The following is a 72,089-nucleotide window of genomic DNA, read 5'->3' as shown; positions in this document are numbered from 1 at the left end:
CACCAGAAAATGAACCTGCCTTCTTCCACTCCAAAATGCATAGTTATTTCCATTGAATAAAGGAACTCTATTCTTAATATACTCCATGATATCCTTCCAATTGTTAGACTACTATTGAAGGAACTTGCTCTAATACCAATTGTTGGAAATACTGAGAGGGGGCGTGAATCAATATTCCTTAGAAATTAGGACTGTTAAAATCTTTCAGAGCATTAGTTAATCTTCAATTATTATTAATGTTTATGTAGTAAGAATGGTAAACAATAGAACACAATAGGCACAATAATTTTAGGTGGAAAACCCTCTCCGAGTAAAAAACCATTGAACGCTTTTCTAATAAATTCTTTAATCTCCAGCCCCAACTGAAATGAAAGTTACAACTTCCTAGAATTCTAGAAAAGCGTTCTTCTCCAGCATCCCCTGGAAGGATGCCCCAACAACCTGGTTTCTTTAGTATTCAACTGAATGGATGCCCAACATCCTATACCAACCTACCACCCTTAAGTGTTCATAGGATCCAACCTGTAGGCGACTTCATGCACCTGCCTAGCACCTCCATGCCACCCTATAATGATTGAAATGAGACAAGAGTGTGGATTCTCGTACTAGGGACAACGATCCACGATACAACATGATTTACAATGATTTTGACCGAACACCCAATCACACTATGACCTACAACCCAACCATGACATCATCCCAACAGAGACTCCTCTACCTCCCAACAATGCCTTTTCGACTCTAGACATAATGAATCTTTTACAATAATGACTCTTCCAATGACGACACCTTTACAAATGAATCTTTTACAACTTTACAATGATGACTCTTGGCCTTGACACTTCTTCACAATATACGGATGGTTGTCATGTCGTCAAAGGATGTCCCGCCGCAGTGCTTCCTTTGATTTGATACTTCAACTCTTGAATGCTCGCTTAATGTTGTCCTTGAATCTTCTTCTACCTGCATGCAAATCTTCCCAACAAAACCCAATCCCAAAAAGAAAAGAAAAAATACCTTTTAACTTACCTCTACCTACAATACACATGTAAGTACATAATAGTGAAAGTTTAAAAATTAAATCATTACAGTACGTACCTAAGATGTGCTTGTGTTTTTAGTATGTCCCTTTTGTTCTTGACTTGTTGCAGCAGCCTACACTCTTCTTATTCAACTATTTCTTAACCAAAACAGACCACGACACCGACCTAGATTCTAAGCTAGACTAAACATAAATGAAGACTGTAGCTATAATCCTTAGACACAACCAAGACTAGGCAGTCTAGACACACTTAGGACAAAAATTTCAATAGCTATCAACTGAACACAACATACAATACTAATTCAATTGCAGCTTAACTCAAAACTATCCTACTACACACTATTGTGCGGTCCTCAGTTTAATATAACAAAAATCATTAAAGTAAACATTAAAAGGAATTTAAATATGTAAAAACCTCGAATTTTAAATACGAGGCTCAAAAGAATTGTCCTGATGCAAGACATGAATTGAGACTTGTTTCAAATATAAATTAAACACAAATTGCATGCAACACAACTTACCGAAATCGGAGACTAGTGCCACAAATATTTGCTTGCAGAAGTTCACATGTATTTCAATGAGGACCTGTAGAAGACCGAGACCTAAAACAACCTTTGGATACCCTCGCTGTCCTGAAATAATGCAATTTCCTAACTTCTAATATCTTTAGGTGTGTTGATCCTTGTAGTCCATTTGTTGAAGACTGTAGACATATTTTTTAACTGGATTGTTATCCTTCCTTCACTCCTTTTTGCAAGATAACCTTTGTTGTGGTAAAAATATGTAATTAGACTTGCATCATGGTTGCTTACAACATGCTCCAAATGACTTCGCTTTCCTTGACAGTCAATAAATATAGAATTTTTGTGACAAATTTTCAAGTCAAATTACAGGTCCGAGTCTCTAGTCTTGGCTGTAGGTTCGCTCCAAAATTGACTGTGCTCATGCCTTAAATAAAATATCTTGTTACAGGTCTGAAACCCTTGAAGACCATCCTAAATATGTCTTGAGGAGTCTTTTAATAATTCATTGCTCATAAAAAACATACCCTACAATAAATCGAATCTCCAAGCAAATCAAAGTTACAAAACCCTATCCCTTAAGATACCTGCATTAATACTCCTATAGGGTGACCAAAAAGTTCAGATAGATAATTTTCACAAAGTCATACATTTTTCTTTTGTGTACATTAGGCAAGGAAAAGCTTCTTTTTATAGATTACTTGGATTACCGTTAAGGTTTAGGAAAGGGCTTTATAGGTTACTTTTAGATATTAGAGAGGAAATAGGAATTAACATATTAAAATATCAATTTTATTTATGTCTTGTGTGCTAAGGAAGGGAGGTTGTGAGCCTTATGGGAAGAGATAGTATTTATTAAGGTAGGAGGGATAATTTTTATGGGATAGAATTAATTTAAAATGCTTCCTAAGATGATGCTTTCATAATTACCCTTAATTTAATTAATTACCAACTCTTATTAATATTTTTCCACTAAAAATTTGAAGTTAATGATTGACTTAGTGCATATGGTCCTACCCAAGAGTAAAGTCAATGATTGGTTTACTATCTTTGGATTTTAAATTTATTCAACTTATACGAGGTGAGATTATGGTGAGAATCCCTGTCATATATTGACAATCGTTGGGGAATAAGGTGATGTATCAACGCCTGGGGTTTTAGCCCACTAATGGGGGTTTCCGACTTCAAACACAGATAACTCTCAAGCCGTGTAGAACTGGGAGGCATACCATATATCAACAAAAACATCTCGATGAGTAGAATCCATTGAGAAGATCTTTGATGCAAAATAATATGAGTTTTCAAGTCAAAATTCCCATGCAAGATCGGGGTATCCATTGGTATTGCTTGGGTTGACATAATGACAACCACTGATCAACACCCATGTTATAGAAAGGTGTTATTTTTAGGTTATCTCTCCCTAATCATAATAGGAAGAGACTATTTAGAGTACCCACTAACTACCAACATGCCAACAAATTTGCCACTAATAATATACAATAATTAACATATATTACCTTAATGGGACTATAAGAAGCCTAATAAGGTTCACAAGTCATGATGGAATATATTACACCAAATTCCACTCTTAATATTGAATTGACATAAGGAAGGCACACTAACATTTTTCATTATATTGAAAACTTCCTTCATCCCAAGCAAGGTGTTAAATTTGGAAAACTTGGCTGATATCAATGATTTGGCGAAAATGTCTATAGTTTTGACCTTAGTGCATCAATACTCTAGCTATATTTCATGTTATCAAATCATTTGGCATGTATAATGTGGTTTAAGTTCAATATATTTGGTCTTGGAATGGTACATCAAATGGAAAGAAAGTTAAATGGCACCCTAATTATCACATTTAATTGAAGTTGGATGCCCCTAAGGAAGTCCAAGATCATCCAATAATTTTGAATCCATATGTCTAACTATGACGACAACTCTTAGATATGGGGCTACAATGGAAGAGAGAAATCATAGAGTTCTTACTCAACTAAGCAACAAGTCTTGAGTTAAGAATATAGGCATAACCTATATCCAACTATGACAACACCTCTTTATGTGGCTACAATGGAAGAGAGAAATCATAGACTTCTTTCTCAACTAAGAAATAAGTCTTGAGCTGAGAATATGGATGTAATTTAAATTATATTTTTTTAAACTCATTTGGATCTCCAACCCATGCTAAGTTAGTTCATCCATTTGAGGTAGCCTAACCCCATAAGAGTATTGAGTCCTAAACTAATATGTACCCTAAATTTATCCAAGAATATGCTTTACCCATTGTTAATGGAATCCCATAAGGTATTATATCTATTTGGAAATTAGACTAGCAATAACTAATCCGTAAAATTCCATGGAAACTCCACTAGATAGTTCGTAACTAAAGATCTGATGAATTTATACTAAAAATTTGAAATCTATACTATGAGAGTTATTTTCCTTATACTTCTGGATTTATTAAGTTATTTATTTTATGCATGTAATATAGAAAATGAAAAAAATATAGAATAAAAAAAAATACAAACACTCACAACCATAACATCACAATATATGACCTAGGAAATCCTTTCGGGAGAAAACCCAACTAGAAGGTAAGGTTGCTTTACTCTCTCTTTCTCAAAATGAAAATGGATGCAAGTAAAAAGGAGTGAGACATGTGGCCTATGGGCTACTACTTTGCATGGACACTCTCTATTTTCTCTCTCTCTATCCACTCATAGCTACTCTCCTCACTTATGGAACAAAATGCAGTCAAAATGAATGGAGCCCCTTTTCCTTATAGGGGCCTAGTTATAACACATCCTAATAGCATATTAGTGGTTAATTTTGACTTCTTAAACTATTCACTAGAATTACAATATTGACACTTCCAGAGTATTCATCATCATGATAACATGGCTAGCCCATTTTCCATGAATAATGGGGGTTAACATGGAATCCTCTTGAATAATCATGGTCAAAACATGAAGGTCAACTTACAGGTGGCATAACTTTTGTATACATACTCCGTTTGAGGTGATTCTTGCAATATTAGAAAGGTAACTATGTCTTGCGATATTAGAAAGGTAACTATGTGTAGATAGTGCTAGGGGTGACATGTTGAAACAAGATTTTTTTACACTGAAAAAACATCATTTGTTGTTGCAAACTTCTTCTAGAAGGCTTCAGACCCCAGTTCACCAAATTGGGACCCACTAGTAAAAATACTCCTATGAGATGATCCATCCACCTTTTACACTATAAAATCATCAAAGGTGGATGAAAAATAATATAATGATCCAATCCAAATCATATTTCCCCATTTTAGGAGGCTTTTGGTCCCCAAAATATTATACTAAATGAGGTCATAAAATTATTCATCCACCTTCTCACATGTGCACCATTTAGACTTGTCTGGAAGCTCATTAGGGGAATCTTGAGGTAAAAATGGGCCTCAAAATAAAAAAAATGTACTAAAAAAATTAACTTTAAAAGAACCAATGGGATTCAATATGATGATGTCATCCCCAAGAGAAAATATTTTGGAGGGAAAAGAAGAAAACTACTTTTTTTAATTGTATTTTTGACTTATATTCTTATATATTTACTTAAATGTCAAGTGTAGGCACCCAATGGATGTAGAATTAAATTCTACATCCAACAAATACCCACTTTGCATACTTCTAGGTAGACCCACATAATATATATATATATAACTTGAAAAGACGTGAAAAATGTGTGTTCAACACACTTTTTCATGTATTTTCATTTTTTTCAATGTAGATATACTCAAAAGTATGCATAGTGGGTACCCATTAGTTATGGAATTTAATTCTACATCAAGTGGGTATACACTTGAAATTTGAGTGAACCTATAAGAAGATAAACCAAAAATACAATAAAAAAGCTAGTTTCCTTTTTTCTTTAAAAATTCATAACTATTATTTTATTATTTTCCTTAGGAGGCCCATTTTAGACCTCAAAATTCCCCTCATATGTAATTTCAACCCAATCTATCAAAGGTCATGCTATCCTTGTCTTGTAGTCCTAGACCTCTTCTACAAAATTATGTTCTTTTTCAACTCTACCTGAGCACCTAGTGTCAAATCCTCTATAGAAGGTAGGTCTTGTTCTTCTTCCTGATCTAACATGGAAGACTCATAGAGTTTCAAATTCTCTACCTTCACCACTGAGTAAATGTGCATGTATGGGGTTAAAATAAGTCTATAGGAATTATCCCCAACCTTTTCTAGTATCTGAAGGGGACCATAGTGCAAATCCTTGATTTACTTACTAGTACCCTACAACCTCTCCTTGTTCAACTATAATCATATTCTATCTTCCAGCTTGAAGGAATTTTTTTTTTTTTTTCTAATCATGCCAAATCTTGTATTTCTCTTGTGAATTTTGTGGTGTATCATGTACCTGTAGATGGATTTGTCTGATCTTCTCAACAAATTTCTCTACCCTAAAGATGTCCCCTGTAAGATCCTCCCTCACTCCTTTGTGTTGTCCATATGCAATATCCAATATGCCCATATGTTTGTGGATGGAATTTTGTAAACCTCTTCAACTTGACGTCCATATTCTCCCATAATGTATTCCAAAATGCATTGAAAAATATCATGTTCCATTTTGAAATGACATTTCTTAGTATCCCAAAGTGCACCTAGACTTGTTCAAAGAACAAGCTCACTACTTCTTTCTTGTTGATGGTATTTTTACAAGACATTAGAACACATATCTTGATGAACCTATCAACTAAAAAGAACGAGTAGTCATGTCCATTACTGGTTGTTGGTAAACCTCCCACAAAGTTCATGGAAATGCTTTTCCAAGGATGAGTGGGTACATCAAGTGATGGTATAGACCTTATTTCCTGTTAGGCTTGTTATACAATAAAGCATGCATCTGTTGAAGGGTGTTTTCATTGATTCCACCGTCGATTCTTGAATTATCTTAATAAACGTCATGATTACCTCAGTGGAAAATTTCAATGGACAAGAAGCCTTAAATTCCCTGCTTTTGATGATAAATATGACAACGAAATTTAAGGTCTTTGTGATCACGGTCACCTTTATTGGATTCTCCTCGCCATGTTGATTCCAATGGTATCCAACACGTCATGAGATTCCTCACAATTTGGGAAATATGCCCAATCAAAGATGGTGACCCCGTCTTATGGTCAAGACCCCAAAGGGTGATGATGAGGCAACATGTTATTGGCTAGAATATGGCACATTTAATTAGGAGACGAAGGATGATTTGTTGAAAGGGTTAAAATTCAATTTTTGAATCCAAAAGAAAATTTATTTGTTTAAATTTACCATGGTCCAAATCTTGGAGGGAAAATCAAAATAAAAGAAAATCAAATCTATTGTCGGTCCAAACTTTGAGAAGGAAAATTTGACTCCAATATTCAACTTTTAAATCAAATGTGGTTCCCTCCTTGTTGGTTAAGTTAACCCTCTAAGATCCCTATCCTCAACTATATATATATATATATATATATATACATACACACACACACACACACACACACACAGATATCTATCTATATATATATATATATATATATATATATATATCTTAAGGAGGTATGAAATTCTTTATACAACTAGGCATCTGATCTGATCTCTCTCATTAGAGGAGTCTTACTTCATAGTTTTGTTTTTGGTTAATGGTTTCGTTTGAGTTTATCTTGAAGGGAAGAACAAAAGTACCTTTGGTCACATTTATCTAAAGTCTTGACCCTACATTAGGGCAAGCCTTGAAGCATTTTTTTTAACTTTCATACATTTGTAGAAGCTGAGAATTAAGGCTTATTGACAAGAATTGAAGGTCCCATTGTTGGATAGTATGTTCCTTAACCAGAGGTATTTACAGCCCTTGTTTGGGAGAATAATTACAAGGAAGTTTTTTTTTTTCCTAAGATCTAAGTCTATTTTGGTTTCTCATTTTAGAATGGCTTTCAAACAATACTCTAGCACCTGATCCAAAGTGTCTTAAGGTCCATCCTGCTGGACTTTTGTGCCCTATCCAAAATTTATTTCGGCCCCAATGATCTGAAGTAAATGTTGAACAAATTTGTGGCTTGATAGAGGCTAAGATAAGGTCTTGAACGGTTAAGTTTCATGATTTATCCTTCTCGTTCTCTTAAAGTATAGTTGGATTTTCTTATGATACAAATATTTTTATTGTAGCCCTTAAATTTGGTGGTTCCCTAAGATCACAATTAAGTTTGAACCTACCTGATCTAGTACGAAGAAATCTGAAGATCAATGCAAAAGGTTGTTTAGACATTTTTTCTTTTGATTTAAGCTTGTGGCTTGCACCCAAGATCGAAGAAAAACTTAGAAGTACTCTTTGGGTAGCTATCTTGAGTATAACTTGATTGGTTGAAGAGTCACTGTTAAGTACATCACATTGTGAAATCAATTCTACTCATCAGATAAAGGTTTAAGGGTTTGATAATTTCTACAGTCAGTCGTAGCATTCTTTTTGGCCTTCCCTATATCACTTCTACAGTATCTTGTTTGGCAATTGAATCAAAGGTTGATCGTGGGTATGTTGTATTGAAGCTTAAAATATGAAGATAAGGAAACTGTGAAAAATATTTATTGTGCTTGAGGACTATTCTTTAGTTTACTACAAGGTATAATGTGGTACCCTAATCATAAGTTCTAGAGTAATTACTTGTCATACAGTGATGAGTTTATGTTTAAAGTAATACTCAGAACTTTGATGCCTATTTTGGAGTAATCCTAAACATAAATTCAAAGCCTAGTTACTGTAGCCTTTTGACCCTGTGGTAGGATGGTACTTGGAATTCATTTGAAAATTAGATCTAGGGAAGAAGTCTATTTAGCCTTATTTTTTCCTATGGTGTATCTTGAGGCAGTGTTTTGCTAAATAAAGCAGTAAGGAAAACTTGTACTAGACACCTTGGTAATTTCTTTGTATTGACATAGAGTTTGAAGACTTCAAGCAACTGGAATCATCTATAGGCATAATAGCAACTATGATCTCTCATCTTCAGGGAAAAGTCATCAGAAAAAGGTAGTAGTTAAATTGAGGTATGATGTATTTCATGAAACAATAGTTGATTAAATCTTAAAATTGGGCCAGTATTGTTACATCATTTGGAAATAATTTTGGAGAAGATTTTTTATTTTGCATATGAAGCCTCCATAAGTATACTAGAAGGTATAATTAACTAAACACATGTATTCAAATGTCTTGTCGACCATTGTAATGATTTGATAAAATTTTTAGATACCTATCAAGAAGCAACTAGGGTTTGATATATTACTGTTGTAGAATTGGTATTGAATATGTGCACTGCAAAGAAGTTTTCCATTGATGCATGACTCAAAATTTGATAACTTGATGACAAAGATAATAAAGAAGACATAGTTTTTGAGGTTGTCCAACTAGGGTGCAGAGTCATATTTGATTGAAGGTTGGGTTTGATGTTCAGTTGAGAAGAAGTAGATTTGATTGAGTATAGATTGTATTGCAAAGCGTTTAATATTATTAATGATTGATGTTGAGCATAGGTTGATCCAGTTTGAAAATTGTGAAATGTGTTCCATTGTGGTGAGCTAAAGGTTAGAGCCTTCAAGGCAAGTGGTAGATCACTAAGTAGGGTGGTAGGGTGGTGCAAGGTAGGAGAGTGGAGTCTCCTTTAGGTTGGAGCCTAAGAACACTTCAGGGCAGTAGGGTGGTGTTAGGGAAGGTTGGAGTCTGCATAAGGTATTGGAGTGTCCTTCAAGTGGAATCTGGTAAAGCCATGGCATTTGAGTGTCCTTCTAGTAAGAGCTAGTAAATTAGGGAGTTGGAGCTTCCTTCAGGTTGGAGCCTGTAAACTAGGGCATTGGAGTGTCCTTCAAATTGGATATGTTAAACAGGGTGTTGGAGCATCCTTTCAATTGGAGCTTCCCTTTGATGTAATATTTCAAAGACAAATATTAAGAAGTGTTCGATGGTTTTTCTCCTGGAATGGTTTCCACCTAAAATGTATGGTTTCTACTATCTTTGATAGTGTGCATTGTTGAATGGTGTTGATTTATGTTATGATATAATGCTAACATTAGTTAATGCTATGTAAGTAAAAAAATAATTAATTGAATAGAAATATTGATTCACCTCCCTCTCAATATTTCCAATAATTGGTATGAGAGCAGGTTCCTTCAGTTGCAACTTAATAGTTAGAAGACGGATCTCAGAGTGCAGAGATGGGAAAGTCAAAGAAGAAAGCTGCCCAATGTTCAAAATAATCAGAGGAAGTCTCCAGTGTTGCAGTTAATGAATTAAATCAAGTTGGTCCACCAACTCCTGAATTTGATGAAGTCGAATATGAAATTTGGGAATCCAAAATGGTAGTCTATTTGAAAGATCAGGTATGTGATGTATGGTGCTTTGTTCTTTCTGGAGACACATCTATCAATGAATCTAGAAGGTACAATACAAAAGCCATGAATATCATTTTCAGTGCTATTCCAGATCCTGTAAAATCTAAAGTTTATCAATGTTCATTAGCCAAAAGTATTTAGAAGAAGCTCCATGATCTGTACTCAAAGAAGTATGCAGGTCAAGATGAAAATAATGATGATGATCATTATTCAAATAAAGAATATTATCAGGGTGAAGAATCTGACAATGAGGTGTTGGAAATAATACTGAGAGGGGGGGTGAATCAGTATTATCAGATTAATCAAACTTTTAAATGCCCAAAAACATATACGCTACTTCAGTTAAGTGAACCAGCGTGTACACGCTACTGTGACGAAGTAAAACAGCGTATAAGCAGAAAACTCACAATTTAGTTGGCTTATTCTTCAATTAAGTGCATCAGGACATTATTCATCATATTAACAGTAAACATGTGCAGTATAACAGAACAGATAAAAAGCCACACACATGAACACCAAGATATAAGGTGGAAACCCAATGTGGGTGAAAACCACCTGCTGCAAGTTGTCTCTATCTTTCTTAATATGAAACTTCAGTTTACAATCTTTTGTACTGGTGCAGCCTTATACCAGTACGCAGGCTACAACCTGCAGAAGGCTTCAACCTTCTCTCGTTCTCCAAACTTCCTTGGAAGGGAGCTCCAACCCCCTTTGCTTTTGTACTAGCCAAGATACTAGTACGTAGGTGCTGACCTACAATCTTCCTTCTTCCAGGTATCACTTTTCATACATTTTCAGACTTGGATATTCCTGAAGCACAACATTACAATCTGAAGACCACAATTCATTCAATTTTCACAACAGATCATTGAAGCATAAAACAACCCAACTTTGAATCACTGAACCACTGAACCCTGTCAATCACCAGTTACCAGAACACAGAGCAGACTACAGAACTCTGTAATAACAGTCAGACCCCACTGTAAACCAAAATCAAGCTTCAAAAGATATACGCTACTTTAATGAGCAGAAACCGCGTATACACGCCCTTTTACCGAAGCCAACCTGCGTACAGATCTAAAAATAAACTTTCTCAACTTGCAGCTGTACCAGATATTAGTTAGACTCAGAACGTAACATTGCGACAATATGCAGATCTAGAAATACGCATAATCAACCATATCATGATAGTGCATTTCAAACCATTAGATCCCGATCTATCCTTAGATCTAGTCTTCCATTAACCGATGTGATCTCTCCTTGGCTTAGATCAACCAACTCAGAACCTGCATATCAGATCTCTTTCTCTCTTAGATATTCATGCCTTGTCGAAAGATGATTTTTGCCTAATGATCTTCTTCTCCTTATATAGCCTTAGGCCTTTCTCAATACCAAGAGCCAAAACCATAGTAACACAATACCATCAACTTTAAAACTAGGGATCGACACGCCCGTCGAGACATAATGGTCCGAAATCATAGGCACAACTTCCAAGGTCTAACCACCATGAACCAAAGGAACCTTTCCACATACACGCGCTTTTTCTGAAACGAACTTGCGTGTACACGCGACTTGGGCTTAATGAAACAGCGTGTATGAGTTTCCTTGGCATGCTGTACTGAGATCTGTCTTCTGATTAAGTTGCCATCACCTGTACCAACTTCTGAGCACCTGTACCATCCACTGAGTGAGTTGCCATCAAGGACAACACTTGAATCATAATGCCAACAATCTCCCCCTTTGGACTTGATGGCAACCACCACACCAAGTCACTCTCCCCCTTTGACATCAAGGGCAAAGGGTGGACCAAAATATTCTCTTCCTTGGTATTCCTTCTGCTGTCCATACTGCTGTCCATACTCCCCCTGAGTACATGCTGAAATCTCCAAGTGTGCTCCCCCTTTGTGTATGCCAAAGTGTACCAATCTATCCGTCCTGCTTACCAAGTGCTGTTCATGCTCCCCTTGACTGTAGGCAAGATCTGCAAAAGATGTTCTTCAAGAAGAACAAAGACTTATACATTAAAGAAGACCTTCCTATCATCAAAAGACTCAACATACATTCATCACCCAATCTAGTGGGGATATACCAATATTGACTCATCCACCTAACCATGTGAAGACACATGATAATACATGAACATTTCATCATTCATCCCAGGCATAGTGGGGAAACCAACAAAGGCCGTTACATGACCTTGACACCATAAAAGAGACAAGAAAGACATAGAGACAACAGATCTAGACCAAGATTTAGAAAAGACACCAGCAGCATCGGATAAACATCTTGTTAGATCAGTAACTAGAATTGCTTTCTGAGCTCCTTCTTCTTAAACCAACAACCAAAACATCTGAATGCCAACAATGCTTTATGAGATTTTTGAGCTGCTCCCCCTGAACCTGTGCCTGTTGCACTCCCTGAAACTGTGCCTGAATACTTCTGACATTCCTATTGTTGTTCAGAACTTCAGAGTTTTCCTTTGCTGTTCAGAACTTCATATACGCGTTTTATCCTGTATAAAACAGCGTATGTACGCGGATATTCTTTCTGCAACGAGCGTCCAGCATACACGCGACTTACTCACCATAAATCCGCGTGTATACGCTCATATCCCTTCCGTAACCTGCGTATACAATTTTTTCTGTAGAACAAAACAAATTTCAACAACAGGATGAAGCATCAACTACTCCCAGCTTTTGTCTGAGATATTCAAAAGTTTCCCTGGGCAGTGGTTTTGTGAGAATATCAGCAACTTGCTCCTTAGAAGGAACATACTCCAATTTGACCTTCTGCTCAAGCACTTGTTCCCGAAAAAATGGTACTTGATTGGTATGTGCTTGGTCTTTGAGTGCATGACTGGATTCTTTGAAATGCTGATTGCACTTGTATTATCACATAAGATAGAGACAGGTGGAGTGCAAGTGATTTGAAAGTCCTGCAAGGTCTGCATCATCCAAAGAAGTTGTGTGCAACAAGATGCTGCAGCCACATATTCTGCTTCAGCTGTAGATAAGGCAATCGAACTTTGCTTCTTGCTGAACCAAGACACTAATCTGGAACCCATGAAGAAAGCACCTCCACTTGTGCTTTTCCTATCATCCACACTTCCAGCCCAATCTGCATCTGTGTAAGCATGAAGAGTGAGATCTGTATTTCTAGGATACCATAAGCCATAGTTTTGGGTCCCTTGAAGATATTTGAAGATTCTTTTGACTGCCTGAAGATGGGTTTCCTTTGGGTTGGCTTGAAATCTTCCAACCATCCCTACTGCATGAGTAATATCTGGTCGAGTACCTGCCAAATAAAGCAAACTCCCAATCATGGATCTATAAGTGGGTTGGTGAACTGCTGCTGATTCATCATTTGCACTGAGGCTGCATCCTGTAACCATGGGTGTACATACTGGTTTTGATTCTTCCATGCCATACTTCTTCAAGATCTGCTTGAGGTATTTGGTTTGAGACAAGAAGATACCTCCTTCATTTTGTTGGATTTGCAATCCAAGAAAATATGTCAATTCTCCAAGAAGTGACATTTCGAACTCTTTCTGCATAACCAAGGCAAAGTTTTGACTCATAGTTTCTTCATTGCTGCCAAAAATAATATCATCTACATAAACAACAAGAATTAGCAATTTGTTATTTTCAACTTTTATATAGAGATTGCTATCTGCTGATCCTTTTGAAAAACCTTGTTGGTGAAGATATTTGTCCAACCGATAGTACCAAGCCCTTGGGGCTTGTTTGAGCCCATAGAGAGCCTTTTTCAATCTGCATACAAGGTTTGGATCATTCCCAAGAATGAACCCATCTGGCTGCTCAATATATACTTCTTCTTCTAAGTCTCCATTCAGGAAGGCTGATTTCACGTCCATTTGAAATACCTTGAAGTTTTGAAAGCTTGAGAGAGCAAGGAACATTCGGATGGCCTCTAGTCTTGCCACAGGAGCAAAGGTTTCTTCAAAATCTATTCCTTCTTGCTGTGCATACCCTTTACAAACAAGTCTGGCCTTGTTTCTAATTACTTCTCCATTTTCATTTAACTTATTCTTGAAGACCCATTTTGTTCCTATTACATTCTTATCTTTTGGTCTAGGAACCAATTCCCAAGTGTTGTTCCTTTCGATTTGCTCAAGTTCTTCATCCATTGCTTTGACCCAACATTCATCTTTGCATGCTTCTTTCACATTTTGTGGTTCAATGGAGGAGAGTAGAGCCAAGTAGCTTGAAGCTTCTGCAAGTGTCCTTCTTGTTTGTACTCCTGCTTCTTTCTGCCCCACAATCTGAGTTTCTGGATGATTCTTTTGGACATATCTGGATGGAGTCTTCTCTTCTATTCTTGTCTGCTCCTCTGGTTCTTCTTGAGATTCTTCTTCTTCTTGAGGTTCTTCTTCTTCATCATTTCGCCTTTGAGAGTAACCTTCATCTTCTTCATGATGAACTTGCCTAGGCATATATCCCTTCTCATCAACCACTATATCAATACTGTCAACAATTCTGCCAAGTCTTTTATTGTAGCACTTGTATGCTTTGCTATGTGGAGAATAACCAAGAAGAATGCCCTCATCTGCTCTAGGTTCAAGTTTGCCAAGTTGCTCATCAGTGTTCTTAATATAACATTTGCTCCCAAAGATTTTGAAATGCTTCACGGAAGGAGTTTTACCACTCCAAAGCTCATGAGGTGTTTGAGTGCTGTTTACTCGGACATTTGTTTTGTTAAGAATGATAACAGCAGCATGTGCGGCTTCTCCCCAGAAGGTTGCAGGAGTACCTGATTCATCGAGCATAGCACGAGCCATTTGTTGGATAGTTCTGTTCATTCTTTCCACAACCCCATTTTGCTGAGGAGTTCTAGCTGTAGAGAATTCTCTTCTTATCCCATGTTCATCGCAGAAATCAAAAAATTCATTTGATGTGAACTCCCCACCTCTGTCAGATCTGAGGCACTTGATTTTGTGTCCTGATTCATTTTCGGCCAATGCTTTGAAGGATTTGAATTTTTCGAATGCTTCATCTTTGTGCTTCATAAGCCCTAACCAAACAAACCTTGAGAAATCATCAATGAATAATATCAGATATTCTTCTCCTCGAGGTGACCTTTTCCTAAATGGACCACATACATCTGTATGGACTAGCTCAAGAGGCAAGCTAGCTGATCCTTCCTTCTCTGGAAAGTTAGTTCTGGTCTGCTTTCCAAACTGACAAGATTTGCATATGGTGTTGTCTGGAATTTTGATATCTGGAAGATCGCGAACTGCCTGATATTTGCATGCTTTCCTTATTTGTGAGAAGCTTAGATGTCCCAACCTTCGATGCCATAACCAGTGCTCTTCATCCTTGCTAAGATAGCATTGTTGTTGTTCTTCTTCAAATATGTACAGATTATTTGGAGTTCTTTTGCCTTTGAGAACTGTTTTACCTGTATCAAGATCACGAACAAGACATCCATTCGATCTGAAAATAACCTCTGTTTTTTGATCACACATCTGGCTGACACTTAGAAGATTATGTTTCAATCCATCAACATACAAAACATTTCCAGCCTTGACCTTTTCTTTTAAAGGAGCAATACCTTTTCCTTTTATAGTAGCAGGAGTATCATTTCCAAAAGAGACTTTCTTTCCCTTTTCTAAAGTAGAATAAGATTCAAGTTTTTCTTTATCACCTGTCATATGTTTCGAACATCCACTGTCAATGTACCATAGATTTTCCTGTCCTTCTGCATAAAATGCTATCCCACATCTTTCTGTTTGAGGTTCCTTTATTCTCCATGTTTTGGTGCTTGTGGCTTGTTCCTTTTTCTCCTGAAACCTGCTCCTGCATTCAGAGTCTTTATGACCAAAATTATTGCAAATAGAACATTCAACTTCATTTTCAAGCACCGAAAAGTTGTTATAGGTCCTTTTTGTAATCCCTGTCATACTTCTTTGTTTTTGAGCTTCCCTAGTCATGATTGTTTTATATGCAACACATTGAGCTGCTCTGTGACCAAAGTTGTGGCAAGAAAAGCATTGTCCATTGAAGAAGCTTCTGCGGTTATTGAATCTACCAGCCAACTGATTGTAATTTCTATTTTCATCTATTCTTGAGCCAAACTGAGAAGATTTTACCTGTGGTTGGTTGTAGCTTTTGTTCATCCTTAAGGAGGATTGTCCTTGATAGTTTCTGTTTGTAACTCGTCCCTGCTTTACCTGATTATCTTCATTGTTCTTCCGCTCATTTCCTTTTGCTGCATCAAGATAACTTTTTGAGGTGGATGCTTGAGAGGTTTCTCCATTATAGCCCAAACCTGTTTTGTTTAGAGGAGACCGCTGCACACTAATAATCTCATCCAAGGTTTCAGATCCTTTGACAAATTTAAGATTAATAGTTTTTGTTTTCTCAATTTCTTTTCTGAGACCAACAATTTCACCTTCTAGTTTTTCAAGATGTTTTTCCTTTTCATCAATCTGAAATTGCAAAGTATCAATAATCACATTCCTTTCTTCTATGCTTCTCTTGAGTCTAGTGATTTCATTATAGAGATTATCCACATCTGTAGCATCCTCATAATCATCATCTTCAAATGCCATTAACAGCTTATATTTATTACCTTGTTCATCTTCATCACTGTTTGATAAGCCATCACTATCTTCATGGGTGTAGTAGCTTTTCCTATTTGCACTTTGTTTCTTGTTCCATCTAGCAGGTTCTTTTCCTTTATCCTTATAAGGACATTTTGCAGCATAATGACCTACTTTCCCACAAGCAAAACATTTGAAAGGTAGCTTACCTCTGAACCTTCCAGAACCCCTTTGAAGATTTCTGACAAAATTTGATTCTTCTTCCTCTTCTTCTGGAACATGGCTTGCTTCATAGTAATCTTCTTTTCCTGATGCCTTAAAAGCAGCTTCCCTTCTGTCAGATGGACCTCCCTTTCTCATTTCATAAGCGGTTAGAATTCCATGTAGCTGAGACATAGTGAGAACACGGAGATTTTCTTTTTCTTCTATTGCAGATACTTTAGATTCAAACTTGGGGGATAAAGATCTTAGAACCTTTTGAACTACTATAGTTTCTCTTATTTCTTCACCCAAGTTTTTCATACAATTAACAATCTCATCTACCCGGAGAAAATAATTAGCCACACTTTCATCATTATACATCCTGAGAGTCTCATATTGAATCCTGAGTGTTTGAAGTTTAGCTTCCTTTACCTGTTCATCTCCTTCATAGCTAGTGATCATTTTGTCCCATATTTCTTTTGCTGATTTGAAGTGCATGACCTTCATGAATTCTGTTTGAGATATACTTCCTAATAGGGTAGCGACTGCTTTTGCATTTGTTTCATATGCCTTTTTTTCATCTGGATCTGTAGGAGTAGCTGAAGGAAAATCATAGCCTTTTTCTACAATGTCCCAAACTTCTGTACCAAGAGATTGAAGATATGCAGTAACTCTTACCTTCCAATAATTGAAATTTGTTCCATCAAAAACCGGTGGCCTGATTGATGCTTCTTTCTCGTAGTTGCTCATGATGAATGATCTTCCTTCAAGCGATCAAGCTTCTCTGAAGGACCTGCTCTGATACCAATTGTTGGAAATAATACTGAGAGGGGGGGTGAATCAGTATTATCAGATTAATCAAACTTTTAAATGCCCAAAAACATATACGCTACTTCAGTTAAGTGAACCAGCGTGTACACGCTACTGTGACGAAGTAAAACAGCGTATAAGCAGAAAACTCACAATTTAGTTGGCTTATTCTTCAATTAAGTGCATCAGGACATTATTCATCATATTAACAGTAAACATGTGCAGTATAACAGAACAGATAAAAAGCCACACACATGAACACCAAGATATAAGGTGGAAACCCAATGTGGGTGAAAACCACCTGCTGCAAGTTGTCTCTATCTTTCTTAATATGAAACTTCAGTTTACAATCTTTTGTACTGGTGCAGCCTTATACCAGTACGCAGGCTACAACCTGCAGAAGGCTTCAACCTTCTCTCGTTCTCCAAACTTCCTTGGAAGGGAGCTCCAACCCCCTTTGCTTTTGTACTAGCCAAGATACTAGTACGTAGGTGCTGACCTACAATCTTCCTTCTTCCAGGTATCACTTTTCATACATTTTCAGACTTGGATATTCCTGAAGCACAACATTACAATCTGAAGACCACAATTCATTCAATTTTCACAACAGATCATTGAAGCATAAAACAACCCAACTTTGAATCACTGAACCACTGAACCCTGTCAATCACCAGTTACCAGAACACAGAGCAGACTACAGAACTCTGTAATAACAGTCAGACCCCACTGTAAACCAAAATCAAGCTTCAAAAGATATACGCTACTTTAATGAGCAGAAACCGCGTATACACGCCCTTTTACCGAAGCCAACCTGCGTACAGATCTAAAAATAAACTTTCTCAACTTGCAGCTGTACCAGATATTAGTTAGACTCAGAACGTAACATTGCGACAATACGCAGATCTAGAAATACGCATAATCAACCATATCATGATAGTGCATTTCAAACCATTAGATCCCGATCTATCCTTAGATCTAGTCTTCCATTAACCGATGTGATCTCTCCTTGGCTTAGATCAACCAACTCAGAACCTGCATATCAGATCTCTTTCTCTCTTAGATATTCATGCCTTGTCGAAAGATGATTTTTGCCTAATGATCTTCTTCTCCTTATATAGCCTTAGGCCTTTCTCAATACCAAGAGCCAAAACCATAGTAACACAATACCATCAACTTTAAAACTAGGGATCGACACGCCCGTCGAGACATAATGGTCCGAAATCATAGGCACAACTTCCAAGGTCTAACCACCATGAACCAAAGGAACCTTTCCACATACACGCGCTTTTTCTGAAACGAACTTGCGTGTACACGCGACTTGGGCTTAATGAAACAGCGTGTATGAGTTTCCTTGGCATGCTGTACTGAGATCTGTCTTCTGATTAAGTTGCCATCACCTGTACCAACTTCTGAGCACCTGTACCATCCACTGAGTGAGTTGCCATCAAGGACAACACTTGAATCATAATGCCAACATGAGGAAGTAGAAGGAGTAGTATATTTGGAAGAAAAATTGATTAGTGCCTTATATGATCTTACCAAAGCAAGAAAGTGAAATAATTAACTCGAAGAAGAAGTTGAACTTCTAAGACATTAAGTGCAGGAAGCGACAATTCAATTAGAAGAATATGTTCAGAAGCGTGAGGCAAAATTCATTCAAAAGAAAAATAAGGTTGACATAGCTCTAACTAAAATCAACAAGTTCAAGTAATGGCAAAGTGGACATTTGCAGGATATTGAAGGAAAGAACAAGAAATGTCTTAGTTGAATATGAAGGCAAAAGAAGCATGTAAAGCTACATGTGACGAAGGCACAAGCTCCTAGTTCTCGTAGATAAATATTGATGAGAAGGCTAAAAATAAGATCCATCAAAGGAAAAATCAAAATTAAGGATAGAATAAGCTTAAGAATGTTACAGCTTCAAGAAGTAATGTTGAATGATTCAAGGACAAGGATCAACAAAATGTTGCACCTACTCCAAGGAAGAATGTATACAAGATCATCTAGGTACCCTAGCATGTTTAATGGTTGTTGTTTCTCGTGTTTTATCTTTGGGCATATGGCTTGGGATTGTAGAATGTATGACAGGGATGATTATCAAAGACATCATCGAAACCCTAGAAGCAAGTTTGCAATATAGCAAGATAGATTTCGAAATGACTTTTCCAGTAGAAAGTATATGTCATTTGCTCCATCATTCAATCATAACATTGAATGTTAAAAATGTTGTAATTATGGGAACATAGCTTGTGATTGTAAGTACAAGATGGAATCTTCCATGAAAGACAACCATAACACTAAGTACAGGAAGGTCTGGAGAAGAAAACAAAAGAAAGAAGATCAAGTGGATGGAAAAGTATTTGTAGTCATGATTTCAGGTTTTGTAAAATTGAAAGGTCATGATGAATCTACAATGGAAGATGTCAAGGTTCAGGATCGTCTGACCGAAGGGTTGCTTCATGCATTATTCTAAAGAATCCAATTTGATGACTCCCTATGAATATTGAAGAGGGGAATTCTATGTAGAAATGATTGCACTTTTGAAGATCCATACTTTGACAGGTTGATAAATGGCAGATGTGAAGAAGTCGTCAAAAAAATGATCAACGTTATGGGAATATTAATCATCCTTGTGGAGAAGAAGGTATGAAAAGAAAAATCATGGGAAAATCTTCAGAGGGACTTAGGTGGAATTAGTTGTGGCAACCTGTTTTAAGCATAGCATTTCATGAGGAGATAGGTAGTCTATTGCAACAATCATCAAAGGGATAGAAGCAGTTACAGGAAGAAAATAACTTTACAGGAAGTTAGAGGAAGATATTTTTTCAGGGGGAGTAACGCTTTTCCATTGATGTCAAAGGGGGAGAGAAATTAGGAAAAGAATATCAGAAGCATAGAGTTAGGGGGAGCAGTGATCGCAAGGGGATTATGTGTTTCCATCAATGAAAAGGGGGAGATTGTTGAATGGTGTTTTCATTGATGCCAACATCAATTATTTAATGCTCTTAATATATGTCAATATTACATCAGTGGAAAACTTCAATGGACAAGAATCTGTGGAAGGATGTATGGAAACCCTAGATTCCATACGTTTGATGACAAATCTGACAAGGAAATTTAAGGTCTTTGTGGTCACATTCACCTTTATTGGATTCTCATGCCATGCTGATTCCAATGGTATATAGCATGACATGAGATTCCTCATGGTTTGGGAAATATGCCCAATCAAAGATGGTTCCCCCATATTGTGTTCAAGTCGCCAAAGGGACATGATGTGGAAACATATTATTAGCTACACTATGGAACATTTCAATAGGATACGAAGCATGCCTTGTTGAAAGGGTTAAAATTTAAATTTTGAAGCCAAAAGAAAATTCATTTATTTAAATTTACCATGGTCCAGATCTTGGAGGGAAAATCAAAATAAAAAAATCAATTTATTGTGGTCCAAAAATGAGAAGGAAAATTCAGATCCAATATTCAAATTTTAAATCAATTTTGGTTCCCTCCTTTTTGTCTAAGTCAACTGTCTAAGAGCCCTATCCTCCACCATATATGTGATTAATATCCTTCAAAAGATCATCAAGACACTCACATTCTCCTTTGAAATAACTCGGCCCCGTGGAGCAAGGCAATATCTTAAGGAGGTCTGAGATTATCTATACAACCAGGCATCTGATTTGATCTCTCTCACTAGAGGATTCTTACTTCAAAGTTTTGTTTTGGAATAAGGGTTTCATTTGATTTTATCTTGAATGGCGGAATGAAAGAACATTTGGGCACATTTATCTGAAGTCTCAGCCATACATTAGGGAAAGCCTTCAAGTTTTTTTTAAAACTATCATACATCTGTAGAAGTTGAGAATTAAGGTTTGTTGACAACTCTTGAAGGTCCCATCACTGGATAATACATGCCCTAACTAGAGGTATTTGTGGCCCTTGTTTGGGAGAATAATTATAAGGAAGTTACGTTTTCCTCGTATCTAAGTCTATTTTGGTTTCTCATTGTAGTATGGTTTTCAAACAATACTCTAGCACCTAATCCTAAGTATCTTAAGTCCATCTTGCTTGACATTTTGTGCCCTATCCAAAATTGATTTCAACCTTCATGATCTGAAGAAAATGTTGAACAAATTCGTGGCTTGATAGAGGCTAAGTTAAGGTCCTAAAGTGTTGAGTTTCATGATCTATCCTTCTCGGACTCTTGAAGTCTAGATGGATTTTTTTAGGACACAAATATTCATATTGTAGCCCTTGAATTTTATGGTTCCCTGTAATCACAATTAAGTTTGAAGCTACTTGATCCAGCATGATGAAATCTGAAGGTCAATGCAGAAGGTTGATTAGACATTTTTCCTTTTGATTTAAGATTTTGGCTTACAGAACTTAGAAGTGTTCTCTATGGAGCTATCTTCAGTATAACCTGACTTGTTGAAGAGTGATTATTAAGTACATCACATTGTGAAATCATTTCTACTCATTAGATAAAGGTTTAAGGGTTTTATCATTTCTACAATCATTTGAAGCATCTTTTTCAGCCTTCCCTGTATCACTTTTGTAGTATATTGTTCAACACTTCAATCAAAGGTTGATCGTGGGTATGCTTTATTGAAGCTCGAAATATGAAGACAAGGAAAATGCAACAAATATTAATTGTGCTTGAGGACTATTCTTGAGTTTACTACAAGGTATAATGTGGTGCCCTAACCATAATTTCAAGAGAAATTAAAAATCAGACATTGATGAGGGCTTGATATAGTATTGTTGTAGAATTGGCATTGAATATGTGCATTGCAAAGAAGTTTGGCATTTATGCATTTTTTAGAATTTGACAGCTTGATGGAAAATAGATAAAAGAATGCATAGTAGTTAAGGCTATCCAGCTAGGGTGCAGAGGAAGATTTGACTGAAGTTAGGGTTTGATGTTTAGTTGAGCAAAAGCATATTTAATTAAGTGGATATTGTATTACATAGTGTTTAATATTATTAATGATTGATTTTGAACATAGGTGGATCCTATATGAAAATTGTGAAACGTGATTTGTTGTGGTGAGATGAAGGTTGGAGCCTTCAAGGCAAGTGACAACTTGATGAGCAGGGTGGTGCAAGGCAGGGGAGTGGAGTCTCCTTTAGGATAGAGCCTGAAAATGCTTCAGGATGGAAAGGTGGTGTTATGGCAGATTGGAGCTTGTGCAGGGAGTTGGAGCATCCTTTCAGTGGAAGCTAATAAATCCAAGGCATTGAAGTTTCCTTCTAGTCAGAGTTGGTAAATCAGGGAGTTGGATCTTCCTTTAGGTTGGAGCCCATAAACTAGGGTTTTGGAGCATCCTTTCATTTGGAGCGGATAAATTTGGAAGTTGGAGCTCCCCTTTGATGTAATATTTTGAAGGAAAATATTAAGAAGTGTTCGATGGTTTTTCTCTTGGAAGGGTTTCCACCTAAAATTTCTAGTGTCTACTATCTATGATACTTTGCATTGTTGAATGGTGTTGATTTATGTTATGATCAATTTCTAATGTTAATTAATTCTCTGTAAAGTAAAAAAGGAACTGATTGAAGAGAAATATTGATTCTCCCCCTTCTCAGTATTTCCAACAACATCCTCTTATGAACCTAGCGACCTATTCTTACATCCTAGGAATATACACATACCAATGCAAGTTAGCCATTGTCTTCCCTAAACCAAAATTCTCTGCAACCTTGCAGATGTGAGCCTCTCTAATTAGCAACAATTACCCACCTTTAGGAACACATAACTTATATAACATTTAGAGTAATCTATTCTAGAGATGGTATTCAGTTGTGTTGTCACCATCATGCACATGACTTTGGTTTTGCAACTATTGAAACACCTCCTTTAAGTCTTCATCCTCAGTATATGCCTCTCTATTGCATCATGGGTGAAAGGCTCCACGGGAATAAGAATTCCCAAAGTTGTGATCTTTTAAGTGGGTGGACTTGAAAGCATGTTGGACAAATTGTTTTTACTACCTTTCTTGTACTTGATCACTAAATGAAAATATTGTAGAAACTCCATCCACTTGAAATGACTATTCTATTATAGATTACTATGGTCTTGCAAGTATTGTAGTGGTTAGTGATAAGTGTGGATTATTGTCTCCTTTCCCATCAAGTAGTGTTTCCACTTCTTCACATCTTTCACAATGACATAAAGCTCCTTTTCATAGGTAGGGTAGTAAAGAACTACCCCATGAAATACTTCAGAATGATAACATACATGTCTTCCTCTGCATCTCAACCACTCCCATAACATGCCCACTCACCTCCATATCCACTTCAAAGGGACTGTGCAATTTTGGTAATGCCAAAACCAATGCTTGACTAATCTTCTTCTTTAACTCCTCAAAAGCCCTCTGCTAATTTTTTTTCCACTAGAAACTATTTCCACTTGTTGTTATTACATGGAGTGGTGCTAATACTGCTAAAAATGAGGCTATGAATTTCCTCAGATATTATGCTTCCCAAATGAAACTCCTAACCTCATAAACATTAGTAGGTACTAGCCACTTCCAAATGGCCTCCATATTGGTGAGGGATATCTTGAACTCTCCCCCACCTACGACATATCCCATATACAACAAATATTGTTGTGCAAAATTTCACTTCTTGAGATTTGCTAATAGTTATTGCTTCTTTAATGTTCCTAGACCCTATATCAAATGTGGTATATGCTCCTCCCATGTAGCACTAGATAGTAATATATAATCCATATACAAAATAACAAATGGGTCTATAAAAGGGCGTATAGTATCATTGATTAACCTCATAAACATGTTTGGTGCATTGCATATCTCAAACAACATGTGAAGCAGTAAGAAAGCCAATATGCACGATATATTGTGTATATTCTATGTATGATTAGAGTAAATAAGTAATTGTATTATTATTGAATAAGAACTAAATGGTGGTTACAAGCTTTCATGGTGGTTTTCCTATATAGGCATTGATTGGCCACGAAGTTGAATGGTCACATTATTTTACCTTTGACCTTTCAAAGCTAATAGTGTTATTAATTAATTAATTAATTATTTTTATTATTATCATTTTTTAATATTTTTATTTAATTAATATTTTTATGAATATTTTATTCATAACATTTCCACCCCCTTAGAGATGCTTTGTCCTCAAAGCATAACAAGCGAGGTTTTCTTTAGTTGAGCACGTTGCTATGGAATGACATTTATTTATTTGACTTCGTTTGTGCCTTGTGAGTTGGTGAAGTTCTCATATGTATTTGCATCTTCCTTGAAGTTGGGAGTGTCAACACCATACAATTTACAGTGTCATCCTTACCAATTAAACTCCATGAATTGTTCTTCAACGTTTGTAGTATATCTTCCTAACTGTATTAACCATTCTGCACCTATCACTATATTCATTTGTTTGAGCAGTAGGGCAAAGAATTATATGTAGTTCTATTTCTTGTATATGGATTGGAAGCTTATGAAATTCCCCTATCTCTCCAAGATTTTTCCTAGTAGCGATAGTCATGGTTAAGTCCTTGATTAGGAATACACAAATATTAAGTTGTTTAGCAATATCAGTGTTTATACAATTATCAGTACTGCCAAAATCTACAAGTACATTAACATTTTTGCCTCTTATGATCCCTTTAAGGTTCAGGGTTTTAGGGTGTAATCTCCTTGTCATGTTTGTTGGTGGTGCTATAAGCTTAGTGTTATTTATTTTTGGAGACTGGGTTCTTTGATTTCGAAGGTGTGGTGCAACATATTTTATAGTCTCTTGTTGCTTTTCATATTTTCAAGAATTTCTTTCTTCATCCAAATTTTGCTAGACACATGAGATTGTAGCTAATGATGCTTCTTGTGATGTTTCCTTGGGATCTGAATCTTCTTTGTGCATTCTACTGATTTCTTCATCAGGTTCTTGTACTTCAATTTGCCTCCCATCTACCTTATTATAGTAACGTAAGGACATGTCTTCATATTTATGTCCGAGTGTCCCATTTTCTCCACACTTGCGACAATTATTTTTCTTCTTTATCCTTTTCTTTGAATCATTACTTGAAGTCTCTCACTCTTTCTCAACTTCATAAGTATATAATTTCTTGTTAAATAATTTATGCCCTGATGTCCATTTGTCTCCACAATACTGACATTTGTTTGTCTCTTTTTTATCTGAGAATTGTTGTTGGTTTTCATCTTCCTTGAATGATGGCATGTTAAACTTATGTTTTTGTTCAATAATCCTTGACACATGTCTAGATTCTTCAATAGTTTTTGGTTTGTACAATTTCATTTATGCACAAATATAGTCTTTAATTCCACATCTGTACATTTTAAGTAGTTTTTCATCAATAAATCCTCTTTGTCGTGTAACCAATACTTCCTATTCGTGGGTATATTCGCTTACAAACCCCTTTTGCTTGAGATGAAAAAATTTGTTATAGACATCATCTTCTTCTTCATCGTAGAATATTTTTACCAATGCAACCACAAAATTATTCCAATGAAAAGAATGAGCGTCACATTGGTCAGACCACCATAAGAATCAATCATATGCTTCTGCTTCCAAATTGTTGGATGTCATCATTATTTTCTCATGTTCACCTAATGGAGGGTTTGATTCGAAAATGGTTTCCATTTTATTAACCCAAAAAATAATGCTTATATGGTCTTTACCATCGTATTTGGGTAGCTCATTTTAATCCGTCGATAGTCCTTTTCTGGAAATATAGTGTAATATTGGCTACCTAAAAAGAATATCTTAGGCAGATAAACAGGTCCATGCATCTTTTTTTTTTTTGCATGCTAGATTCCAGTCCTTCAAAATTTTGAACTGTTAGCATGTCCACTTTTTCCATTAATTGATTAAGTTGTTCGCTATGGTCATCAAGTCTTTTGGGGATCTTGTCAATTTGAAGTCTTTCTGTAGTATTTGCTCCATTATTGACATCAAATTTTTTTGTTCTTCCCTAAATTCTATTTGAAATCTTTCTATGATACTAAGATGATAATGCACACTATTGAATTTATCCTTATAACGATTAACGTCGTCTTTTAATTCCTCATTTCTCACCATCTTGTTCTTATTTATTCTAGTAGAACCCACATTTTTTAAATAATATATGTATTATTAATTATAAGATTAATAATAAATAGGAAAAATATTATTAACTATTAGAATTATAACTAAACTAATATATAATTATATAAATATATAATTAAAATATATAGTTATTAGTTATATAATTTTTAATTAATTGCAAACTATATAAACTATATAATGAATTATATATATATATATATGTGTATAAAATAAGGTTTCTAAAGTCATATTGTTAGGGATACGATGACGGACAAGTCCTGACATTCAGGAAGGAACGACGGTCAAAACACGATGGATGAGGGGATAAGAGGACATATGAGATTGAGCGTGGACCAGATGCCTGGCTCGGTGCTAACGGTAGACAAGTCGAAACAACAAGGAAACAACAGTCGGGAGATAGGCTATGATGACAATTGGCGGGAGTTGAGCGATGAACGTACATGGTTTGATATGCACGTGTCGTTTAATGAGGACAAGGAACAACGAAATCAACGGGTGGTTGTAGAGAAAGAGGCGGAATTGTATTGACAATGGTTACAATGAACATGAGTGGTCACACATCTACAATAGATTGAGTTGGTAGTTTTGCAGAGAAGGGGTAGCAAAAATTCGCTTGGAACATGAGGTAGAGACAAGGAAAATTGGCAGTAGTGGAAAGGAGGTCCACGCAGGGTAGACGAATTGACAGTGCAATAATATCAATGAGTGCAGAACAATGAACGATTTCCCAAAGGACCGGTTTGCTCTGATAACATTGAAGCAGTAAAAACACTAGTAGACAAGATATATTGTGTGTATTCTGTGTATAAGTAGAGTAAATAAGTAATTGTATTATTATTGACTAAGAAATGAATGGTGGTTACAAGTTTTGTGGAAGTTTTCCCATATCAGAATTGATTGGCCATGAAGGTGAATGGTGACATTGTTTGAACTTTGACCTTTCATAGCTAATGATGTTATTAATTAATTAATTAATTTTATTATTGTCATTTTTTAAAATATTATTTGTTTAATTAATATGTTTATGAATATTTTATTCATAACAACATGATTAATTATTTATACAAACTTTTCCTAGTTTTAAAGGTGGTCTTCTAGGTATCTTATTCTCTAACCTAAACCCGGTGATACCCTAACTTTAAGTCTAGCTTGGTGAAGTGTTTTTCTTGCTGCAATTGATCTAGAAGGTCATCTATTGTGGGAAATGGGTACCTATTCTTGAGAGTAATTTTGTTTAATGCCCTATAATCAATATACAAATTCCAAGTCTGCCCCATCCTTCGTTGGCACATTGATGATGGATGGCCCATATGGTGAGGTACTTGGGTCAAATGACGCCCTATTTGAATAGCTACTATAATTGATTCTTCACCTCATTTTCTTCTTTGACAAATTGTGTGTACATTCCAATGTTTGCCAATGGAGATTCTAGCAACAATTGGATCTCATGTTCCACCTCCCTCTTGAGAGGTATCTGTTTAGGATCCTAGAACAAACCCTTGTATGTTTGTAGTAACTCTTCCATTTGTTGTTTATGTTCCTTAGCAAACCCCTCTAGGGATGACGTAACTATCATGGACTCCTCTACATACTAATTTTATCTTAAAAGAAGAATAACATATTTCTTGCTAAAACTTATCAACTTTTTGGCCTAGTTGGAACTTATTAGCAATATCTTTGACTTTCCATTATGTAGATTGATGATGCATGATTTTCTATCCTTGGTGAGGTGATATTGGTTGGCTCTTTGCATGAAGGTTACATCTTGCATGTACATATAGGGAATCCCAAACACAACACCACTTATATCTAATGGAACTACATCCAATTCTAATTCATAAATAAAGTTAGCACTAATAGAAAATATGATTCTACATTGTTTGGTTACCTTTATCTCAGCCTCATTATTGACCCATCCTAATGGATATGGGCTAGGCTGGTCATGAGTCTTCGCTCCCATTTTCTTGACTAGATATAATACTTCTATGATATTTTCTTGTAATCTTGAGTCAAATAAAACATCAATTTTTGTCTTCTTGACCTATATCTTTATATGGAAGATTCTACTTATTTTGTTCTCTTTTTGTTGTTGAAGGCTACTTATTTTCACCCCTTCTGCACTAATGTACAAACAATCTTCCCATCCATGTTTCAGTTACTTTACCCATGATTACTCGAACATGTGGCCATGATACTTTTCTTCTTGGCATATTTATTTCTATCCTTCAAGTTGAGCTCTAGATGTAGCTCCCAACACTTCTCTTCTATATGAGTGTCAATGTTATAATTTTTATAATGATTTATAGAATCTTTACACTATCATGTTGTGGTTTCTATCATTTTTCATTCCCCCCTTTCCACTTCTTCTTCTCCTCTTTGGAAGCTTCTTGGTGCTCCTTCTTTGACCCACTTGATTTCCCTTTCATTTGGTCTATTTTCTCCAAGTACTATGCTTGTACACAAGCCTTGTCGACCATCCTGTGTTTGAATAACATTACTTTCTTTCAAAAATGACTATACCCCACAAATAATTTAGGAGTACATCTGAGTGCTTTGGAGAGATACCCAACAATATGGACATCTTTTTGAATTATGTGGTGTACTCCTATACACTTTTCCCTTGAATATGCCTATAGTAATTCCATTGGATCCTCTAGTCATCTACATACCTAATAGGGCATAGCTAGGACTTTATGAGAGTTTCTAAATCCTCACACTTAGTCATTAGAGGAACTCCCTCCAATCTTAGGGTTTTTGTGTGGCTTACCCACCAGGTCAGGCATGACCCTTTAATTTCAACATAGAAAACAAAATTTTATGTTCTTCCTATTTACGATGAAAAATAAAATAAACTTCTAATCATTACAACCAGTGATTTAAAATTCAAAGAATAAATTTCACCTTGATATGGCTTGATGTCAACCTTAACTTCCATCTTGAACAGGGGTTGTGAATGTTTCATGGCACTTGAGTTGGGTTGTTCAGGTTCTTTCTTAGATTTCCCATATAATTTGACCTCTGCATTAGAACCTCCATCTTCTCCAAATAGCTCGAGCTTATTGGTTAGGGATGGCATGAGGAAGCTTACATTAAGGTTTATATTTTCGACTTGTTATTTGAACTGTGTAAACCTCTCATTTGCATCATCTTGAGCATTATTAACAAATTCATCGATCATGGTTCGGGTTTTGTGACTTTCGACCAAACTTATCTAGATCTTTGACAACTCCCCACAATATACCAAAAGAAATCTAATCTAGTGCTAATATTATCCATAAACTATAGTGAATATTCCTTAGGTAGTTCATCACAAGTTTTTTGATAAATTTATACTGAAAATCTAAAATCTATACTATGAGGGTTATTTTCCTTAGACTTCTAGATTTATTAAGTTATTATTTTTATGCATGTAATATAAAATTTTCATAAAATAGAGAACATACAAAAAATACAATCACTCATAACCATAATAACATAAGATATGACCTGGGAAACCCTTTCGAGGGGAAACCTAGTTGGAAGGTGAGGTTGATCTGTTCTCTCATTCCATGAATGGAAATGGATGCATGTAAAAATGAGTGAGACATACGACCTATGGGCTACTACAATGCTCAAACCCTATCTGTTTTCCATCTTTATATCTACTCTCAACTTCTTTATTCATCTATGAAACAAAATGCACTTGAATAGAATAGAACTCATTTTCATCCTAGTGGCCCAATTATAATTGATGGGCTGCAAAATTATGTCTTTTTGCTATGCAATCACCTTGCTATATTTTGACCAAATCACCCTTTTTCACCCTGTAATTACTATAAATCCATATATATATATATATATATATATATATATATATATATATATATATATATATATATATATATATATACCCCAGGAAACTCAAGGTATGATTACTTGTTGCTAGTTGTCTTATTATCGTTTCTATATTAGAATTAAAGTATGTTTTAAGAGTTATTTTGGTATATCATACATATGTGTGGAATAAAGGGCACTATCTTAAGTGATTGCAGAGATACATCTTTCTATTATTACCAGGTATCAAATTTTTTATCAAGAGATTAACAAGTGTGGTGGTTTCTCAAGAAGAGAATAGGTGGAATGATACCCAGACTTGGAAAACTCATAGGTATAGCACATGAATTGTAACAGTGTTATATCTAGAATAATGGCAAGAATCATGGTCCTCGTTAGTGCACATTGTCATAACCACTTGCATACTGTTTTGGAGATGTTGTGAGCAATTTCATTATGTACCTGACCCATCATGAATGGATTCAGTCTATCTCTAAAATGGACTTTATATCGTTTGAATTCCCACATGGGTTGTTATGAAAATGGTTGAGGAATGCACCAGATGCCTCAACACATAACATTATTACATCATTGAGGGAAAAAGTAGTTATTGTTGACCAGAATCAATATGTTAACTTGCTACTTGATTTATATGTCAGGCTTTACATGTGATAAACTTTATCAGTTAACTTAGTTAGTAGTATCAATTAACGAATGGTCTCTTGAACCATTGTTGGGGACTTAGATTCCTCTTCTCCTTGTACATATGTGAGTGTGTGTGTGTGTGTGTTTATCATGGAAAATTTTAGGGGCTAATGTTCGCCCAGTGGGCTAATTTTCCATGATTTTTCCACAAAAAAGATTCGCCAATTTCCAATTTTATAAAAGACGATTCGCCCAAATTTTAGAATATAAAATTATTTTACCTTAAAAATCGCCAACATTATATAGTGACTATATATAAAATAATTATAAATTTGAATAATTTTACAAATATATCAATAAACATTTATAATTTGCATATTAGGGATTAGCGAGATTCGCCAATGTTTTAAACTTCAAGAAAATTTTCCATCCTTAAAATTTTCCTTGGTGTTTATGTATGTATGTATTTTGAGTTTGAATATGTTGAAAAATGTAACTAGGATTGGTCTTCATAATTCTGATTGTATTTATGTCATTAAATATTTTATGAAAAAACAAAAAGAAAGAATTTTTTTTTTCAAGCATGGTTTTCATGCTCAAGTCAATTTGTTAATTTTGTCAAGCATGTTCTTCATGATTAGAGGGCTTATTGAGTCAAAATAATATTTTTCATAAGTGAAATTATTGTACTAGAGTCAAGTACCATTTGGAATTAGAAAAGGAAGTGTAAAAATAATTTTATTTGAGTCAAAAATGTCAATTTTGTCCACACAAGACCAAGTCGTCCCTTCTTGGACAAGTCAGACCTAAAAGTGACTCATTCAATCTCCTGGATGTGTATAAATAGAAGACAGTTCGACCTCATTTGAAGCTTCTCAAGCAAGTTTAATTTTTGTGCCAAGAAGAGAGAGAAAACTAGCAAAAAAGTAAAGAAGAAGAGAAAAAGTCAAAGGAGAGAGAGTGAAGGTCATTAGAGGAATAAATATGCCCTAATTCTCTCACACATGTCAAATTTTGAAGCATTTGCAGGGGATGAAGTTGCAAACCTAGTTGTCGGGGTTGAAAATTTGTAGTTTGACCAATTTTTGAAGGCATTGACTACTATTGACCATAGTTGACTTTAACTTGATGGAGAAACTTGAAAAGAGGGAGGACTTGGGTCTTGTGGAAGGTCTTGGTATTGGTGTTTGGGTCTTTGAATTCTCACTTTGATCTAATTCTATAAGAAGAGAATAATTTACTGGGTTTTCCCCTTGGAGGGGTTTTTCCCTGGCTTGGAGCCTATATTTATGTTCATTGCCTTTTTGTGATCTTCATGGTTTATGGTTTTTGGTAGTTGTTTGGTGAATGAAATATAACAAAAGTAATAAGGAGCCAACATACAATCACAAGAAATTATCAAAGTGAAAAGAAATCAACCCTAATTGTTGCCCTAATGATTTCTCAACATGGTATTAGAGCTAAGGTGAGGATAAGTCAACTCAAATATCATTCTTGTTGGCATAAGGGGAAGACATTCATCAAAGATACTTTGGAGGACATAATAAAAGACAGAAGGAATGAGAAATAATCATCATTCATTTTGGAAGAAGACTACTATATCACTATTCATCTCTCTCTCTCTCTGAATCATATATGAAGGATCTTAGTTACTCATAATATTTTTAAGAAGATCATCATCTAATCAATATCACTCTTGGAACCTATTTGGTAATCACAAATTTTGGAAGACATATCTACAAGAAGAAGCATCAATATCGTTGGGAACATCATGTTTGAAGCTAATATTGTACCAACCATCCTAGAAGTCATCATTCTAGGACATCTTTGAAGTTTGTTGGAAAGTCTTGTGAGCATCAAGATGGTTGAAGTCATCATCAAAGGAAACTCTTTTAACAGGTAATTAATATATTATTCTCTATGTATCAATCTTGAAATCAAATGTCTTCATTCTATATATAAGGCAACAAGATCGATGGGTCATTGGAAAACTTCCAAGCATGGAAGAGAAAAATAGACTTGATAATTGTAGAAAATGAAGACATGGACTATATTCTTGGAAAAGTTATAGAAACAGAGAAGGATAAGACTCAAGAATGGTAAAAGCATACTAAAGGAGAATTTAGCACTCAAAGGATCCTCATTGAATCCATCAAGGATCATATTATTCCATTCATTGTAGATTTGGGCACATATAAAGCAATCTATGACAAGTTGGTAAAACTATACTAGGTTAACACCTTAGGTCAAAAAACATATTTAAGGAATAGACTATACAAGACACAGTTATTGAAGGATGAAGACTTGGTTTCATAGCTAATGAAGGTCTCACAATTGAGGGATCAACTACAAGGACTTGGAGAAGTTGTTTTAGATTCTAAATTAACTACTTTTATACTTAATGTTTTACCCGCATAATGGGCTAGTTTTGTGTCAATCGTATACTCTAGAAAGGACACTCCAAGCTTTGATGAGCTATGGTCTCTATGTGTTATAAAAGAAACAATATTAAAGGCCAAATATGACACTGAACCCAATGAAAGGTCTCAAGATTTTATTGCTAGATCAAAAAAGAAGAGTGGAAGGTTTGGAAGATTTGAACCTCATCAAAGGCATAATAGAAGTAACAAAAATCAACCACGTGGAAGACAAGATATGTCCAAAGTAAAATGATTTGGATGTAATGAATATGGGCACTTTAAAAGAGATTGTCCCAAGGATCCTCGAAATAAGAAGAAAAATAAGAGGAAAGAAAGGAGTGAAGCCCACATCACCGAAGAAAATGAAGAACTAGAAAAGAAGTCAAAGAATAAAGATCTTAAAGACCTCTACTATTGAAGATCTCCACTCTACCAGGTTTATTAACAGTATGTATTTCCTTTTATTAGAAGATGGCAGTTAGAACAACTTGTACAATTACTTTTGTAGAATAATTATGGCATTATGAAAATAAACATACAGCATTGGAAGGATTAGAGTCTACATAGTCAGTTGCATCTTATTGGAAGACGTCATCTAAGCAAAGAAAGGGTAGAAGTATTTGGAACATAAATAACTTCACATTTAATGTAGCTACTACTTGGCATCATGTTATAAAAGAAATCATTTAGAAAGAATGGATCACCAGGATCCATTGTTAGAAGAAGGTTCTTCATTGTATGGAAGAACTCTTGTACATTCCACTAGAAGAAAGAAAGCATCAAAGAAGCTAGAAGATAGTCAAGTTGCAACATAAAGGTATAATTGAGGCACCTCTCATCTTAATAAAGGAGTCTCATCATAAACATTATCTTCAAGGAAATATATAGAAGTAGTTTGCTCAGAAGGATGCCATCTAGATGGGTATATGAAAGGAAGAGGTATGCATATATTTAAAATAGAAGCTCTTCTTCAGATGGTAGATTCATGTCTTCAAAAAAGTTTGTAGGAAGAGCTAGATACAAAAATTTACTTAGAAGCATGAACATGGTATGTATTGGTTAAGAATTGGATGGGATAATAACTCTTTCACATGGTTATTCGACATATAGAAGCATGACAGATAAAGCATGGTATTGATCAACATTCGATATAGTCTCTTGAAGAACTTAAGATATGAGTGACAATTTTAGATAGAGTTGTGAAGATATTTTTGGATATGATATTGAAGCATTCAAAGAACACATTAACTAATTAGAAACATGAAGAAGAACCCTGGCACTATATGAAGACAAATCATGTAGAAATATGGTGACATCAGAATGAGCAAGCCGCAAAATTTGACATCTTGATGAGAAAGGTCATCATGATTTGATAACTCTAATATTGTTAAATAATGAATCCATACAGGTGAGGAATTTTTTTTTTTTAGAGGAGGAATGACATGTTATAGAGTTTTGTGAACCCAACACTTCAGACTACTAAGTGAGTCCATCATTAGGGGATGCATCAATAGATTTTAAGATATTAGTGATGTATCCAGGAGCTGTATTTTAGAGTATAAATATGAGGTATGAAAGGAATACTATAAGAAATTTAGTCGGCTCATATCTAATTAGTTTGTTAATATATATTTTATTTTATTTTATTTTATATATATATATATATATATATATATATATATATATATATATATATTATTTTTAACTTATTTAATTGAATAAGTTAAAAAAAATAATAATAAATAAATAATAAAATAATAAAATTATATATATATATATATATATATATATATATATATATATATATATAGATATATATATATATATATATATATATATATATATATATATATATATATATATATATATATATATATATATATATATATAACATAAAATAAAATATATATTAACAAATTGATCAGATATGAGCCGACTAAATTTCTTATAGTATTCCTTTCAAAACTCATATTTATACTCTGAAATATAGCTACTGGATACATCACTAATATCTTAAAATCTATTGACGCATCCCCTGATGATGGACTCACTTAGTAGTCCGAAACATTGGGTTCACAAAACTCTATAACAGGTCATTCCTCCTCTAAAAAACTCTAATATTGATATTTGTGTTTAAGATATGATTGGGCTACCTAGAAGAACAAATTGCATAAGTATGGGCTAGAGAGAAAGTAGTTAAATATACAAATGTTTGATCTAACTCAGTTCAAAGAAAATATGTATTGGATGAATAACATTGGTAAATATATTCCAGAAATATGTACTCTACAAAGGCATAAAAGGTAGCATACACAAGTTAGTTGGTTGGTCATGGTGAATTCGATATTAATCTAAAATAAGTTCACTTTCCCTGTTACATAGAAAGAGCTACAATGAGATCCTACATTGATTGGTTTGAAAAGACACTTTTGATGATGGAGATACTACAAATGATCGTTCATATAAGGTGATAAGTAGGGTTGATGGAGAGAACCTTGTCATGAAGATAGATTATGAAGAAGTTTAGCTCCACAACCTCCAGGAAGATCGAAGCTCAGGAATAATATGAAGATATAAAAAGAAGGAGCCTTTTAACTACTACTTAAAGATATCCATGACATAACTGAAACCAATGAACAAGACAAAATAAATCTTATGGTTGAAGTCTCCCTGGTTGAGAGGGAGCAAAGATTATCTCCTTGATTAAGAGGGAGTAATGAGGGACACCATATTCTCCATGTGTCATGCACTAGACCAGGACTAACAGTTGTAAATATTAGTGAAGGGACTCATAGGGATAATGGAGGATTTGATAATCATATGGGAATGATACTCCTTGAGGATTGGGAATCCAATATAGGAAATCTCATGGACCTACACTCTTTGAGGATTAGACAGGGTCACCAAGATAAGAGTGGTTGAAGAGGACCGATATTCTTTGAGGATTGAAAATCCAAGATAAGAATAGTCTTAAAATGACATACTTGGTGAAAACATGGATGGGGTATGTGCCTTAAGAGGCAGTAGTGGTGTCCATGTGTGTGCCTCCCAGTGTTGTGCTCTAATTTACTGAAGAGATAAAAATTGTTAATCAAGGCCTTTCTATATTGCTATAATGACAATGTTGGTCATGATGTAGATGCTTATGATGGCTTATCAATTTTGACTCTTCTTATGAGAATATTTCAATTTGAGAGTATCCTTGTACCTTGTGTAATTATGAATACATCCCTAGTTAAGAGGGAGCATTGAAAAATGTAACTAGGTTTAGTCTTCATAATTTTAATTGTATTTATGTCATTGTATATTTTATGAAAATTCAAAAATAAAGAAAATAATTTCTCTTTCAAGCATGGGTTCCATGGTCAAGTCAATTTGTTAATTATTTCAAGCATGTTCTTCATTCTTCTAGATTTATTGAGTAAAAAGGAGGAATAAATCTACCCTAATTCTCTCACACATGAAATTTTTTGAAGCAGATGCAGGGGCTGAAGTTGCAGACTTAGTTGCAAGGGCCTAAATTCTATTGCAGGGGCCAACAATTTGTAGTTTGACCGATATTTGAAGCCATTGACTACTGTTGACCAGAGTTGACTTTGACTTGTTGGAGAATCTTGAAAGGAGTGTTGACTTGGGTCTTGTGGGAGGTCTGGTTATTGGTGTTTGGGTCTTGGAATTCTCACTTTGATCTGATTCTATAAGAAGAGTGTAATTTACTGGGTTTTCCCCTTGGAGGGGTTTTGCCTTGGCTTGGAGCCTATATTTTGTGTTCATTGTATTTTTGTGATCTTCATGGTTTATGGTTTTTGGTAATTGTTTGATGAACATAATATAATAAAAGTAACAAGAATCCAAAATATAATCACAATAAATTATTAATGTAAAGAGAAATCAACCGTAAGTGTTGCCCTAGTGAATTCTCAACAGAATAAACAATGAAAAATAGATAATAGATACTGTGTAGAGTGTTTTGTAATTCAATTTTATATAATATAAAGCTCTCTACCCATGGATGTTTTGGATTACTTGTTAAAGCTTGCATTGGTGAATTTATAAGTTGATAGGCACAGGCCTAACCCCAAGTTGGGCCTGCTCGAGGTAAATCCTTGCGCTGAATATAATCTTTTTCTATTTAGCATAACATAGTTTATATTCTATTTTATCTGCAAAATTAGTTGGTAACTACCATATTTGTTTTGTTAAATTGTGTGTTAATTTCCTTTCTTATGGTGTGTTGTATTTCATTCTGAATTGTTTATTGAATTTCATTTTTGCAAATTAGTTGGTTTGTAATCACACCGTGTTTTGATTTCAAGTTTGTAAGGTGGAGATTTCATAATTGTGCTACAAAATCAAACTATTGTGAAATTAGTAGCAACTGCTACGAAACCACAAGTCTGCATAACTGCTTAACCATAGTAATGACAATGAGATTGAGCTAAGTGTTGAGATATGATCTAAATATGTAGTGTGCCACATAGTTGAACCAAGATTACTAAGTTAGGCCATGTTCGGACTTAGATTTTGTATCGCCAGTAGAATTTTCTTGAGTTTAGTTTGACACATGTAGAAATGGTATGAATTTTGATGCTTGTGCATACAATAGTGAGAGCCTCATAAGTCATTAGACCCTGGGTTAAAAAATTAAATGAATACTGAGACCTCCTAAAATTTGAATCAAACATCAACACCATGATTTTTGGCATCGTTTCTATGGAGGCACTCAAGAGTATTAGGTTTCCTACTTTATGTCAAATAGGAACAATACTATGAGTAGAAGTGATTTTAGTAACCTACATCCTAAATATCCCGCATTTAGGAAATGATAGATGTGGTGGAACACCATAGGTTGAAAGAAGAAGAAATCTGCCAAGACCGCATGTGGTATGGTAGGAGCCACTTGAAGTAACATTCTGGAAAGTGAGAAGGGAAAGGAAAATCCTTTGAATGTCACCCTATTTCAAAATAGTTAGTAGGGTAGCCACCAAATGGATAACCACCATCAAGAGGGGAATATTCTACATTGGAAGAGGAACTAGAAATTTATGAATGCTCCAATAAGATTTATAATCCTAAACCTTTTACTAAATAAAATATGGGTGATGAAGAAGTGAATGTACCTAGACAAAAGGGACCTATCACTTTCAAATTCCCCATCTAAGATCATGATAGGTTGTTTCAAATGAAGAACATTCCTCTCTTTACCCTTTTTAATTTTCATGGCCTTTCAAAGGAGGATATGGATACTTTTTTGTTTGAGTTTGATGTTCTTTGTCATAGATATGATTACTCTACAAATTCTCAAAATTAAAATTATTTCCTACTACTTTGAAATATGCAACCCTTTGATGGTTTATGGAACTTGGGGAAAATTCCGTTCGAACTTGGGATGATATAAAGAAGAAATTATTGAAGAAATATAAGGACTATTATAAGCTCTAGGATATCAAAGAAGAGCTCTTCAAAATGTCCCAAGCAGGTCATGAAAGTTTGGAGGATTACATGGACAGGTTCTAGTATTAATTACAAAGGAAAAATAAAATACTTTGGACCCAGAAACCTTGTGTATCCTTTTTATTAAAGGAATACGAGAGGATTGTCTAGAAACATTGAACCTTATGGGAGCATGAGTTGTTTCCCTATTAACATATGAGGATATTTGCGACCTATGCAAGCATTATTCTATAAGGAGCTCAAAATATGGAAAGAATTCTCAGGACGTAGTCTTTAGAATTAGTAGGCCAAGTGGGGTAGAGGTGACTAAATTCGAGCTCAGAAACTTATTAGATAATTTTAAAATGGATATACATAGCAATCTTAGCTCCCAACGAGACACTTTGCAATATATAATGAAGAAATAAAAGGTTGAGTTGGCCTTGGCCATATTCTGCTCCAAATGTCAAAAGAAACACAACCTTTGAGAATGTCCTTTAAATGGTGTTGAGACATGTAAGAAATATGAGTAGAAACATTTCAATCAGGACTATCCTTCTCTACTAAGACTTGAGGCAATGTTTCAAGATGCTAATGAGGAGATCGATCAAATTTTTTTGTGGCTCAAAAGAATCCATGGCCCCATTGATCATCTGGATCTAAATCCTCTTATCCTACCCAATGTTTTCTTCTAACTTTTGGATGGTATCCTCCTATTTCATAGCCACAATGGCCCCCTTAGATGCAAAATCAAGGTTGGGCCCTAGGCTTCAAAGGATCTTTCCCATTTGGAAATATGGCACCATAAGCTCCACCTCAAGCACATCTATAACAACTTCATCTACCTTCTCATAAACTATCTCAAACTCTGCAGAGACCTCAATTACTTTCCCAACCAATACCTACCCCAAACAGTGAAATAGTACAACCCACCTACAATGTTGAACTACCTCCTTTTCCTACATATACCCTTTCATCAGTGGACTACAAAAATATCCATTCGCGATATGGAAAATTAGTTCAAATTGAAATTCTCCCATCATCCAAGAACAAGATGGTGAAGATAACTCTCTAGAACTAGAATTTATTTCCTCAAAATCTCAAGATACTCCAACAAAATAATCTCATGAAAATTAGTTGGATTTTACTCTTTATCTAGAGAGGTTGTGTCTTGAAAAACCCCCCTCCACTATTTCAATCCATTAAGGATGTCCCTATCTATGCAGAAGTAGTCTGGGAACTTTGTTTAAGGAAGTTGGGAAGGAAAAAGAAAGATCCTAATACAATTCATGTGATTGGGAAATTAGAAGATTAATGTCAAGAAAAGTGTTTATGGCAAAGTATGGGGATCTTGAAAGCTCCATCATTATTGTTAACATTAATAATATCCCAATTCCAATACCTTAATAGATTTAGGGGAAGCATAAACATTATGAAAAAAGAAACCATGGAGAACCTCAAATTACCTGGTCTATGACCAACCCCCACTATCCTTCAATTGGCTAATAGGTCTACCATAAAACTAGAAGGAATGTTGAAGGATATATTGTTTCCATATATTCATGGGAATATCTAGTTGAATTCATGATTATTTAGCCTAAATATAATCTTGGAGGCTACCTATTAATCCTAGGAAGACCTTGGCTAACCACAGCATATGCCTATATCAGTTGTAGGTCTGGGAATATGACTCTCTTCGATGGAAACTCTACTAAGAAGCTTACTCATTATCCTCTCGTTAAACCTTCCTTGGACCATGAAAATCTCTTTGGTTTGAAGATAATGATGAAGAATCTTCCCAACCTCTATTGAACCTTTACCAAGCCTCAACTTTTAAGGAAAATACTAAGGATTATCTATCTTGTATCTTTATAATGCATCCTCGCATTGACTATAATTCACTACTTAATAAAGTTTTGGGAAAAAAATACCAGAAAACATGTTCACCCCATTAAACTAGCACAACAAATAGATATAATAGCTCCACCCAATAACGTTATAAAAAGTGAAAGTATAGCTATTGAATTTTACCTCAGAAAAATTATGAACATTAACTCCTAGTTGGAGCCCTCACAACAAAAGAAACTTATACAGATGCTTAGGAAAAATAGCATTTCTTTTTCCTGAGATTATATTGAGATGAAGGGGATTCCTCACAATTTATGTATCCATCATATTTATATAAAGAAATATTCCTGACCTATTAGGAAACCTCATATAAGGATGAATCTGGCATTGAAAGACATAGTTAAGGAAGAATTACAAAAGGTATTTAACATAAACCTCATTTACGATATCTCCAATAGTAATTGGGTCTCACCCCTGGTCATTTTCCCTAAAAATAATGCAAAATGGAGTGTTTTTCGATTAGCGGGAGTTAAATAAGGATAGTTTAAAATATTATTTCCCCTTGCCTTTCATTGATAAAGTCTTAGAAACCCTAGTAGGGAAGAAATTATTTTCTTTTTTTGATGGATTCAAGGGCTACAATAAGATTGAAGTAGCTCATAAAGATCAAGAAAATAAAACCTTTACCTATCCATGGGGAACATATGCATACTAAGTAATTTTTTTTGGGTTATGTAATGCTTCGACAACTTTCCAACAAGCTATTCTCAGGGTATTTTCTAACTTGACCATGACTATGTTGAAATATATATGGATGAATTTATGGTATACATGGAAACTTTTGAATATACCTCGAGGAATCTCGAAAGGGTATTAGTTTGATGTCAAGAGACAAAACCTCTTTCCTAGCAATGAAAAATGTCAAATTCTTCTTACTAAGGGAATTGTGTTAAGACACCATATCTATCCTTATGGAATTAGGGTGAATCTTGCTAAAATAGAAGTAATTCTAAAACTATCATCCCTATCTACACAAAAGGATGTCCACAACTTTCTAGGATATGTGGGTTACTATCAAAGATTAATAGAAAATTTTACTAGGATAGATTTCCCATTATTCCATCTCCTAACAAAAGTTTCAAACTTCTATTGGACTGATCAATGTCAACAGGCATTTGATACTCTTAAAGAAAAATTATCCACTTCTCCTATTTGTGGGGCTCTAACTGGTCCTTTTCTTTTCACATTCATGTTGATGCCTCAGAGACAACCATTGGGGTTGTACAAGAGGATGAACAAAAACCCTATGTCATTTAATATGTTAGTAGGAACCTAACCCCAACTGAATTGAATTACATTATAATTGAAAAATAATTTTTTTTCATGGTTCACCTCATAAATAAATTACTGGGTTCCTATATTTATACACACTGATCACTCCACCATTCGATATCTTATGAATAAACCTATTACTCATGGTAGACTGATTAGGTGGCTTATTCTTCTACAAGAATTTGATATTATTATCCTTGACAAGCTAGGAAAGTAAAATGTCGTCATTGATTTGTTATCATGATTAAATAGTTAAGATGAATCTAATCCTATAGAAGATGGTTTTCAAGATGAAAGCTTGTTTTATTTATCTACTAATACATCCTGGTTTTCAGATATTGGTAACTACTTGGTTGCAAGGAAACTCCCATAACATTTGCCACCAAGAGAATGACAAAAGGTTGTTAGAGATAGTGTTGTGCACTCTTGGATTCAAGGGTACCTATTCTGAATTGGGCCTAATATTGTATGAGGTGATGTGTATAGGAATATGAAATTTATGAAATCCTAAAGACATGTCATCATGAGCCTTGTGGGCGCCACTTTTCCGAAAAAAATAATTTCAAACAAAGTCTTGTGACAAGGATATTACTGGCCAAGTATCTTTAGGGACACTAAGAAGTATGTCAGAAGCCGTGACCATGTCAAAGAATGGGAAAACCAATACAATCCAATGAAACTCCACTGCAACCACAAGTTATGATAGAGTCTTTTGAAAAGTGGGCTCTCGACTTTGTAGGCTCGATTAACTCACCACCAAAACAAAAGGCATACATTTTGATGTGTACTGACTATGTAACTAAGTGGGTTGAGGACAAGGCCCTACCTAAGGCAATATAGAAAGTAGTGGTTGATTTCCTATATGAAGAAATCTTTGTTTTTTTTTTGGCATCCCATAGGAAATTTTTACAAATCAAGGGACTCATTTCACTTCCAATCTCATCGAATATATTACCGATAAGTTCAAAATTAAGTACCAGATGTCCACTCCATATCACCCTCAAGAAAATGGAAAATTAGAAGTTACTAACAAGGTTTTGGACACTATCTTGACTATGACGATACAACAACATTATAAGGATTTGGCCGAGAAATTCCTAGAGGTCTTGTGGGCCTACAGAGTCACTTGGATAAATGTCGTCGGTTTTACTCCTTACGAGCTTATATACAAGAAGCAAGTTTTCCTTCTTATAAACTTCAAAATAAAAACACTAAGGACATATTTGCAAGTAGGAATGGACCTCTCTAAGGCTCAGTAGCATTGATTGAATCAACTCAATGAACTTGATGAAATTCCTCAGGATGCCATACAACATACCATCTTTATCCAACAATAGTGAGCAAAGTGGCATAAAAGATTCATCAAGAAAAACAAATTAAAAAAAGGAGACTAAGCTCTCTTGTTTGAATCGATATACAAAGATTTCAAAGGGAAATTATATACCCGATGGCTAGGTTTTTATAGAAATGAAACTATATTCAACAATGTGTCCATGAATCTCCATACTATTGATGTAGCATGGGCACCATTAATGGACAATGGGCATTGATTAAGGCTATATCAAAATCTCAAGTACAAAGAAGAATTTGTTAAGGAGTTAGTAAAGAAATCATATTTAGAAGTTGTAGAAAGGGTTGTTGATCCAACTCCTACAACCTCTTAACTTTCAGTCTAGTGAAAAAAAGGAAAAATATTTGGTAGTAAAAACCTGGTTTTTTAGGTGCTACCAACACTTAGTGATGTTAGAAAACTAGGTACTAACTAATATCACTAAGAGGAAAAAACTTCCATCTATGAAAACCTTTCGACGCATAGTTGGATGAACCTATGCTGGAAAATAGGGAACCCAGTTGGTAGAGTTAAAAAATAAATAAATAAAACTGTTTAAATTGTGCTCCTTTATTTATGATATTTATGACGCCATGTGGTCTAGACACAAAATTAATCTCATGGGTTATAATTTTGTAGGAATTTTAAGGATAGTGATAGCACCTTCAAGACCATCTCTCAAGAAAACCACACAAGTCAAGGAAATAAATGACACAATTATATACTACATGCTCCTCATCACGAGTTAGGTATTCTTTCAACATTTCTTTGATTCCTTTTCTAAAATGATTTTAGGAAACTAGTTATATGTTAAGAATATCATGAGCATACATAGTAATATTTATCTCTTAACCTTCTCAAATTCCTTTTTTTCCCTATCCCTTGTAATTAAGACAAAGACCATTGGTTGTTTTATCACCTTGTAATGTTATAACCCATCTCATAGCTATTATGTGGTGATTGTTTCATAAATCAATGACTACCTTAGGTCATTTCATAGTAAACACCATAATGCACCATGACCCCGTAGCCAACACATCATTTCATATCCAATGTCATTATTTCACAAACCAAAAGGACATTTCACATGATTGGGTGGTATTGTCGATTATTTCACACACAATGATGGGAATTTATTCACAATTGGCTAATTTGGCTATGATTTCAAAAACATTTATGGAAATAGATGAGTAGTCATTAGACGATTTGGCATGGTTTCAATATAGATTGAACCAAAGATCGATGTGATGATAAAAACCACCATTGGAAAAAGTAATATAGGGTGAAATAAGGTGAACAAGGGAGATTATAAAGGTCGCAATGCCAATTAATTTATGACAGAAGGAAGAAAATGTCACACAGGGAACCATGGGAAGCATAGTGATCCGAGTTGATCCATCTAATATCAAGGCCATTCACATGAACCAGGAGGCATGTGATGCTTTTGTTAGGGCATAATGGATTACATTCCTTGAAAAATTCCAAGGGCATGATACACATATGGCCTTGGAGTTCGCCAATACCTTCAATGGAGATTGAGTTCTAGTATTCTAGCTCATGATCGTTGTGAATGAAGAAACCCTTGCAGTAGTGACCGAGCTTCCATAGGACAGCGAGAGGTGGTATGAGAACCATAAAATATCTGGTGAAATTTGGTGTTCATTTCTCAAAGAACCCTCACCATGACTCGATTTGTAACAGGAGATTCAATGATAAGCGTTGCAACCACTATGGAGAGATTTTGTTTATTTTGTTTAGAATTAATTACATGTGAAGGGCACTTCAACAAGGTTTATCACTATCTTATATGAATCCTTATGCATCTATTAGGTATAAAAGCTATGAACATGCCTTATTACCTCTTAAAAAGTTTAACATAGATGGTCATAGCAGTTGGCAAGAGGAAAAATCCTAAGACCACACTATTTCACTAGGGTGTGATTAAAATTATTATTACTAATGAGCTAAGGTGGATTGACATCCCTTGGGGTCCATTTTCACAGAGGCCAAGGATTAAGTTGTGAGAAAATTCTTACTAGTAACAAAGAAAGTAACTACCAAGGAAGGGGAGAGGTCTACACCGACAGATAAACCCTGACACTGATATCCTATGAGAGCTACATGACAAGAAAAGGGAAAACAAGTTGCAGAGGAATATTTTGACATCATTGGAGACGATGGGTCCAAGCCTATGGATGAGGATTATGTTGGTGCCATAGGAGTTGACCCTCCATTCCAAGATGAGGCCATGAGATTCAATATCAGGACATCATATGACAAGAAAAGCAGGAACAAGACTAAAGGTAAGCTTGTTTTGCCTTAGGCGTTTCATTTTTGCAGTCTGGCTTATCAAACTTTATTGAAACAAAACTGATGCCTCTTATTACAAAACCAAAAATTGAAATCATGACTATGAAATTCTAAACTAGGGTTTCATAACTTAAACACCCTCATAGAGGCCATTAATTATGTCGAGGCCTAGAAATTAGGGCAGAACACTACTCACAGGAGTGCACTACCGAGGCATAACACCTCATCAATAGTATTTTGGATGACATTGTCTTGAACACAAAATCCTTTCTCCATCTTAAGTCAGATTTGCCTTAGTAGTGAACAATGAATGAATTGTTCAACCTTGGATTTATTGATAAGGAAACACATTGATAGGGAATCAAGAATACATGGAAATGTTGGTTTACTATGTATTTAGCCCAGGAGGCAAAATGGAGAGAAAAGAATGAAAAATGGAAGGATAAGTCTATACAGGAAGAAGGCCTCAAGAAAACTATATGTGAATTTGGATTACAAGTTGTCACATGTCAGGTACCCTCTTAGGTGTACTAGATATTTTTATATGAAATATGGATGAACTTCCAGCTCAAACAAATTATGGCAGGTTAGCCTCATCTGGTGGATCAACCACAAGAATTTATTAATGTTTATTTCATTAATGTTGAAAATGCAGATCATAACATCTTATGCGAGCTCTATCTCTTTAATTTTATCTTGACATAAAATTCATAATTGAACCCCAATCCTTATGTGGGGTATGCACAAATCTGAGCTTTGGTGTCTTATATATTTAACCTGAAACAATGGAAAAAAATCTCTAATTTCTATGGAAAAATGGAGACTATGAAAAAGATTGTGGTTAGAGACAAATATCCTTTGATTCGGCTTGTCTGTGATGACATGCATAGGCTTAGGATGGGTCCAGGTGACGTTGTCACTATTCAATAGAAGCAAAGGTGCACAGTTATAGAATTCAAGGAACTAACTTGGAATGAATCATTCAGGTTGTTTATGATTGCATAGGATATTTGTGATGGATTACCCCGCTTTCTCTAGCAAAGGAATCCACTTCGGTACCCCTATTTTAATTTGGATCTTAACCGAGCTTTCTTCTATACCATCTCTATGTTAAGGCATTTGGCGAGATGGATGTGTCTTTGATTCCATTTTCCCCTCATATGGTGTCCTACCAAATCCTATCAAGAAACTATCCAATGGATGAAAAAGAAGAGATAACACGATGGAAGGAGGAGAACGAGTATGGATTATTATTATGCAGGGGAATTTGGTCACCCATCATATTCCTGGAGTGACATGCATGTTGGACTTCCTAAGAAGGATGATGATGATGCATGAGGACATGTAAGAAACTTAACAGGGGAGAGATGATGGGCTACAAAATTTTATCCTTTTTCTATGAAATCACCCTGTTATATTCTGACCAAACCACCCTTTTTCACCCTATAATTACTATAAAACCCTATATATATATATATATATATATATATATATACCTGAGGAAGTTCAAGGTGTGATTATTTGTTGATAGTTGTCTTATTATTGTTTATAGATTAGAATTAATGGATGTTTTAAGAATTATTTTGGAATATCATACATATTTGTGGAATAAAGGGTGCTAACTTAAGTGATTATAGAGATACAACTATATATTATTACCAAGTGTCAATGTTTTGATTAAGAGGTCAATAGGTGTAATGATTTCTCAAGAAGAGAACATATGGCATCATACACATATTTGGAAAACTCACAGGTATAACACTTAAATTGGATCAATATCAGATTTAGCATAATGGCGAGAATCATGGTCCTCCTTGGTTGATCTAGGAGGATCCTCAAAATTCTCAAAATTTATTAGTCTCAGATGCTCATGAAACTAGCGCCAAGTTGAAGAGCTCATCGCCCTAATTCTAGTGGTATATTTGGTTTTCAAAATGGCCTCCGTATGAGGGAGAAAATGAGTTCTAAAGTTTTGTCAGAATAGACAAAAAAAGGGACTACATAATCAGCAGTGAGGGCCTCAGAGTAGGCCAAGTGGAAGCAACAGAGTAGGACAAGTGGAAGCATGAGAGTAGGACATGTGGCAGCAGGTGACACACCCACAAGTAAAACTACCAAGCAGAGAAGACATGAGTCGAATCTGCGACCACCAGGCTGAAAACCCAAAATCTTACCATGAGACCACGAAATTACTTTATTAAACAAGGTAATAGTGTTATATTTAAATTTGGTTTTATTTCTATGGTGGGGGAAGGGTTGGCAGAGCCTGCCATATCTGGCAGCCCTCCAAACCCTCATATTGTTTTAGCAAACGAGCCAACCATCATTCCAAACTTGGCGCGATAACCATAATATATAAACCACATGCAAAAGTTAACATATGTTACAATCCCACGAGGAGATTGATATAATACCAGTAGGTCAATGTTAAAAAATTTGATATGGTTACAAACATATGCCATGGATATATGCCACAGGTTGATTTATGTAGGCGCCAGTCTATTGTTATACTTTGGTTAAAACCATATATTACATGTGGCGTGGTATGTTAATATACCAACAATCCTATTCTATTGTTAAAACTATATGATATATTTGTTATATCATATTTGATATATGGTTGCACCGAACTCAACGTATTGATATGTATTGCCAATCAAATCCTGGGAGGCCCGTGGGTTTGACCCTGGGACCTTCCCGTGGAGTTATAAAAGACTATACCAATGCGCCATGGCCATGTAGATATAAGGGTTTACTTCTGTAATTGTTTTGACAGTGCCTGTAAATTCCTTTTGAGGCATATCTTGGATAATATTAGGCCTTTTTGTAATTTAAAAGTTGCATTGGAAAGCTGAGGCTGATACCTTTCAGCTGACAGTAGCCATTGAATCTTGTGAGCATATTCCAGAATGGTGAATTTTGATGTAAAGATATTTTATGAGAATTTTCAATACATCGGACACCCATTGGAAGTGGACCTGGAGATGTAGTCTAAGAGGGATGAACTCTGTCATCAAATTTGCTGTGTTTGCTTCTTATTTCTGTCATTCATGGTTATTTTCAAGTTTCAAGTTTTTAAGTTTAAGGCACATAAAAATCCATTTTTCTTATTAATTCACTTAAAAAATAACCTTTTAATATTTGAAGAAATTGGGAAAATAGTCAATTCTGTTGTTTTGGATCATATTTTGGTATTAGAGCGAGGTTGATCATGTATAAGCAGGATATTTGTCAATGTGAATGTTGACTAGATCCAGGTTGCGACGTGGAGAAGGAAACTTGAGAAGATAAATCCAGAGATTGGAAAGAGGAAAGTCTCTCAAAAGTTGAAGATGGGAGAGCCAAATGAAGGAGAAGCTCCTGAAACAAAGGTCATTGGAGAGGAGAAATATCAGCAAATGTTCCTTAATATGCAAAGGATGATTGCAGAACTTTATGAAGACAAGAAGACTAGAGATGCAGCTTCATCTTCTAAAGGCACGAAAGAGAAAAAGGGCAAGGAAAAAGTTGATGGTAATGAACCTCCTTCTCCTCCATCTTCATCTTCTTCTTCTTTATTCTCTTATCATTCAAGTTTAGATTCAGACTCACAAAAGAAGCGAAATAAATCTCCTTTTTTGAAGCTTGATGTTGAATTTTAGTTGTCAATATATGATGGTGAAATGAATCCTGAAAAGTTAGAAATTGGATAAAGAAAATTGAGGTGTATTGTAGAATTCAAAATGTTGTTGATGAATCTACAAAAATTCAGTTAGCTACACTTAGAATGGGAGGAACAACTCTAATTTGGTGGGAAAGTAAAAACTCAATAAAATTTGAAGCAAAAAGGTAAAATAATATCCTCATGGTCTAAGTTTGTTAAAGCTCTTAAAAATAATTTCTATCCTTTTGTATATATGTAATAGGCTATAATGGATTGGCAAAATTTAAGGCAAGGTAAAGGACATAGTGTGCAAGGTTTTACATAGTAATTAAGGAAAAATGCATTAGCACTTAATGTTCCATTAAACACATGGGAAACTTTGTTAAAGTATATTGGAAGTTTGCATTCTTATTTGTGACATACTTTGATTATGTTTAATCCAACCGACTTTGATGAAGTGTGTGTACAATCCATTCATATTGAATCATGTGGTAGACCCTTTCAGTCAAACGTTTCGAAGAAATCATTCATGTTGATTATGTGGTTGTCATTAATGTCAACCTAAGCAGCACCAGGGGCTACCCCAATATTTCATGGGAATTTTAAATTGACAAATTACTCTATTATGAGTCACGGATCTTCTATATGGATTCTACTCGTCGAGATATTTTTGTTGATATATGGCATGCCACGTAATTCTTCACGGTTTGAGAGATATTCGTGTTTGAATTTAGTAAACCCAGTTAGTGGGCTAAAACCTTATGGGGTTGTGGCATGGAAATCATAATTGGTTGTGGTCATTGAATAGTCAATAACTAATAATGTTTTATTTTCTCCTAAAATCCCTCCAACATTCACTTGTTGAGGAACCTCTCAACTCAAGACATTCATATAAATAGTGACCCTCATATCCTCCTCTAGTAGGGATTTTGTGGCTTCAAATAGGTCATTGTGGTATTTTTTCTATAAATTACTTTCTGCGAAGCTTCAGAAGTTGCAATTACACCCCATTTGAGTTGAAACCTTGCTAAACCACGTAACCAAATTTCAGATCTTGGTTTGCCATATTTTTGGAGATATGATATGAGGAAGGTAGGCATTTTTTAGGCTCTCGAATTCTATCTCAAACAGGTGATGTTGGGAAAATTGACATAACTTTCTCTTTGAGAATTGGATTCAAATTTCGTAAATTGTGACAAAAATAGGATGGACTTTAGTTTTTTGCGTATTGTTTTCCAGGTCGATGGTCGCAACAATGACACATGGAACTTCATACAAGTTATCTCTACTATACCAGTCTATAATCAGGTCATCGTGGGTGATTGGGCATAACGCTTTCTTGAAGAATCCAATATTGATCATACCTATGGGGTTGGAAAGAGGATGTGGAGGGCTACCACAGGGTGCAATTTCAAACCCTAAAGATCTGCAATTAAATAAATATAACAAATTCAATATCAAGCTCCTAGAAGGAAAGAAAAAGCACGCATTCAAGGATCATTGCAATAAGGACCACACATCAACAACCAAGGGTAAGTTTCCTACAACAAGGTATGTATGATTAGTGTTTACATTTGAATTTTGACTATCATCTCTGACATATGTTTTTGTAGGACTACATAAGTATATACAACGTCTCGGTTATATCTCTATATGTCACAGTTAGTTTTGATACCACATTTTGGATGTCCTATTCTTGATACTACATATTCTTGATGCTACACCAAGTCTGCTAAATCTATATGTTGTTGCAAGTTCATGTTAGTTGTCTTGTCATAGTTGATACAATGGTCTCTGTCGTTGTACTTAGAACTCGGTCTATCACAATTCTATGGTCTGTCATCAGTTTTTATTGTATATATCTTTAGGTCAGTTTTGGATATAGTCTTGCATAGAGTCTAGGCCTATATCAAGAGTGAGAGTCTTTGTCTACTGCTACAAAAAGTCAACAAAAAAAAGTGACAAGCACACTTCATGTACGCATTGTAATTTTAATTTGTATTTATTCATTATTATGCACTTACGTGTTTTTCAGGCATAGGTAAGTTGAAGGGTATTTTGTTTTGTTTTGGGATTGGTTTCACTGGGAAAATTTTGCATGCAGGTAAAAGAAGATTCAAGCAAAAAATCAAGCAAGAATTCAAGAGTAGAAGTATCAAATCAAAGGAATCATTCCATCGGGACATCCTTGAAGGCATGACAACCATCCATATATCGAGGAGTAATGTTAAGGCCAAGAGTCATCATTGTAAAGTTGTAAAAGAGTCATTTATAAAAGAGTCATCATTGTAAAAGAGTCATTTGTAAAGGAGTCATCATTGTAAAGTTGAAAAAGAGTCATCAATGTAAATATTGTAAAAGAGTCATTCTGCCTAGAGTCAAAGAAGCAGTGTTGGAAGGTATAGGAATCATTGTTGGGATGATGTCATGGTTGGGTTTCACATCATAGAGTGATTGGGTATTTGGTCAAGTAAACAAAAATAATTGTACATCTTATAATTTATTGTATCATGGATTGTTGTCCTTGGTTTGGGAATCCATATCCTTGACTTATTTCAGTCATTGTAGGGTGGCAAGGAGGTCCTAGGCAAGGGTATGAAGTCGCCTATAGGTTGGGGCCTGTGAACACTTCAGGGTGGTAGGGTGGTGATAGGGTGAGTTGTGGCTCGCTAGGGTGTTGGGGGATCCATTTAGTTGATTCCTGAATAAACTAGGGCATTGGGGTGTCCTTCCAGTAAGAGCTAGAGAAGAATTCTTTTCTAGAATTCTAGGAAGTTGTTTCTTTCATTTCAGTTGGGGGTGAAGATTAAATAATTGATTAGAAAAGAATTTGGTGGATTTTGACCTGGAGGGGGTTTTCCACCTAAAATTCTTGTGCCTACCATGTTATTTTATTTACTGTTATTACTGCATAAACATTAATAATAATTGAAGATTAACTAATACTATGAAAATATTTACAAGTGTTAATTGCTAAGGAATACAGATTCACCCCCCCTCTCAGTATTTCCAAAAATTGGTTTCAGAGCTTGATTCCTTTAGTAACAACTTAATCATTGGAAGGAAGTTTTCAGAGCATAGAGATGGGAAAGTCAAAGAAGCAGGTTGAAAGGATTTCAAAGGAAGGTACACGTACAACAAAATACGAAGAACATGAGTATTGCGTACCAACCCCTGATTTTGATGTAGATAATTACTGGATATGGGAATCCAGGATGGAAGTACAATTGCAAGCACATGGAGTATGGGAATCAATTTTTTCTGGAGAGATATCTATCGACGAAGCTAAAATGTGCAATTCAAAGGCCATGAATGTAATTTTTAATGTTTTGCCAAATTCTGTGAAAAAAAACATTGGTCAATGTTCAACAGCTAAAGCTCTTTGGGAAAAGCTTGATAATCTCTATTCAACAAAGAAATCAGGTCAATATGTTAATGAAAATTTATATCCTTTTGGTTATGATGGAGAAACATTTGGATAAATGAGTAAAACATAATTTCAAAATCAAGTGATCAAGGTGATAAAGGAACTCAAAATTCAAAAGGAAAAGACAAGACTTTTGGAAGCAAAATTGAAGACAACAAAAGAACTCATCCAAGAAAATGAAGAGTTTGAGAAGACGATTAGCATTCTTAGAACTCATTTGGAAGAAATCAAGAATACAAAGACATGAGAACTCAAGAGAGAAGTCCAATAGAAACAATAAGAACTCAACATAACATTTGCAGAGATAAGCAGGATCACACAACAGATGCAGGAAGCAAAAATTGAAAGGAATCTGATCAAAGATACATATCTACAATTGACGAAAAGAAAAAGGAATTAGAAAAACCTTCTGTATAAATAAGTAGGCTCAGGATTGAAAATGAGAAGCGGAAGGAACAAATACAGGTTCTCAACAAAGAAGTAGATAAGACCACTCTTCATAAGCTACAGGTTGAGGAGGCAGAAAAAAGAAGGGAGACCTTGAAAAGATGGTTTAAAGAATACCTTTCTTAAAGAAAGAAGAACTTGATGCAACCCATGATGAGATCAACAAACTCAAGGGATTGCAAAAAGAACACTTACAATATAAGATAGATGAAGAAGAAAAAAACAAGGCAATTAAAGATGGTAAAGCTCCAGTTGATGAAGGTACAAGCTCCACATCTTCACAGAATTATTCTAAGAAGGAATTTGATCAAAGTGAAGAGCCAAAGAAGAATGTTGCAACTCCAAAGAACAAGACCAAAGCATTCAAGAACAAAGGAAGACAACAAACTACAACACCACCTCCAAAGAAGAATGAAAAATCTTCTAGGTATGTTTGTTTATTTAATGGTTATTTCTTTTTATGTGCTAACTATGGACATATGGCTAGGGATTGTGAAATTTTTGACATGTACAATCATTATCTGCAAAATCCTGGAGGAAATTTTTCAGGATCACGAGACAGGTTCCATGATCATTTTGTCAAAAGAGAATATGTGTTAGATGAGACAAACATTGAATGTTTCAAATGCCATAACTATGGCCATAGCGCTCATGTTTTCAGATATTAGATAGAATCACCTATGGAAACCATTGAATGCTTCAAGTGTCATAACTACGGGTACATGGCTTAAGATTGTAGGAATAAGAAGGTCTGGAAAAGGAAACAGGTACAGGAAGACCAAATAGATAACAAGGTTTCAACAGTTATGCTTTCAGGATTTGTAAAAGAAAAAGGTCATGAGGAATTAGTAGTTTCTTCATATAATGATTGAAGTCAAGATGGCCCATTAGGTGACTCAATATTTTGAACAATATGGCTTGTTGAATCCTTGATGTTTGTAGAGGATGATTCTATGCAACAGTATATGGCACAAGTCTACGATTGACATGAAGGTAGTTTGAACAAGATGGAAGTTTCATTACATGTTCAGGGGGAGCAAAATAATTGAAGGATTATAGGTTACCAGGAACAAGGCAAGATTAGTCTACAAAGTATATGAAAAAAGAAAAAGTTGAAGGAATCAATTTTGAATAAACATTTTCTCCCGTTTCTATAATGGAACCTATCAGGATGTTTCTTGGTTATGCTTGCTTGAGAAAAATCAAGGTCTACCAAATGGATGTTAAGTCATCTTTTCTAAATTGTTAATTGGAGGAATAAGTTTACATTGAACAACCCGAAGGTTTTCTTCTCTCTGACAAAGAAGACTACGTCTGCAGATTAAAGAAGGCTCTATATGGTCTCAAGCAAGCTCCTAGGGATTGGTATTCTCGTCTTGACAGATATCTACATCAATAGGGATTCAAGAAAGGAAGTGCTGGCAATAATCTTTGTGTGAAAGTGGATAAAGATAACCTAACAATTATTGAAGTGTATGTGGATGATATACTCTTTGGAAGCAGTGATGACATATTAAGTAAAGAATTTTCCGCAAAAATGAAAAGTGAGGTTGAAATGTATATTCTTGGCGAATTGACATGCTTTTTATGGCTTCATATTTCTTAGCAGGATAAAGGAATATTCATATATCAAACCAAGTACATAAAAGAAATTCTCAAGAAATTCCAGATGGAAGATTGCAAGCCAATCCTTAACCCCATGATAATATGTTGCAAGTTAATCTTAGAAGACTCATCGTGGAATATCGTCTTTGGTATGCCAAAGGAAATGATCTGGTCATCCAAGCTTATACAGATGCAGATTGGGCAGAAAGTGTTGATGATTGTAAGACTACCAGTGGAGTAGCATTCTACCTAGGTGGTTGCCTTGTCTCATGGTTAAGTAAAAATCAGTCTTCAATCTCGTTATCCATAGTGGAAGCAAAATAAATTGCGACAACCACCTGTTGTACTCAAGTTCTCTGGATGATGCAAAACTTGCAAGATATTCAAGTTAAGCTTGACGAGCCTATTCCCATCTTCTACGATAACACCAATGCCATAAGTATCTCAAAAAATCATGTGATGCATTCCAAAACAAAATCACATTCTGATCAAATATCATTTTGTTAAAGAGCAGCTTGCCAAAAAGAATATCAAGCTTGAATATGTTGGCACAAAGGAATAAATTGCTGACATCTTTACCAAACCATTACCTCGTGAAGTAGTTCAGTATCTTCACCAAAAGGTTGGGATTCTCCCAAGTTATCATTAGACTCTTTCTCTTATCTAACTAAGTAGAAAGGGGGAGTGGAGGTGTGTACAGGACCACTAGATGATATTTTATTGGGGGAATTACCCATTTCCATTAATGACAAAGGGGGAGAGAAGGTTGTAGAAAGAGGATTCATGATCACAAGGGGAGTACTTTTTTTTCCATCAATGCCAAAGGGGGAGATTGTTGATTAGTGGTTGTCATTGATGTCAACCTAGGCAGCACCAGGGGCTTCCACGATATTGCATGGAAATTTTGAATTTACAACTTACTCTATTATGAATCAAGTATATCCTATATGGATTCTACTCGTTGATATGTTTCCGTTGATATATGGCATGCCATGTAATTCTTCATGGTTTGAGAGATATTTGTGTTTGAAGTTAGTAACCCAATTAGTGGGCTAAAACCCTATGGGGTTGTGGCATGGAACTCATAATTGGTTATGGTCATTGAATAGTCAATAATTAATAATGTTTTCTTTTCTCCTAAAATCCCTCCAACATTCACTTGTTGAGGACCCTCTCAACTCAAGACATTCATATAAATAGTGACCCTCATATCCTCCTCTAGTAGGGATTTTGTGGCTTCAAATATGTCACTGTGAAATGTTCACTATAACATTGTTTCTGCAAAGCTTTAGAAGCTTAACTTAAAACCCATTTGATCTGAACTCTTAATGAACCTTGTAACCAAATTTCAGATCTTGATTCGCTATATTTTTGGAGATATGATCTGCGGACGTTAGGGTTTTTGCAGGCTCCCAAATTCCATGTCAAACAAGAGACGTTGGGAAAAAATTCATAACTTTCTCTTTGAGCATTGGATTCAAATTTCATAAATAGTGTCAGAAAGAGGACAGACTGTAGTTTGTTGGATAGCGTTTTTAGGGCCGAAGGTCATAACAATGACATGTGGCACTTCGTACAAGTTCGCTCTATAGAACTAGTCTATAATTAGGTCATTGTGGGTGATTGAGCATAATGCTTTCTTGAAGAATCCAATATTGATCATACCTATGGAATTGGAAAGAGGACACAAAGGGATACCACATTGCAAAATTTCTGACCATAAAGATTTGAAATTACATAGCTAAAATAGATTTAATATCTAGCTCCGAGAAGGCAAGAAAAAGCGTGTATTCAAGGATCATTGTAGTAAGGACCACACATCAACAGTCAAGGGTAAGTCTCCTACAACAAGGCATGTATGATTAGTGTTTACATTTGAATTTTGAATATCATCAATGACATATGTTTTTGAAAGACAACTTAAGTATATACAGGGTCTCAATTATATCTCTATGTCTCTATATGTCATAGTTGGTTTTGATACCACATTTCAGATGTCCTATTCTTGATACTACACATTTGATGCTACACCAAGTTTGCTAAATCTATATGATGTTGTAAGTTCATGTTAATTGTCTTGTCATAGTTGATATAATGGTCTCTTTTGTTGTACTTAGAACTTGGTCCATCACAAGTCTATGGTATGTCATCAGTTTTTATTGTATATATCTTTAGGTCAGTTTTGGATATAGTCTTGCATAGAGTCCAAGCCTATATCAAGAGTGGGAGTCTTTGTCTACTGCTGCAACAAGTCAACAACAAAAGTGACAAGCACACTTCAGGTACGCATTGTAATTTTAATTTGTATTTATTCATTCAATTATGCACTTACATGTGTTTTGCACGCAGAGGTAAGTTGAAGGATATTTTGTTTTGTTTTGGGATGGGTTTCACCTGGCAAGTTTTGCATGCAGTTAGAAGAAGATTCAAGCACAACATCAAGCAAGAATCCAAGAGTAGAAGTATCAAATAAAATGAAGCATTGCAGCGGGACATCCTTGAAGACATGAAATCCATCCAGATATTGTGGAGCATTGTTAAGGCCAAGAGTCATCATTGTAAAGTTGTAAAATAGCCATTTATAAAGAGTCATCATTGTAAAAGAGTCATTTGTAAAAGAGTCATCATCATAAAGTTGTAAAAGAGTGATTTGTAAAAGAGTCATCTTTGTAAATATTGTAAAAGAGTCATTTTGCCTAGAGTTGAAGAGGCAGTGTTTGGAGGTATAGGAGTCACTGTTGGGATGATGTCATGGTGGGGTTGAAAGTCATAAAGTGATTGGGTATTTGGTAAACTACAAGAAAATCATTGTTGGGTCCCTATAATACTAGTGATTACCTCATTACTATTGTATTTATACCCCTTATTTATATTGTTGTGCCCCTATTACCCCCATATTGTTATTTCTGTGCCCCATAGAATCCCTCTATTGTTATTTTTGTGGCTTTATATTATTATTGTTAGGTCGGTTGAATTATATTGTGACTCCTTATACTCATATATATAGAAAGGAGGTTTTGTCATTTGTATCATCCAAGAATTGTTCATTTATGTAATGTAAAGGAGGTTGCCCCCTCGAAGAGGCTGAATTCTAAGGCGTTGATCTATCTTTTCTATCTTTTCTTGAGCTGGTTTCATAACAATCATTGTACATCTTATTGTATTGTGGATTGTAGTCCTTGGTTTGGGGATCCACAGTTTTGTCTTATTTCAGTCAGTATAGCGTGGCAGGGAGGTGCTAGGCAGGTGTATGAAGTCCCCTACTGGTTGGGGCCTGTTGATACTTCAGGGTGGTAGGGTGGTGCTAGGGCCATTTGTGGCTTGCTAAGGTGTTGGGGCATCCATTTAGTTGATTATTGAAGAAACCAGGGCCTTGGGGCATCCTTCCAGTGGGAGTTGGAGAAGAATGTTTTTCTAGAATGCTGAGAAGTTGTTGCTTTCATTTCAGTTGGGGATGAAGATTAAATAATTTATTAGAAAAACGTTCAGTGGTTTTTTGACCCGGAGGGGGTTTTCCACCTAAACTTATTATGCATAATGTGTTCTTTTATTTATTGTTATTATTGCATAAACATTACTAATAATTGAAGATTAACTAATGATCTGAAAATATTTTAAAGTGCTAATTGCTAAGGAATACTGATTCACCCCCCCCCCCCGTATTTCCAAATATTGGTTTCATAGCTTTGGTTCCTTCAGTAATTAACCGCTAGAATGCAATTTTCAGAGCATAGAGATGGGAAAGTCAAAGAAGCAGGTTGCAAGGATTTCAAAGGAAGGTACAGGTACAACAAAATCTGAAGAATGTGAGTATTGTGTACCAACCCCTGATTTTGATGTATATAATTACTGGATATGGGAATCTAGGATGGAAGTACATTTACAATCACATGGAGTATGAGAATCAATTGTTTCTGGAGACAAATCTACTGACGAAGATAAAAGGTACAATTCAAAGGGCATGAATGTAATTTTGAATGTTTTTCCAAATTTCATGAAAAAAAAAGTTGGTTATTGTTCAACAATTAAATCTCTTTGGGAAACGCTTCATAATCTTTATTCATCAAATAAATCAGGTCAAAATGTTATTGAAAATTTGGATCCTTTATATTATGATGAAGAAATGGGAGAAATGAGTAAAACATAGTTTCAAAATCAAGTGATCAAGGTGATAAAGGAACTCAAAAGTCAAAAGAAAAATAAACAGTTTGAGAAGATGATTAGTAGTCTTAGAATTTAATTGGAAGAAATAATGAATACAGAGACACGAGACCTCAAGAGAGAAGTCCACCAAAAGCTAAAATAACTCAACACAATGTTTGTAGAGATTAGTAGGATCACACAACAGATGCAGGAAGTAGAAATTGAAAGGAAGGAATTTGATCAAAGATACATATCCATAGTTGACCAAATTAAAAAGGAATTAGAAACATCTTCAGTAGAAATAAGCAAGCTCTGGAATGAAAATGAGAAGCAGAAGGAACAAATACATGTGCTCAACAGAGAAGTGGACAACACCACTCTTCTCAAGCTACAAGTTGAGGAGGCAGAAAAAAGAAGGGAGATCTTGGAAAGATGGTTTCAAGAAGATCTTGATCAAAAGCAAGAAGAACTTGATGCAACCTGTGATGAGATAAACAAACTAAAGGGATCACAAAAAGAACTCTTACAAGATAAGACACATGAAGAAGCAAAAAAGAAGGAAATTAAAGATGGTAAAGCTCTAGTTGATGAAGGTACAAGATCCACATCTTTGAAAGATGATTCTAAGAAGGAAGTTGATCAAAGTGAAAAGCCAAAGAAGAATGTTGCAACTCCAAAGAACAAGACCAGAGCAATCAAGAACAAAGGATGACAACAAACTACAACACCACCTCCAAAGAAGAATGAAAAATATTACAGGTATGTTCATTTATTTAATGATTATTTCTTTTTATGTGCTAACTATGGAAATATGGCTAGGGATTGTGAATTTTTTGACAGGTACAATCATTATCTGCAAAACCCTAGAAGAAAGTTTGCAGGATCACGAAATAGATTCCATGATTATTTTGTCATAAAATAATATGTTCTATATGGGCCAAACATTGAATGTTTCAAATGCCATAACTATGGCCATAAAACTCACGGTTGCAAATATAAGATGGAATCAACTACGGGAAGCCTTAAATGCTTCAAGTGTCATAACTATGGGCACATGGCTCGACATTGCAGGAATAAGAAGGTCTATAAAAGGAAATAGGTACAAGAAGACCAAGCAGATAACAAGGTTTCAGTAGTTATGCTTTCAGGATTTATAAAAGCAAAAGGTCATGAGGAATTAGAAGTTGATTTAGATAATGACTTAAGTCAAGATGGCCCATTAGGTGACTCACTATTTTTAACAATATATCTTGTTGGCTCCTTGATGTTTGTATAGGAGGAGTCTATGTAGCACTATATGGCACAAGTCTATGATTGAGAGGAAGGTAGTTTGAACAAGATGGTAGTTTCATTACAGGTTTAGGGGGAGAAAAAGAGTTGAAGGATTATAGGTTACCAGGAACAAGGCAAGATTAGTCTGCAAAGGATATGCATAGGTTCAAGGAATCAATTTTGAAGAAACATTTTATCTCATTGCTATAATGAAAGCTATCAGGATGTTTCTCGCTTATGCTTGCTCGAGAAAAATAAAGGTCTACCAAATGGATGTTAAGTCAGCTTTTCTAAATGGTGAATTGGACGAAGAAGTTTACATTGAACAACCCGAAGGTTTTTTCCTCTTTGACAAAGAATACTACGTTTTCATATTAAAGAAGGATCTATATGGTCTCAAGCAAGCTCCTAGGTCTTGGAATGCTTGTCTTGACAGATATCTACATCAATAGGTGTTCAAGAAAGGAAGTGTTGACAACAATCTTTATTTGAAAGTGGATCAAGATAACCTAACAATTATTGAAGTATATGTGGATGATATAATCTTTGGAAGCAATGATGACAGATTAAGTAAAGACTTTGCCACAAAAATTCAAAGTGAGTTTGAAATTTCTATGCTTGGCGAACAAACATACTTTTTAGGGCTTCATATTCTCAACACGATAAATGAATATTCATATATAAAACCAAATACATCAAAGAAATGCTCAAGAAATTCCAAATGGAATATTGCAAGCCAATCCTTACCCCCATGATAATAGGTTACAAGTTAAGCTTAGAAGACTCATCAAAGGATGTGTACCAAAGGTTGTATAGATCCATGATTGGTAGTCTCCTATATGTGACAGCCTCTTGTCCAGATGTGATGCAGGAAGTTGGACAAGTATCATGATTCCAAGCAATACCAAAAGAATCGCATATCATTTCCATCAAAAGAATTCTTTGATATCTGAAGGGAAAAGTGGAATATGGTCTTTGGTATCCCAAAGGAAATGCTCTTGTCATCCAAGCTTATAAAGATCTAGATTGGGTAGGAAGTTTGGATGATCATAAGAGTACCAGTGGAACAACGTTCTACATAGGTGGTTTCCTTGTCTGATGGTTAAGTCTTCAATCTCGTTATCCACAACGGAATCAGAATACATCGCAGAAACAACTTATTGTACTCAAGTTCTTTAGATGAAGAAAACCTTGCAAGATCTTCAAGTTAAGTTTGATGAGCCTATTCCCATCATCTGTGATAACACTAGTGCCATAAATATCTCTAAAAATCCTGTGATGTATTCCAAAACAAAGCACATTCCGATCAAATATCATTTCATTAGAGAGCAGGTAGGGGAAAAGAATATCAAGCTTGAATATGTTGGCACAAAGGAACAAATTGTTGACATCTTTACCAAACCATTACCTCGTGAAGCAGTCGAGTATCTTCGCCAAAATATTTGGATTCTCCCAAGTTATCATTAGACTCTTTCTCTTATCTAACTAAGTAGAAAGGGGGAGTGGAGGTGTGTACAGGTCTACAAGATGACAGTTTGTCAAGGGGAGTTACCCTTTGCCATTCATGACAAATGGGGAGAGAATGCAGTAGGAAGAGGTTTCATGATTGTAGGGGGAGTACTTGTGTTGCCATTAATGCCAAAGGGGGAGATTGTTGATCAGTGGTTGTCATTGATGTCAACCCAAGCAGCACCAGGGGTTACCCCAATCTTGGACGAGAATTTTGACTTGAAAAATTACTATATTCTGAGTCAAATATCTTCTAGATGGAATCTACTCGTTGATATGTTTCCTTTGATATATTACACGCCACGTAATTGTTCACGGTTTGAGAGATATTCATGTTTGAAGTTAGTAACCCTAGTTAGTGGGCTAGAACGCTATGGGGTTGTGGCATGATACTCATAATTGGTTGTGGTCATTGAATAGTCAATAATTAATAATATATTTTTTCTCCTAAAATCCCTCCAACATTCACATGTTGAGGACCCTATCAACTCAAGACATTCATATAAATAGTGACCCTCATATCCTCCTCTAGTAGGGATTTTGTGGCTTCAAATAGGTCATCATGGCATTGTCTCTATAAAACAATTTCATCGAATATTTAGAAGAGGAAATTAAAACTAATTTGAGACGAACTATCGATGAACTGCGTGACAAAATTTAAGATCTTGGTTCACTATATTTTCAGAGATATGATTTGAGGAAGTTAGGGTTTTTGTAGGCTACCAAATTCCATGTCAAACAGGTGATGTTGGAAAAATCGTCATAACTTTCTCTCTGACATTGGATTCAAATTTTGTAAATAGCGACAGAAATACGACGGATAGTAGTTTGTTGGGTATCGTTTTCAGGGCTGAAGGTTGCAATAGTGACATGTGGCACTTCATACATGTTTGTCTATGGAACCAGTGTATAATCAGGTCATCGTGAGAGATTGCGCATAACGCTTTCCTGAAGAATTCAATCTTGATCAAACCTATGGGGTTGGAAATAGGACTGAGAGGGCTACCATAGGACAAAATTTCAAACCTTGAAGATCTGAAATTACATATATACAACATATTCAATGTCTAGCTCCTAGAAGGAAAGAAATTGCATGCATTCAAGGATCACTACAGTAAGGAACACACTTCAACAGTCAAGGGTAAGTCTCCTACAACAAGTTATGTATGATTAGTGTTTACATTTTAATTTTGAGTATCATCTCTAACATATGTTTTTGCAGGACAACGTAAGTATATATAGGGTCTCGGTTATATCTCTATGTCTCTATATGTCATAGTTAGTTTTGATACCACATTTCAGATGTCTTGTTCTTGATACTACACATTTGATGCTACATATTCTTGATGCTACACCAAGTTTACTAAATCTTTATGATGTTGTAAGTTCATGTTACTTGTCTTTGTTAGAGTTGATAGAATGGTCTCTATTGTTGTACTTAGATCTTGGTCAATCACAAGTCTATGGTGTGTCATCAGTTTCTCTTGTATATATCTTTAGGTTAGTTTTAGATATAGTCTTGCATAGAGTCCATGCCTATATCAAGATTGGGAGTCTTTGTCTACTGCTGCAACAAGTCAACAACAAAAGTGACAAGCACACTTTAGGTACACATTGTTATTTTAATTTTAATTTATTCATTATTATGCACTTACATGTGTTTTGCATGTTGAGGTAAGTTGAAGGGTATTTTGTTTTGTTTTGGGATTGGTTTCTCCGAGAAAATTTTGCATGCAGGTAGAAGAAGATTCAAGTACAACATCAAGTAAGAATTCAAGAGCAGAAGTATCAAATCAAAGGAAGCATTGCAACGGGGCATTCTTGAAGACATGAAAGCCATCTAGATATCGTGGAGTATTGTTAAGGCCAAGAATCATCATTGTAAAGTTGTAAAAGAGTAATTTATAAAAGATTCATCATTGTAAAAGAGTCATTTTTAAAAGATTCATCATTGTAAAGTTGTAAAAGAGTAATTTATAAAAGATTCATCATTGTAAAAGAGTCATTTTTAAAAGATTCATCAAAGTTGTAAAAGAGTCATCATTGTAAAGATTGTTAAAGAGTTATTTATGGAAGAGTCATTCTGCCTAGAGTGAAAGAGGTAGTGTTGGGAGGTATAGGAGTCACTGTTGGGATGTTGTCATGGTTGGGTTGTAGTTCATAGAGTGATTGGGTATTTGGTCAAGTACACGAAAGTAATTGTACATCTTATTGTATCATGGATTGTTGTCCCTGGTTTGGGAATCCATAGTCTTGTCTTATTTCAGTCATTATAGGGTGGTAGGAAGGTGCTAGGTAGGTGTATGAAGTCGCCTACATGTTGGGGCATGTGAACACTTTAGAGTGGTAGGCTGGTGCTAGGGCAAGTTGTGGTTCGCTAAGGTGTTGGGGCATCCATTCAGTTGATTACTAAAGAAACCAGGGCATTGGGGCGTCCTTCCAGTGGGAGATGGAGAAGAATGTTTTTCTAGAATTCTAGGAAGTTGTTGCTTTCATTTCAGTTGGGGCTAAAGATTAAATAATTTATTAGAAAAGTGTTTAGTGGTTTTTGACCCGGAGGAGGTTTTCCACCTAAAATTATTGTGCCTATTGTGTTCTTTTATTTATTGTTATTACTACATAAACATTAATAATATTTGAAGATTAAATAATGCTCTGAAAAGATTTAAAAGTGCTAATTTCTAAGGAATATTGATTCACCCCCCTTCTCAGTATTTCCAATAATTCATGCATTCAGAGAAAAAGATTCAAAATAAGGCAAGGGAAAGAGTAAGTTGAAAATGAAGAAATTGACGACAACAAATAAGGAAGGAGAATGGCCTAGTTGTACTCATTGTCAGAGGGTTGGACATGAAGACTCCAAATGTTGGAAGCTTCATCCTGAACTTAAACCAAGGAAGTTCCTTACGAAGAAGGGTGAAATGAAATCTAATGTTGCGGTCCAAAAAGATTTGGGATCTGACTTCGGTGATGAAAATAAGATTACCGATATGGGTCTAACGGATATTCCTTCTGAAACTAGCTCTAATTCTACTTTTTCTACATCTTCTTCAAAATATAATAATGTGATTGAAGAAAAGAAGAGAATTGAATTGTTTCACATAAGGATAATATCCAAGCACACTAAGATAGACACATTATTCGATAGTGGATCTCAAGAAAATCTAATTTCTGAGGAAATAGTAAGGAAATTGGGATTGGAAACTAAAAATCATCCAAAACCATACCCTTTGGGATGGTTGAAAGAAAACACTCAAATGCAAGTCAGAAAATAGTGTCGATTAAGGTTTGCAATTACAACTAATTTTGTTGATGGAATTGAGCTAGATGTGATTCCTTTGGATGGTATTAGGTAGTCTATATCTTTATGATATAGATGCCATATTTCATAGAAAGAAGAATAAGAATCATCTCTTTAAATATGGAATTGAATACATTGTCAGGGCACACAGAGTTAAGACAAACTTGGATTTAATCAATGTCAATCAAATCAAAATGTTAATAAATTCAAGTAAAAAAATTATTCTCATGATTGTTACATAACAACCTAAAGATAAGTATGATTCTTTTCAAGGGTGTGATTCTCAATTTAAGGACAAATTGGTTGAAATAGTATATTCTTATAAGAAATTATTTAAAGAAACAAAAAATTTACCTCCAAAACGAGAAATAAAACATGAGATTCAACTACAATCTAATGCCCCTCTCTCGAACATTAGCATTTATCGTATGTCAGTCATATAAAATGAAGAGATTAAGAAACAAATTTAGGAATTGGTTGATAAAGGCTTTATTTGACCTAGTTCTTCTCCTTGTGGATCATCGATCATATTAGTCCCAAAGAAAGATGGAAAATGGAGAATGTGTATTGATTTGAGAGCCTTAAATAAAATCACCATTAATAACAAGTATCCTCTTCCTAGAATGAACGATTTTCTTTATCAATTTAAGAATGTTATTTACTTTACAAAACTGGATTTAAGAAGTGGTTTATCATCAGATTCATGTTGCAAAGAATGATATATGGAAAATTGCATTTAAGCCTAGACAGGGGCTTTTTGAATGGTTGGTTATGCCGTTTGGGTTATGCAATTCTCCAACAACTTTTATGAGAGTGATGAACGATTTTTTTCATCCTTTTATTGATAAGTTTGTCATAGTCTATCTGGATGATATTCTTATTTTTAGTTCAAGTTGGGAAGAACACATAAATCATGTTAAACAAGTTTTTGATGTGTTGGAAAAAAGAAACTATATATCAAACTCTCTAAATGTGAATTTGGAAAACCTTCCTTAGTATATTTTGGTTACATAGTTGGAGGTGGTCAGTTTAAAATAGATCCAACTAAAATTGATGTAATTATCAAGTGGCCAAAGCCTCAAAATGTGATGGAAGTTAGAAGTTTCTTAGGTGCAGTTTAGTATTGGAGGAATTTTATTTCTCATTTCTCTTTTATTGCATCACCACTTCATGCTTTAACAAGTTCTAAAGTCTCCTTCCAGTGGGGAGGAAAACAACAAAATTTGTTTTATACTTTAAAGAAGAAAATTGTTACAGCTCCAATCTTGGCTTTACCAGACCTTCAACAACCATTTGAAATAGAAACCGATGCTAGTGGGTATGCAATGGGTGAAATATTATTAAAAAAGGGAAAGCCTATTTGTTTTCATTTAGAAACATTTTCTAAATAAGTTGCTAACTATCCAACTTATGATAAATAATTGTATGCATTAGTGGAAAGTGTTAAAAAATGGAAACATTATTTAATGGGAAAAGAAATAGTGATTCATATAGATCATCAACCACTTCAGTACCTTCAATCACAAACTAAGTTGCAACAATCTCGACATTATAGATGGATGGGGTTTTTGCAGAAATTCCATTTAGTAATCAAATATAAGAAAGGTACCACCAATAAAGTAGCTGATATGTTATCAAGACCTTCTTTGAATGCTTCAATTATTCTGCAAAATAGTTCTTTAGCACATGAAAGTTACATAGAACAATATGCTGAAGATATTAATTTTAAGGATGTTTATGAATCACTAACTCATGGTGCTCAGGTGGAAGAAGTGAATTATCATATTCATGACAGGTTATTGTACCATCTTGGCAAGTTGTGCATACCACAGGGAGAAAGAGTGCATGTGATCAGGGAAGCACATTCTTCTCATGTTTTAGGGAATTTTGGTGTAGGTAAGACAATGGCACAATTACAAAGGTATTTCTATTGGCCTCGAATGAATGAAACAATTTCTAAGTACATCAAAGGTTGTGTCATGTGTTCAACAAGAAAACCAAACAACAGAAAGTTAGGTTTGTATATGCCACTTCCAGTTCCTTCTCGACCATGGGAGAGTATATCTATGGATTTTGTAGCAGGGCTTCCAATGTCTAGAAAAGGGAATATTTTTTGTAAGTTGTGGTTGATAGATTTAGCAAAATGTGTATTCTTGTTCCATGTAAAAAGTAAGTTACTGTTGAACAGACTGCAAAAATGTTTTTTCAAAATGTGTGGGTTCATTTTGGGTTGCCTACTTCTATAATTTCAGATCAGGACTCTCACTTTTTTGGGGATTTTTGGTCCACTTTATGGGGACTCGTGGACACTAAGTTGAAAAAGAGCACAAATTTCCAACCATTAACCAATGGGAAAACAGAGGTGGTGAATAGAACAGTGGTACATCTTCTCAGAGGTTATTGTAGTAAACATCCTAAGTTGTGGGATGAATCCTTACATTATGTCCAACATTCTTACAACCGCACATTACACTCTTCTACTAGTATATCTCCTTTTGAAACATGTTATGGATACCTGCCAAAATCACCAATGGAATTTATGTTTGGTGAGGAATCTAAGGAAGATGGACATGGAGATGCTGAAAAAAATCAAGTTCATTCAAAGAATCCAAAAGATTCATGAACCAATCCAGGATAAATTGGATAAAAGTCAGGCCAAGTACAAAATGCATCATGACAAGCATCAAATGGATCATCACTTCCAGGTTGGTGATCAAGTATGGCTATACATCAGTAAAGAAAGGATAAAAGGTGAAGGTAAAAAGTTGAGACCCATAAGGTATGTTCCTTTTAAAATTGTTGAAAATATTGGGCACAATGCATTCCGGTTGAATTTGCCTCCATACATGCACATATATTTTGGTGTAAATGTTGATAAATAGAAGTTGTATGAACCTACAATGATCATGGATCAAGAGGAAAATGTTCAAATTCAAAAAATAGATGATTTTTCACCTGAATGTATGACTGAGTTATAGGAAGATACCATCTTGGATAGGAAGGTTCGCACTTCCAGGTGAGGAGATGTAGAGTATCTTCGAGTGGGACTCAAAGGCATGAATCCAAGAAAATAAAGGTGGATGGAGATCGGAAGGGTGAGGGAACAGTACCCTCACCTCATATCTGCTTAAAACCAAAATTTTGGTGGTCCAAAAGCTTCCAGTGGAGAGGAATGATCCAGGAGGATCCTCAAAATGCTCAAAATTTAATAGTCTCATATGCTCATGAAACTAGCTCCAAGTCAAAGAGCTTATCACACTAATTCCAGTGGTATATTCGGTTTTAAAAATGGCCTCCATATGAGGGAGAAAATGCGTTCTGAAGTTTTGTCAAAACAACAAAAAAAGGGATTGCATAATCAATAGTGAGGGCCTCAGAGCAAGCCAAGTGGCAGCACTAGAGCAGGAAAAATGGCAGCATGAAAGCAGGAAACATGGCAGAAGGTGTCACACCCACAAGTTAAACTATCAAGTGGAGAAGACATGGGTCGAACCTGCGACCACCAAGACGAAAACTCAAAATATTACCATTAGACAATGGCATTACTTTATTAAACAAGGGTGCAATGTTATATTTAAAGTTGGTTTTATTGCTATGGTGGGGGAAGGGTTGGCGGAGCCCGCCATATTTGGCGGCCCGCTAAACCCTCAGATTGTTTTAGAAAATGATCCAACTATCATTCCAAACTTGGCGTGACAACCATAATATATAAACCACAGGTCAAAGGTAACATATGTTACAACCGATCAAGGGAGATTGATATAATACCGACAGATCAATGTTAAAACATTTGATATGGTTACAACCATATGCCATGAATAAATGCCACAAGTTGATTTATGTAGTCGCCGGTATATTGTTATACTTTGGTTAAAACCATATATTACAGGTGGCACAATATGTCAATATACCAAAAGTCATATTCTATTGTTAAAACTATATGATATATTTGTTATATCATATTTGATATATGGTTGCACTGAACTCAATGTATTACTATGTATTTCCAATCAAATATCGGGAGGCCCACGGGTTTGACCCCGGGTGATCTAGGTGGATATTGATGGCCACCCACCAATTCCACTTGGACCCCCACCATTGCTTCTTTCCGTTTTTAAATTTCCTTAATTATAGCACAGTTTACTATTTTTAGCAGTTTTTCGAGTCCTAAACTTTTGGAGCCGTTTTGAGGCCCTAAACGATGTTTTTTGGGAAATATAATACCATTGATTTTCTGTTTGAAATCATCCTTTTTGTCGTAGTCCTCGGAGATATCTTTCCAACAGGCTATCATGCGCATCAAATAGAGATAATATGACCAAGTCGCGCCCCCGGGAAGTTGGTTGTCCAACTCACCCCAATGGGGCCCATAAACTCTTGGTGTTACATCTCCTCGAGTTAGGGTTTTTGTTATTTAGGGTTTGATCTTATTGTTCAATAATAAAAAGGCCCTTGAGCCTCATTGTAAGACAGTTCAAAGGCATGTAACCGCCGCATCCCTTCTCAGAGATAAGCTACCATCACTCTAGCTGGTTTATTTCCCTTCCTGTTTGTAAGCATATTTCAGTATTTTACATTAATGAAATGAAGTATTATTTCCGCTGCATCTTTGTGTTTACAGTTATCTCTATAATTTGTTGCATTCCTATTTAAATCTAGATCAGTGGTATCAAAGCGGTCTGCTTTTCTTCTCTGTTTTTCTTTGCATGTCCCCAATGAGGTCGGGATATAAGGAGCTAGGGCTTGAACTGGTCGAATATTTGCAATACCAGCCTAGCAAATCCCGATGGCCTCCCATGGCGAATGGAAAGAAAGATGAGGGGGAAGGAGAACCTATCAAAACCTTGCTCGAAGAAGCTCTCGAGCGACAAAGGAACGCGATGATGGACAACTTTTCCCAGATCCTTCAGCGGCTACCCAGGGGCGACGCATCGGCTTCCAAAAGCAACTCTGGAAATGCCACACCATTTAAGGTACAAGTTAATTTTGAAATACCCATATTCGAGGGTCAAATAGACGCAGATGTCGTCGACAAATGGTTAAATGTGCTAGAGGGTTATTTTTCTGTTCATGATTTTTCTAGTCGGGAAAAGATTATTTTTGCTCTTCTCAAAGCAGTCCCCCACGTCAAGGATTGGTGGGAAACCTACTGCGAGTATAAGGATGAAAGTACAGGCTCACTATTTTCAGCCACACCCACTTGGAATTCGTTCCTGGATGCCATCAAGGAATAGTACTACCCTGTCGAAAGCTATGAGGATCAATACATAAAGAGGACCACGCTGCGGCAAGGAAGGGACCAAGACATGTCAGAGTTTACCAATATTTTCCCCTTTGCACAAAATTGGGTATCAAGGATACATAGTAGCATTTGGTACTCAAATACTGTGGCTGCCTACACAAGTACATCCAGGAGTCAATAGAATTCCTGAACATCTCCTCTCTCAGCATGACATACCGGTATGCCGTCAAGGTCGAGCAAAAGTTTAAACAAAAGAAGCGAGACTTTGGATCTACGAATCTAAAACAAGGGAAAGGTGCCCCCAAATCCCAGAACAAAGGACAAAGCCAAGGTGGGGTGGCCCAAGAAAACCCACCAATGCTGCAAGAAAAGAACAGCGTTGCGAAGCTAAAAAAGGACACGGGAAAGTGGTGTGAGTTCCATAAGAGCTCCACTCACAACACTAGTGAGTGTCGGGCCAAGCATTCACTGGTGGCTGAGCTAAAGGTTTCAGAATTAGATGCATGTTCTGAATTTGAGTCAGAACCTAATAAGGGGAATGACAAAGGGAAGAAAATTATCGATGCGGAGCCCAATGCCACTGTTGCCACCATGAAGATCCAGAAGGAGGAACCCAAAGATTCAGAGGAGGAGGAGCGTCTCCTCCACTCCGAAATGTGGGTAAAGGGCTCCCTGCTATAGTTCATTGTTGACATCGGGAGACAAAAGAACCTCATTTCAGCAGAGGTCGTGAAGCGGCTGGGCTTACCAACCACAACACATCCACAACCGTACACCATCGTGTGGCTTCACTAAGGATGGGATCTTCACGTGAGCTAATAGGGTCGCTTTCCATACAACATCAAGCCCTTCACGGATGAGGTATTATGCCACATTTCTCCCCTTGAAGTTTGTGATGTATTATTAGGACAACCATACTTGTGGAAGCGACATGCTATGTATGAATCAAGGCCCTGTGCTGTTATTGTTACTTTGGGAAATAAGTTGTACAGGATACCAGAGGTAGCATCACCTACCGCCATCTCTTTGGCTACTGTGAAACAATGCAATAAGCTCATTTTGAAAAATAGGAAATTTGTTTTCCTAATGATATGCCCTCAAGGAAAGAAAAATATGGTGGTCATGACCTCCAAACAAGGTCCCTCCGCACGACAACTACAAATGGACAAGGTCATGGAGGAGTACGAGGACATCTTCACCTCCCCCGCAGGGGTTCCTCTGCACTGTCAGGTCAAGCACTCCATTGATCTAACCCTAGGTGTGCTGCTGCCCAATGGACCAATCTATCGGCGCTCCGTTCTGGAGAACGATGAAATCAAGAGGAAGATTTAGGAGCTGCTGCAAAAATGTCACATCCGTTCGAGTTCATTGCCCTATGGGAGCCCGATTGTGTTGGTACAGAAGAAGGATGGGACTTGGAGACTCTATATTGACTATCGGGCACTGAACAAGATTATTGTTCGTAATAGGTACCTAATCCCATGGATTGATGACCTCTTGGACCAACTGAAGGGGGAAAAATATTTCAGCAAGATCGATTTGAAGTTAGGATATCACCAGGCACCAATCGAACCCTTTGATGTGTGGAATACTGCCTTCAAAGCCAAGGAGGGCCTTTTTGAATGGTTGTTTATGCCTTTCGGATTGACGAATGCTCCTACAACCTTCATGAGGCTAATGGATGACATCTTGCGGCCATTCACCAAATCATTTGTAGTGGTATACTTGGATGATATCCTTATCT

This window comes from Pinus tabuliformis, chromosome 3_2, assembly GCF_031772625.1.
Source record: "Pinus tabuliformis cultivar Carrire ecotype Pingquan chromosome 3_2, CPIR1, whole genome shotgun sequence".
Lineage (NCBI taxonomy): Eukaryota > Viridiplantae > Streptophyta > Pinopsida > Pinales > Pinaceae > Pinus > Pinus tabuliformis.
This window is presented reverse-complemented; position numbering follows the sequence as displayed.